Raw genomic sequence first — 72,089 nt, 5'->3', positions numbered from 1 at the left:
AAGAAAGAAGGGAGAGAAAGGGAGAAGAGAGGAATGTGTAGAGATGAGTGAGAAGAAAGAAGGGAGAGAAAGAAAGAAGAGAAGAATGTGCAGAGATGAGTGAGAAGAAAGAAGGGAGAGAAAGAGAGAAGAGAAGAATGTGCAGAAATGAGTGAGAAGGAAGAACGGAGAGAAAGAGAGAAGAGAAGAATGTGCAGAAATGAGTGAGAAGGAAGAACGGAGAGAAAGAGAGAAGAGAAGAATGTGCAGAGATGAGTGAGAAGAAAGAAGGGAGAGAAAGGGAGAAGAGAGGAATGTGCAGAGATGAGTGAGAAGAAAGAAGGGAGAGAAAGAGAGAAGAGAAGAATGTGCAGAGATGAGTGAGAAGAAAGAAGGGAGAGAAAGGGAGAAGAGAAGAATGTGCAGAGATGAGTGAGAAGAAAGAAGGGAGAGAAAGGGAGAAGAGAGGAATGTGTAGAGATGAGTGAGAAGAAAGAAGGGAGAGAAAGAAAGAAGAGAAGAATGTGCAGAGATGAGTGAGAAGAAAGAAGGGAGAGAAAGAGAGAAGAGAAGAATGTGCAGAAATGAGTGAGAAGGAAGAACGGAGAGAAAGAGAGAAGAGAAGAATGTGCAGAGATGAGTGAGAAGAAAGAAGGGAGAGAAAGAGAGAAGAGAGGAATGTGTAGAGATGAGTGAGAAGAAAGAAGGGAGAGAAAGAAAGAAGAGAAGAATGTGCAGAGATGAGTGAGAAGAAAGAAGGGAGAGAAAGAGAGAAGAGAAGAATGTGCAGAGATGAGTGAGAAGAAAGAAGGGAGAGAAAGAAAGAAGAGAAGAATGTGCAGAAATGAGTGAGAAGGAAGAAGGGAGAGAAAGAAAGAAGAGAAGAATGTGCAGAGATGAGTGAGAAGAAAGAAGGGAGAGAAAGAGAGAAGAGAAGAATGTGCAGAAATGAGTGAGAAGGAAGAACGGAGAGAAAGGGAGAAGAGAAGAATGTGTAGAGATGAGTGAGAAGAAAGAAGGGAGAGAAAGAGAGAAGAGAAGAATGTGCAGAAATGAGTGAGAAGGAAGAACGGAGAGAAAGAGAGGAGAGAAGAATGTGCAGAGATGAGTGAGAAGAAAGAAGGGAGAGAAAGAGAGAAGAGAAGAATGTGTAGAGATGAGTGAGAAGAAAGAAGGGAGAGAAAGAGAGAAGAGAAGAATGTGCAGAGATGAGTGAGAAGAAAGAAGGGAGAGAAAGGGAGAAGAGAGGAATGTGCAGAGATGAGTGAGAAGAAAGAAGGGAGAGAAAGGGAGAAGAGAGGAATGTGTAGAGATGAGTGAGAAGAAAGAAGGGAGAGAAAGAAAGAAGAGAAGAATGTGCAGAGATGAGTGAGAAGAAAGAAGGGAGAGAAAGGGAGAAGAGAGGAATGTGTAGAGATGAGTGAGAAGAAAGAAGGGAGAGAAAGAAAGAAGAGAAGAATGTGCAGAGATGAGTGAGAAGAAAGAAGGGAGAGAAAGGGAGAAGAGAAGAATGTGCAGAGATGAGTGAGAAGAAAGAAGGGAGAGAAAGGGAGAAGAGAAGAATGTGCAGAGATGAGTGAGAAGAAAGAAGGGAGAGAAAGGGAGAAGAGAGGAATGTGTAGAGATGAGTGAGAAGAAAGAAGGGAGAGAAAGAGAGAAGAGAAGAATGTGCAGAGATGAGTGAGAAGAAAGAAGGGAGAGAAAGAGAGAAGAGAAGAATGTGCAGAGATGAGTGAGAAGAAAGAAGGGAGAGAAAGAGGGAAGAGAAGAATGTGCAGAGATGAGTGAGAAGAAAGAAGGGAGAGAAAGAAAGAAGAGAAGAATGTGCAGAGATGAGTGAGAAGGAAGAACGGAGAGAAAGAGAGAAGAGAAGAATGTGGAGAGATGAGTGAGAAGAAAGAAGGGAGAGAAAGAGAGAAGAGAAGAATGTGCAGAGATGAGTGAGAAGAAAGAAGGGAGAGAAAGGGAGAAGAGAGGAATGTGTAGAGATGAGTGAGAAGAAAGAAGGGAGAGAAAGAAAGAAGAGAAGAATGTGCAGAGATGAGTGAGAAGAAAGAAGGGAGAGAAAGAGAGAAGAGAAGAATGTGCAGAGATGAGTGAGAAGAAAGAAGGGAGAGAAAGGGAGAAGAGAAGAATGTGCAGAAATGAGTGAGAAGGAAGAAGGGAGAGAAAGAGAGAAGAGAAGAATGTGCAGAGATGACTGAGAAGAAAGAAGGGAGAGAAAGAAAGAAGAGAAGAATGTGCAGAGATGAGTGAGAAGAAAGAAGGGAGAGAAAGAGAGAAGAGAAGAATGTGCAGAGATGAGTGAGAAGAAAGAAGGGAGAGAAAGAGAGAAGAGAAGAATGTGCAGAAATGAGTGAGAAGGAAGAACGGAGAGAAAGAGAGAAGAGAAGAATGTGCAGAGATGAGTGAGAAGAAAGAAGGGAGAGAAAGAAAGAAGAGAAGAATGTGCAGAGATGAGTGAGAAGAAAGAAGGGAGAGAAAGAGAGAAGAGAGGAATGTGTAGAGATGAGTGAGAAGAAAGAAGGGAGAGAAAGAAACAAGAGAAGAATGTGCAGAGATGAGTGAGAAGAAAGAAGGGAGAGAAAGAGAGAAGAGAAGAATGTGCAGAGATGAGTGAGAAGAAAGAAGGGAGAGAAAGAAAGAAGAGAAGAATGTGCAGAAATGAGTGAGAAGGAAGAAGGGAGAGAAAGAAAGAAGAGAAGAATGTGCAGAAATGAGTGAGAAGGAAGAACGGAGAGAAAGGGAGAAGAGAAGAATGTGCAGAAATGAGTGAGAAGGAAGAAGGGAGAGAAAGAAAGAAGAGAAGAATGTGCAGAGATGAGTGAGAAGAAAGAAGGGAGAGAAAGAGAGAAGAGAAGAATGTGCAGAGATGAGTGAGAAGAAAGAAGGGAGAGAAAGAGAGAAGAGAAGAATGTGCAGAAATGAGTGAGAAGGAAGAACGGAGAGAAAGAGAGAAGAGAAGAATGTGCAGAGATGAGTGAGAAGAAAGAAGGGAGAGAAAGAGAGAAGAGAGGAATGTGTAGAGATGAGTGAGAAGAAAGAAGGGAGAGAAAGAGAGAAGAGAAGAATGTGCAGAGATGAGTGAGAAGGAAGAAGGGAGAGAAAGAAAGAAGAGAAGAATGTGTAGAGATGAGTGAGAAGAAAGAAGGGAGAGAAAGAGAGAAGAGAAGAATGTGCAGAGATGAGTGAGAAGAAAGAAGGGAGAGAAAGAAAGAAGAGAAGAATGTGCAGAAATGAGTGAGAAGGAAGAAGGGAGAGAAAGAAAGAAGAGAAGAATGTGCAGAAATGAGTGAGAAGAAAGAAGGGAGAGAAAGAAAGAAGAGAAGAATGTGCAGAGATGAGTGAGAAGAAAGAAGGGAGAGAAAGAGAGAAGAGAAGAATGTGCAGAGATGAGTGAGAAGAAAGAAGGGAGAGAAAGAAAGAAGAGAAGAATGTGCAGAAATGAGTGAGAAGGAAGAAGGGAGAGAAAGAAAGAAGAGAAGAATGTGCAGAAATGAGTGAGAAGGAAGAACGGAGAGAAAGGGAGAAGAGAAGAATGTGTAGAGATGAGTGAGAAGAAAGAAGGGAGAGAAAGGGAGAAGAGAGGAATGTGTAGAGATGAGTGAGAAGAAAGAAGGGAGAGAAAGAGAGAAGAGAAGAATGTGCAGAGATGAGTGAGAAGAAAGAAGGGAGAGAAAGGGAGAAGAGAAGAATGTGCAGAGATGAGTGAGAAGAAAGAAGGGAGAGAAAGGGAGAAGAGAAGAATGTGCAGAGATGAGTGAGAAGAAAGAAGGGAGAGAAAGGGAGAAGAGAGGAATGTGTAGAGATGAGTGAGAAGAAAGAAGGGAGAGAAAGAAAGAAGAGAAGAATGTGCAGAGATGAGTGAGAAGAAAGAAGGGAGAGAAAGGGAGAAGAGAAGAATGTGCAGAGATGAGTGAGAAGAAAGAAGGGAGAGAAAGGGAGAAGAGAAGAATGTGCAGAGATGAGTGAGAAGAAAGAAGGGAGAGAAAGGGAGAAGAGAGGAATGTGTAGAGATGAGTGAGAAGAAAGAAGGGAGAGAAAGAAAGAAGAGAAGAATGTGCAGAGATGAGTGAGAAGAAAGAAGGGAGAGAAAGAGAGAAGAGAAGAATGTGCGGAGATGAGCGAGAAGAAAGAAGGGAGAGAAAGGGAGAAGAGAAGAATGTGCAGAGATGAGTGAGAAGAAAGAGGGGAGAGAAAGAAAGAAGAGAAGAATGTGCAGAGATGAGTGAGAAGAAAGAAGGGAGAGAAAGAGAAAAGAGAAGAATGTGGAGAGATGAGTGAGAAGAAAGAAGGGAGAGAAAGAAAGAAGAGAAGAATGTGCAGAAATGAGTGAGAAGGAAGAACGGAGAGAAAGGGAGAAGAGAAGAATGTGCAGAGATGAGTGAGAAGAAAGAAGGGAGAGAAAGAGAGAAGAGAAGAATGTGCAGAGATGAGTGAGAAGAAAGAAGGGAGAGAAAAGGAGAAGAGAGGAATGTGTAGAGATGAGTGAGAAGAAAGAAGGGAGAGAAAGAAAGAAGAGAATAATGTGCAGAGATGAGTGAGAAGAAAGAAGGGAGAGAAAGGGAGAAGAGAAGAATGTGCAGAGATGAGTGAGAAGAAAGAAGGGAGAGAAAGAGAGAAGAGAAGAATGTGCAGAGATGAGTGAGAAGACAGAAGGGAGAGAAAGGGAGAAGAGAAGAATGTGCAGAGATGAGTGAGAAGAAAGAAGGGAGAGAAAAGGAGAAGAGAAGAATGTGCAGAGATGAGTGAGAAGAAAGAAGGGAGAGAAAGGGAGAAGAGAAGAATGTGCAGAGATGAGTGAGAAGAAAGAAGGGAGAGAAAGAGAGAAGAGAAGAATGTGCAGAGATGAGTGAGAAGACAGAAGGGAGAGAAAGGGAGAAGAGAAGAATGTGCAGAGATGAGTGAGAAGAAAGAAGGGAGAGAAAGGGAGAAGAGAAGAATGTGCAGAGATGAGTGAGAAGAAAGAAGGGAGAGAAAGGGAGAAGAGAAGAATGTGCAGAGATGAGTGAGAAGAAAGAAGGGAGAGAAAGAGAGAAGAGAAGAATGTGCAGAGATGAGTGAGAAGAAAGAAGGGAGAGAAAGGGAGAAGAGAAGAATGTGCAGAGATGAGTGAGAAGAAAGAAGGGAGAGAAAGAGAGAAGAGAAGAATGTGCAGAGATGAGTGAGAAGAAAGAAGGGAGAGAAAGAGAGAAGAGAAGAATGTGCAGAGATGAGTGAGAAGAAAGAAGGGAGAGAAAGGGAGAAGAGAAGAATGTGCAGAGATGAGTGAGAAGAAAGAAGGGAGAGAAAGAAAGAAGAGAAGAATGTGCAGAGATGAGTGAGAAGAAAGAAGGGAGAGAAAGAGAGAAGAGAAGAATGTGCAGAGATGAGTGAGAAGAAAGAAGGGAGAGAAAGAGAGAAGAGAAGAATGTGCAGAGATGAGTGAGAAGAAAGAAGGGAGAGAAAGGGAGAAGAGAAGAATGTGCAGAGATGAGTGAGAAGAAAGAAGGGAGAGAAAGGGAGAAGAGAAGAATGTGCAGAGATGAGTGAGAAGAAAGAAGGGAGAGAAAGAGAGAAGAGAAGAATGTGCAGGGATGAGTGAGAAGAAAGAAGGGAGAGAAAGAGAGAAGAGAAGAATGTGCAGAGATGAGTGAGAAGGAAGAACGGAGAGAAAGAGAGAAGAGAAGAATGTGCAGAGATGAGTGAGAAGAAAGAAGGGAGAGAAAGGGAGAAGAGAAGAATGTGCAGAGATGAGTGAGAAGAAAGAAGGGAGAGAAAGGGAGAAGAGAAGAATGTGCAGAGATGAGTGAGAAGAAAGAAGGGAGAGAAAGGGAGAAGAGAAGAATGTGCAGAGATGAGTGAGAAGAAAGAAGGGAGAGAAAGGGAGAAGAGAAGAATGTGCAGAGATGAGTGAGAAGAAAGAAGGGAGAGAAAGGGAGAAGAGAGGAATGTGTAGAGATGAGTGAGAAGAAAGAAGGGAGAGAAAGAAAGAAGAGAAGAATGTGCAGAGATGAGTGAGAAGAAAGAAGGGAGAGAAAGGGAGAAGAGAAGAATGTGCAGAAATGAGTGAGAAGGAAGAACGGAGAGAAAGAGAGAAGAGAAGAATGTGCAGAGATGAGTGAGAAGAAAGAAGGGAGAGAAAGGGAGAAGAGAGGAATGTGTAGAGATGAGTGAGAAGAAAGAAGGGAGAGAAAGGGAGAAGAGAAGAATGTGCAGAGATGAGTGAGAAGAAAGAAGGGAGAGAAAGGGAGAAGAGAAGAATGTGCAGAGATGAGTGAGAAGAAAGAAGGGAGAGAAAGAAAGAAGAGAAGAATGTGCAGAGATGAGTGAGAAGAAAGAAGGGAGAGAAAGGGAGAAGAGAAGAATGTGCAGAGATGAGTGAGAAGAAAGAAGGGAGAGAAAGGGAGAAGAGAAGAATGTGCAGAGATGAGTGAGAAGAAAGAAGGGAGAGAAAGGGAGAAGAGAGGAATGTGTAGAGATGAGTGAGAAGAAAGAAGGGAGAGAAAGAAAGAAGAGAAGAATGTGCAGAGATGAGTGAGAAGAAAGAAGGGAGAGAAAGGGAGAAGAGAAGAATGTGCAGAGATGAGTGAGAAGAAAGAAGGGAGAGAAAGGGAGAAGAGAAGAATGTGCAGAGATGAGTGAGAAGAAAGAAGGGAGAGAAAGGGAGAAGAGAGGAATGTGTAGAGATGAGTGAGAAGAAAGAAGGGAGAGAAAGAAAGAAGAGAAGAATGTGCAGAGATGAGTGAGAAGAAAGAAGGGAGAGAAAGGGAGAAGAGAAGAATGTGCAGAGATGAGTGAGAAGAAAGAAGGTAGAGAAAGGGAGAAGAGAAGAATGTGCAGAGATGAGTGAGAAGAAAGAAGGGAGAGAAAGGGAGAAGAGAGGAATGTGTAGAGATGAGTGAGAAGAAAGAAGGGAGAGAAAGAAAGAAGAGAAGAATGTGCAGAGATGAGTGAGAAGAAAGAAGGGAGAGAAAGAAAGAAGAGAAGAATGTGCAGAGATGAGTGAGAAGAAAGAAGGGAGAGAAAGAGAGAAGAGAAGAATGTGCGGAGATGAGCGAGAAGAAAGAAGGGAGAGAAAGGGAGAAGAGAAGAATGTGCAGAGATGAGTGAGAAGAAAGAGGGGAGAGAAAGAAAGAAGAGAAGAATGTGCAGAGATGAGTGAGAAGAAAGAAGGGAGAGAAAGAGAAAAGAGAAGAATGTGGAGAGATGAGTGAGAAGAAAGAAGGGAGAGAAAGAAAGAAGAGAAGAATGTGCAGAAATGAGTGAGAAGGAAGAACGGAGAGAAAGGGAGAAGAGAAGAATGTGCAGAGATGAGTGAGAAGAAAGAAGGGAGAGAAAGAGAGAAGAGAAGAATGTGCAGAGATGAGTGAGAAGACAGAAGGGAGAGAAAGGGAGAAGAGAAGAATGTGCAGAGATGAGTGAGAAGAAAGAAGGGAGAGAAAGGGAGAAGAGAAGAATGTGCAGAGATGAGTGAGAAGAAAGAAGGGAGAGAAAGAAAGAAGAGAAGAATGTGCAGAGATGAGTGAGAAGAAAGAAGGGAGAGAAAGGGAGAAGAGAAGAATGTGCAGAGATGAGTGAGAAGAAAGAAGGGAGAGAAAGAGAGAAGAGAAGAATGTGCAGAGATGAGTGAGAAGAAAGAAGGGAGAGAAAGAGAGAAGAGAAGAATGTGCAGAGATGAGTGAGAAGAAAGAAGGGAGAGAAAGGGAGAAGAGAAGAATGTGCAGAGATGAGTGAGAAGAAAGAAGGGAGAGAAAGAAAGAAGAGAAGAATGTGCAGAGATGAGTGAGAAGAAAGAAGGGAGAGAAAGAGAGAAGAGAAGAATGTGCAGAGATGAGTGAGAAGAAAGAAGGGAGAGAAAGAGAGAAGAGAAGAATGTGCAGAGATGAGTGAGAAGAAAGAAGGGAGAGAAAGAGAGAAGAGAAGAATGTGCAGAGATGAGTGAGAAGAAAGAAGGGAGAGAAAGGGAGAAGAGAAGAATGTGCAGAGATGAGTGAGAAGAAAGAAGGGAGAGAAAGGGAGAAGAGAAGAATGTGCAGAGATGAGTGAGAAGAAAGAAGGGAGAGAAAGAGAGAAGAGAAGAATGTGCAGGGATGAGTGAGAAGAAAGAAGGGAGAGAAAGAGAGAAGAGAAGAATGTGCAGAGATGAGTGAGAAGAAAGAAGGGAGAAAAAGGGAGAAGAGAGGAATGTGCAGAGATGAGTGAGAAGACAGAAGGGAGAGAAAGGGAGAAGAGAAGAATGTGCAGGGATGAGTGAGAAGAAAGAAGGGAGAGAAAGAGAAGAGAAGAATGTGCAGAGATGAGTGAGAAGAATGAAGGGAGAGAAAGGGAGAAGAGAGGAATGTGCAGAGATGAGTGAGAAGAAAGAAGGGAGAGAAAGAAAGAAGAGAAGAATGTGCAGATATGAGTGAGAAGAAAGAAGGGAGAGAAAGAGAGAAGAGAAGAATGTGCAGAGATGAGTGAGAAGAAAGAAGGGAGAGAAAGAGAGAAGAGAAGAATGTGGAGAGATGAGTGAGAAGAAAGAAGGGAGAGAAAGAGCAGAGAAGAATGTGCAGAGATGAGTGAGAAGAATGAAGGGAGAGAAAGGGAGAAGAGAAGAATGTGCAGAGATGAGTGAGAAGAAAGAAGGGAGAGAAAGAGAGAAGAGAAGAATGTGCAGAGATGAGTGAGAAGAAAGAAGGGAGAGAAAGAGAGAAGAGAAGAATGTGGAGAGATGAGTGAGAAGAAAGAAGGGAGAGAAAGAAAGAAGAGAAGAATGTGCAGAGATGAGTGAGAAGAAAGAAGGGAGAGAAAGAGAGAAGAGAAGAATGTGGAGAGATGAGTGAGAAGAAAGAAGGGAGAGAAAGAGCAGAGAAGAATGTGCAGAGATGAGTGAGAAGAATGAAGGGAGAGAAAGGGAGAAGAGAAGAATGTGCAGAGATGAGTGAGAAGAATGAAGGGAGAGAAAGGGAGAAGAGAAGAATGTGCAGAGATGAGTGAGAAGAAAGAAGGGAGAGAAAGAGAGAAGAGAAGAATGTGGAGAGATGAGTGAGAAGAAAGAAGGGAGAGAAAGGGAGAAGAGAAGAATGTGCAGAGATGAGTGAGAAGAAAGAAGGGAGAGAAAGGGAGAAGAGAAGAATGTGGAGAGATGAGTGAGAAGAAAGAAGGGAGAGAAAGGGAGAAGAGAGGAATGTGCAGAGATGAGTGAGAAGAAAGAAGGGAGAGAAAGAGAGAAGAGAAGAATGTGCAGAGATGAGTGAGAAGAAAGAAGGGAGAGAAAGAGAGAAGAGAAGAATGTGCAGAGATGAGTGAGAAGAAAGAAGGGAGAGAAAGAGAGAAGAGAAGAATGTGCAGAGATGAGTGAGAAGAAAGAAGGGAGAGAAAGAGAGAAGAATGTGGAGAGATGAGTGAGAAGAAAGAAGGGAGAGAAAGGGAGAAGAGAGGAATGTGTAGAGATGAGTGAGAAGAAAGAAGGGAGAGAAAGAGAGAAGAGAAGAATGTGCAGAGATGAGTGAGAAGAAAGAAGGGAGAGAAAGAGAGAAGAGAAGAATGTGCAGAGATGAGTGAGAAGAAAGAAGGGAGAGAAAGAGAGAAGAGAAGAATGTGCAGGGATGAGTGAGAAGAAAGAAGGGAGAGAAAGAGAAGAGAAGAATGTGCAGAGATGAGTGAGAAGAAAGAAGGGAGAGAAAGAGAGAAGAGAAGAATGTGCAGAGATGAGTGAGAAGAAAGAAGGGAGAGAAAGAGAAGAGAAGAATGTGCAGAGATGAGTGAGAAGAAAGAAGGGAGAGAAAGAGAGAAGAGAAGAATGTGTAGAGATGACTGAGAAGAAAGAAGGGAGAGAAAGGGAGAAGAGAAGAATGTGTAGAGATGAGAGAGAAGAAAGAAGGGAGAGAAAGAGAGAAGAGAAGAATGTGCAGAGATGAGTGAGAACAAAGAAGGGAGAGAAAGAGAAGAGAAGAATGTGCAGAGATGAGTGAGAAGAAAGAAGGGAGAGAAAGAGAGAAGAGAAGAATGTGCAGAGATGAGTGAGAAGAAAGAAGGGAGAGAAAGAGAGAAGAGAAGAATGTGCAGAGATGAGTGAGAAGAAAGAAGGGAGAGAAAGAGAGAAGAGAAGAATGTGCAGAGATGAGTGAGAAGAAAGAAGGGAGAGAAAGGGAGAAGAGAAGAATGTGCAGAGATGAGTGAGAAGAAAGAAGGGAGAGAAAGAGAGAAGAGAAGAATGTGCAGAGATGAGTGAGAAGAAAGAAGGGAGAGAAAGAGAGAAGGGAAGAATGTGCAGAGATGAGTGAGAAGAAAGAAGGGAGAGAAAGAGAGAAGAGAAGAATGTGTAGAGATGAGTGAGAAGAAAGAAGGGAGAGAAAGAGAGAAGAGAAGAATGTGCAGAGATGAGTGAGAAGAAAGAAGGGAGAGAAAGAGAGAAGGGAAGAATGTGCAGAGATGAGTGAGAAGAAAGAAGGGAGAGAAAGAGAGAAGAGAAGAATGTGCAGAGATGAGTGAGAAGAAAGAAGGGAGAGAAAGAGAGAAGAGAGGAATGTGCAGAGATGAGTGAGAAGAAAGAAGGGAGAGAAAGAGAGAAGGGAAGAATGTGCAGAGATGAGTGAGAAGAAAGAAGGGAGAGAAAGAGAGAAGAGAAGAATGTGCAGAGATGAGTGAGAAGAAAGAAAGGAGAGAAAGAGAGAAGAGAAGAATGTGCAGAGATGAGTGAGAAGAAAGAAGGGAGAGAAAGAGAGAAGAGAGGAATGTGCAGAGATGAGTGAGAAGAAAGAAGGGAGAGAAAGGGAGAAGAGAAGAATGTGTAGAGATGACTGAGAAGAAAGAAGGGAGAGAAAGGGAGAAGAGAAGAATGTGCAGAGATGAGTGAGAAGAAAGAAGGGAGAGAAAGAGAGAAGAGAAGAATGTGCAGAGATGAGTGAGAAGAAAGAAGGGAGAGAAAGGGAGAAGAGAAGAATGTGTAGAGATGAGAGAGAAGAAAGAAGGGAGAGAAAGAGAGAAGAGAAGAATGTGCAGAGATGAGTGAGAAGAAAGAAGGGAGAGAAAGAGAGAAGAGAAGAATGTGTAGAGATGAGTGAGAAGAAAGAAGGGAGAGAAAGAGAGAAGAGAAGAATGTGCAGAGATGAGTGAGAAGAAAGAAGGGAGAGAAAGAGAGAAGAGAAGAATGTGCAGAGATGAGTGAGAAGAAAGAAGGGAGAGAAAGAGAGAAGGGAAGAATGTGCAGAGATGAGTGAGAAGAAAGAAGGGAGAGAAAGAGAGAAGAGAAGAATGTGTAGAGATGAGTGAGAAGAAAGAAGGGAGAGAAAGAGAGAAGAGAAGAATGTGCAGAGATGAGTGAGAAGAAAGAAGGGAGAGAAAGAGAGAAGGGAAGAATGTGCAGAGATGAGTGAGAAGAAAGAAGGGAGAGAAAGAGAGAAGAGAAGAATGTGCAGAGATGAGTGAGAAGAAAGAAGGGAGAGAAAGAGAGAAGAGAGGAATGTGCAGAGATGAGTGAGAAGAAAGAAGGGAGAGAAAGAGAGAAGGGAAGAATGTGCAGAGATGAGTGAGAAGAAAGAAGGGAGAGAAAGAGAGAAGAGAAGAATGTGCAGAGATGAGTGAGAAGAAAGAAAGGAGAGAAAGAGAGAAGAGAAGAATGTGCAGAGATGAGTGAGAAGAAAGAAGGGAGAGAAAGAGAGAAGAGAGGAATGTGCAGAGATGAGTGAGAAGAAAGAAGGGAGAGAAAGGGAGAAGAGAAGAATGTGTAGAGATGACTGAGAAGAAAGAAGGGAGAGAAAGGGAGAAGAGAAGAATGTGCAGAGATGAGTGAGAAGAAAGAAGGGAGAGAAAGAGAGAAGAGAAGAATGTGCAGAGATGAGTGAGAAGAAAGAAGGGAGAGAAAGGGAGAAGAGAAGAATGTGTAGAGATGAGAGAGAAGAAAGAAGGGAGAGAAAGAGAGAAGAGAAGAATGTGCAGAGATGAGTGAGAAGAAAGAAGGGAGAGAAAGAGAGAAGGGAAGAATGTGTAGAGATGAGTGAGAAGAAAGAAGGGAGAGAAAGAGAGAAGAGAAGAATGTGCAGAGATGAGTGAGAAGAAAGAAGGGAGAGAAAGAGAGAAGAGAAGAATGTGCAGAGATGAGTGAGAAGAAAGAAGGGAGAGAAAGAGAGAAGAGAAGAATGTGCAGAGATGAGTGAAAAGAAAGAAGGGAGAGAAAGAAAGAAGAGAGGAATATGCAGAGATGAGTGAGAAGAAAGAAGGGAGAGAAAGGGAGAAGAGAAGAATGTGCAGAGATGAGTGAGAAGAAAGAAGGGAGAGAAAGGGAGAAGAGAGGAATGTGCAGAGATGAGTGAGAAGAAAGAAGGGAGAGAAAGAGAGAAGAGAAGAATGTGCAGAGATGAGTGAGAAGAAAGAAGGGAGAGAAAGAGAGAAGAGAAGAATGTGCAGAGATGAGTGAGAAGAAAGAAGGGAGAGAAAGAAAGAAGAGAGGAATGTGCAGAGATGAGTGAGAAGAAAGAAGGGAGAGAAAGGGAGAAGAGAAGAATGTGCAGAGATGAGTGAGAAGAAAGAAGGGAGAGAAAGAGAGAAGAGAAGAATGTGCAGAGATGAGTGAGAAGAAAGAAGGGAGAGAAAGGGAGAAGAGAAGAATGTGCAGAGATGAGTGAGAAGAAAGAAGGGAGAGAAAGAAAGAAGAGAGGAATATGCAGAGATGAGTGAGAAGAAAGAAGGGAGAGAAAGGGAGAAGAGAAGAATGTGCAGAGATGAGTGAGAAGAATGAAGGGAGAGAAAGGGAGAAGAGAAGAATGTGCAGAGATGAGTGAGAAGAAAGAAGGGAGAGAAAGAGAGAAGAGAAGAATGTGCAGAGATGAGTGAGAAGAAAGAAGGGAGAGAAAGAGAGAAGAGAAGAATGTGCAGAGATGAGTGAGAAGAAAGAAGGGAGAGAAAGAAAGAAGAGAGGAATGTGCAGAGATGAGTGAGAAGAAAGAAGGGAGAGAAAGGGAGAAGAGAAGAATGTGCAGAGATGAGTGAGAAGAAAGAAGGGAGAGAAAGAGAGAAGAGAAGAATGTGCAGAGATGAGTGAGAAGAAAGAAGGGAGAGAAAGGGAGAAGAGAAGAATGTGCAGAGATGAGTGAGAAGAAAGAAGGGAGAGAAAGAAAGAAGAGAGGAATATGCAGAGATGAGTGAGAAGAAAGAAGGGAGAGAAAGGGAGAAGAGAAGAATGTGCAGAGATGAGTGAGAAGAATGAAGGGAGAGAAAGGGAGAAGAGAAGAATGTGCAGAGATGAGTGAATCCATTGTTAGGACTCTGATATAGTGGTCACATCAGACAGGAGCCTTGCAAACCTCCTCCTACCTGTGAGGATCCCTGGCGCCTCCTCTAATTTGTAGATACATGCGTCACTCCACAATGATGATGTCACGCCAGGGCTACACTACAGAAGAGGCGCCAGAGATCCTGGCCAGTAGGAGAAGGTCCATGTGGCTCCTGTTAGGTGGCCACAAACAACTGACAATGCCCAAACCCTCTGTAACAACTCTGCTGGCATCACAGCATGGCCTCACATCTCTCACACTATCTTACCCACTGCTCCAGGCCATGATGTGGTTTCTGTTTAATGCCAGCTCCATGTTCTGTGTCTCTGCTCTCTGCATGCCTCATGGCTGTGTGTATAGGGGGCCGGCGCCTGAACTCTCTGGTTCTTATAGGAATCAGGTGCATCTGTCCAATCAGTTCCTGACCAATTACCAGGAGGCCTCCTGTATATAGTGCAGCTCCACCCTGTGGTCTGGGCCTGTGCAATGTGTTAGCTCAGTTAGTGTTTAGCTGCTGAGTTTGCCTGGCCTTGCTCTGAGTTACTCTCTGGAGGCTTTTCTCTGTGCTATTGCCTTGTTCTTGTAGTCCGCCCTCCAGGAGGCAGAATATCCTGGTCCCTGTGTCTTTGTCCCTGTGTCTTGTTCTATTGCCTTGTCTGTACTTTGTCTTTTCTTGGTCTCCTTATCTGTGGCTTTCTTCCCTGCTTTCTTTCCTTGTGTTTTCTGTCTGCTTACACTCCGCACTCTTGCGGCTCTGCACTCAGACTTTGCTTCGCACTCTCTGGCTTTGCTCTGTGGCTCCGCTCTTTGCGGTTCTATCTGGCTCCGCTCTTTGCGGTACTATCTGGCTCCGCCTCCTGTGTTTCTGCACTTGGCTCTGTCTCTGCTCTTGGCTCCGCCTCCAGCGTCTCCGCTCTTGGCTCCGCCTCCAGCGTCTCCGCTCTTGGCTCCGCCTCCAGCATCTCCGCTCTTGGCTCCGCCTCCAGCATCTCCGCTCTTGGCTCTGCATCCAGGGTCTCCGCTCTTGGGTCCGTCTCCAGGGTCTCCGCTCTTGGCTCCGCCTCCAGCGTCTCCGCTCTTGGCTCCGCCTCCAGCATCTCCGCTCTTGGCTCCGCCTCCAGCGTCTCCGCTCTTGGCACCGCCTCCAGCGTCTCCGCTCTTGGCTCCGCCTCCAGCGTCTCCGCTCTTGGCTCCGCCTCCAGCGTCTCCACTCTTGGCTCCGCCTCCAGCGTCTCCGCTCTTGGCTCCGCCTCCAGCGTCTCCGCCCTTGGCTCTGCCTCTTGCGGCTCCGTCCTTGGCTCTGCCTTCTCCTTCTCTTCTCTTAGTTCCACCTTCTACTTGTTACTTGGTCCTCCTGTGTGAACAGGTCCCTACCTGTTCCTTCATTCTCCTTTCCTTCTGGTATTGGTAGCGGGATATTGTCCAAAAATGGATAATATATATATGCAGCAATTGGACTAAAATATAACTTTTAATTGAATATGCTAAAAAAGACAAACAAATGTGATAACAACACCCAGTGGAGTACAAACAAGGGAACTTAAAAAAAAGAGGAACAATGTTCACTCTTGTAGACACAGGAGGGTACACAAGAATAACTAACACGCTCGTACCGGTCCGTTATACCTCCTAGACCCAGCACATTTGTTAGTAGTTACTCACAGAGGGATACGTCAGTATATGAACAAGTGCTGACAAAAGCAAGAATGGTATACTGTACTGAGAATTCAATGTGTACACTATATCTATCAAAGATGCATAGGGTCATGTATTCCTAATTACCCAGCTTGTACACATACACTCAGAATACCCTCTTCAACCATATAATCAGTCTTATAACTTCCCCAAACTGGCAACGTATCCTAAACTCAAAGGGTATGTTCACACGTTCAGGATTTCCATCCTTTTTTTTTCCTGACTGTTTTTTAAAAAACTGCAGCTCTTGGCAGAAAACGCAGGTCCTTTTTTTGGTCCTTTTTTGGTCCGTTTTTGATGCGTTTTTTGATGCGTTTTTTGATGCGTTTTTTTGATGCAGTTTTCTAGCCAGAGTCTGTGTGTTTTCTAGGAATTTTTTTAGGGTTAAAATGGCTGAAAATACCCTAACCCTACCCCTACCCCTACCCCTACCCCTAACCCTAACCCTAACCCTACCCCTAACCCTAACCCTACCCCTAACCCTACCCCTAACCCTAACCCTACCCCTAACCCTAACCCTACCCCTAACCCTACCCCTAACCCTAACCCTACCCCTAACCCTAACCCTACCCCTAACCCTAACCCTACCCCTAACCCTACCCCTACCCCTACCCCTATTCTAACCTTAGTGAAAAAAAAAAAAAAAAAAAATTCTTTATTTTTTTTTATTGTCCCTACCTATGGGGGTGACAAAGTGGGGGGGGGTGTCATTTACTATTTTTTTATTTTGATCACTGAGATAGGTTATATCTCAGTGATCAAAATGCACTTTGGAACGAATCTGCCGGCCGGCAGATTCGGCGGGCGCACTGCGCATGCGCCCGCCATTTTGCAAGATGGCGGCGCCCAGGGAGAAGACGGCCGGACGGACACCGGGACGCCGGGTGAGTATAAGGGGGGGAGATTAGGGCACGGGGGGGGCATCGGAGCACTGGGGGGGGGCATCGGAGCACTGGGGGGGGGCATCGGAGCACGGGGGGGGCGGGATCGGAACACGGGGGGGCAGCCACACTCCGCCCACGCACTTCCGCCCGCTCCCCGCACTTCCTGCTGCAGCGGTTCTGCACATCAAACCGCAGTAAAACCCGCAGATATATTTTTGATCTGCGGGTTTTACTGCGGTTTGGACCTCACAATGGAGGTCTATGGGTGCAGAACCGCTGCGGCTCCGGAAAAAGAATTGACATGCTCCTTCTTTTTTCCGGGAGCTATTCAGCGCGTCTTTTTTTTTACAATTTCCGGACCATGTGCACAGTGTGTCCTGTTTTCCATAGGGTACAGTGTACTGTACCCTGCATGGAAAACAGCTGCGGAACCGCAGCGGCAAAACCGCCGCGGTTCCGCGGTAAAAAACGCACTGTGTGAACATGGCCAAAGAGTGAACATATATATGCAAATTCAGCAGCATAGAGGCCGTACGTACACCGTCGTAATGGAGCCCATCAAGTCACATATACCCATGCCAGGAAAATATGACCTCCCTTATATAAGCAGGGTTACCACGTGTACTAAAGTTATGGTCCAATCAAGATTGACAGGTGTACATTATCATGACCGTCAAAAGCTTGCATGCATAGTAGCACATGTAGCATGGTACGATCTCACCCATGTGTCCTTATGTGAGACATGTATCCGGCCTCATTCAGATCAGATAGCGTCTCCCGACGCGTTTCGTCCTAAACAGGACTCATCAGGGGAATGACAGGGATACCTGTAAGGCTGCATTACCTGGCGCCCATTGTGTCTCCCTTATGTACATGCCGACTGGACCGCTGAACGCCGCTCATCATTCTCGGCGTGTGCCGCACTTCCGGTCCATGTGTCCTCAGTTCCGGTTTCTCCCATGTTAGAGTTGCGCATGCGCATGGCGTGGAGCGCATACAGTCCCCGCTGTGGAACGCAAACAATTTCTCGCTGTAAGGAATAACCCTACAGGTATCACGGAACCTAGTTGTGAGGACTCGTAAGGGGGCAATATCACCAAAGAAATGTAATCTGGGAAAAATATTGCCCAAAAGGTTGTGCCATACAGACTATATATTTACACGATAGCAAAGCAACCATATACAAGCGGAGGCCACCTGAATTATGCTTCCAAGGTTCTGCTCCGTCTATCCATCAGTTATGGTCCGGATTTTACTTCGGTTTTCTATTGCACCAACACTAAAATATTGAGACTTAAGGTCAAAGAGAAGAGAGAAGAAAAAAAAGAAAAAAACTGTCATATATTGGGCATGGGCTGGCGGAAGGCAAGTAAAAAGAAATATATATGGAGTATTATGTAAAAAAGCAAGCATTGATTCGACATACGGGACACCACAGACCATCAAAAGCCTATATACCCTATTAGTAAATCTGGTCCCTACCTACGTGGAGGTTGGCACCCTTAAAAAACCTGCGCAGATGGCGCCCCCACTCAACGAAGGCTTTCCCTGGCTATCTATCCCTATAGATCCCTACTATAAACCGATAAGAAAGAGATGTATAAGGTGAATATGCATGGTGCCATCTATCTTGACACCATGCATATTATAACACATTTATCTGGGATAGATGGCACCATGCATATTCACCTTATACATCTCTTTCTTATCGGTTTATAGTAGGGATGTATAGGGATAGATAGCCAGGGAAAGCCTTCGTTGAGTGGGGGCGCCATCTGCGCAGGTTTTTTAAGGGTGCCAACCTCCACGTAGGTAGGGACCAGATTTACTAATAGGGTATATAGGCTTTTGATGGTCTGTGGTGTCCCGTATGTCGAATCAATGCTTGCTTTTTTACATAATACTCCATATATATTTCTTTTTACTTGCCTTCCGCCAGCCCATGCCCAATATATGACAGTTTTTTTCTTTTTTTTCTTCTCTCTTCTCTTTGACCTTAAGTCTCAATATTTTAGTGTTGGTGCAATATAAAACCGGAGTAAAATCCGGACCATAACTGATGGATAGACGGAGCAGAACCTTGGAAGCATAATTCAGGTGGCCTCCGCTTGTATATGGTTGCTTTGCTATCGTGTAAATGTATAGTCTGTATGGCAAAGCAACCTTTTGGGCAATATTTTTCCCAGATTACATTTCTTTGGTGATATTGCCCCCTTACGAGTCCTCACAACTAGGTTCCGTGATACCTGTAGGGTTATTCCTTACAGCGAGAAATTGTTTGCGTTCCACAGCGGGGACTGTATGCGCTCCACGCCGTGCGCATGCGCAACTCTAACATGGGAGAAACCGGAACTGAGGACACATGGACCGGAAGTGCGGCACACGCCGAGAATGATGAGCGGCGTTCAGCGGTCCAGTCGGCATGTACATAAGGGAGACACAATGGGCGCCAGGTAATGCAGCCTTACAGGTATCCCTGTCATTCCCCTGATGAGTCCTGTTTAGGACGAAACGCGTCGGGAGACGCTATCTGATCTGAATGAGGCCGGATACATGTCTCACATAAGGACACATGGGTGAGATCGTACCATGCTACATGTGCTACTATGCATGCAAGCTTTTGACGGTCATGATAATGTACACCTGTCAATCTTGATTGGACCATAACTTTAGTACACGTGGTAACCCTGCTTATATAAGGGAGGTCATATTTTCCTGGCATGGGTATATGTGACTTGATGGGCTCCATTACGACGGTGTACGTACGGCCTCTATGCTGCTGAATTTGTATATATATGTTCACTCTTTGAGTTTAGGATACGTTGCCAGTTTGGGAAAGTTATAAGACTGATTATATGGTTGAAGAGGGTATTCTGAGTGTATGTGTACAAGCTGGGTAATTAGGAATACATGACCCTATGCATCTTTGATAGATATAGTGTACACATTGAATTCTCAGTACAGTATACCATTCTTGCTTTTGTCAGCACTTGTTCATATACTGACGTATCCCTCTGTGAGTAACTACTAACAAATGTGCTGGGTCTAGGAGGTATAACAGACCGGTACGAGCGTGTTAGTTATTCTTGTGTACCCTCCTGTGTCTACAAGAGTGAACATTGTTCCTCTTTTTTTTAAGTTCCCTTGTTTGTACTCCACTGGGTGTTGTTATCACATTTGTTTGTCTTTTTTAGCATATTCAATTAAAAGTTATATTTTAGTCCAATTGCTGCATATATATCCTTTCCTTCTGGCTTCTTTCCGTACCTGCATCTTCTGTGTGTACAGGTCCCTACCTGTTCCTTCTTCACACTCACAATAGGACTGCACTCGGGTGTCATCAGAGTGCAGCCTGATTCATACACCACATCAACCAGTCCTGTGTATCCTGTGTTCCTGCCAGTCCTGCCGTTCCTGCCCTGCCTTCCAGTCCTGTGTTCCTGCTGTCCTAGCCAGTCCTGAGTTCTCTGCCGTGTCTCTGCCAGCCCTGTCTCAGCCGTGCCAGCCTACTCATCTGTGTTCCTGCCGTGCTCATCTGCTAGTCCTGCCTAATGCCCGCACCAATCCAGGTGTTCCTGTCTCCCAAGTGGGATCAGCAGCCACAGCCAGACACCACCCTGGAGTAGCACCTGGCAGCTGCCTCCTGCACAAGCCTGTCCTCACCATCAGAGGCTCCAGTGAAAACCCAGGCAGCTGTCATAGTCACGCCCCTTCCAGGGTAGTCTGGTTTGTGGCACCCCCGAGCTCACGCCCACCAGTCAGGGCGTGAGCGTGACACCCTGAAAATTAATGTGAGAGAGAAGAGAGACAGAGGAAGAGAAGAGAGGAGAGGTACAGAGTTAGTGGAGAGAGGAAGAGAAGATGGAGAAAGGTCAAGAAAAAGGCGTAGAGCGAGAGATGAAAAGTATGAAGAGGGAAAAGAGAGGAGATCAAGTGAGAGAGAGATCGAGGGAGAAGAGAGAAAGTAAAAAAAAACACAGAAAAGATAAAAATAAGAGAGAACTGAGATTTAAACATGGAGCGGAAGTGAGAAAAAAAGTAGAGCGAGAATAAGAAGAGAGAAGAGATACAAATACAGAAAGAGAGAAGAGCTGGGTAGAAAATACGTAAGATGTACGAAGCAGAGAAAGAGGAAAATAAAATAAAGAAGAGTTGGAGGACTAGAGGGGAGAGAGAGGATAAAGAATAGAAGGTAAAAAAGAAGATAAGAATAGAGAGATAGAGATGGTGGAGAAATGAGAACAGAGAGAATAGATAGATGATAGAAAAAACAGAGAAGTGAGAAAAATACATAAAGAGAGAAAAGCAATGAAGAAGAGATATGAGATGTGAAAAGTAGAGAGGGGAAACAAAGAGTAAGGAAAGAGAAGAGTGGGATGGAGGAGAGATGGAGGCATAGGTATTATGGGAAAGAGAGAAAAAAGAAGAAAAAGAAAAGAGGAAGCTAAAATTAAGAGAGATAAATAGTAAGAAAGATGTGGAAGAAGAGAGGGAAGAAGAGAGGAGAGAAAAAAATCAGTAGATACAGAAAAAACTGAGGAGTAGAAATAAGAAAACAGAATAGAAGATAAAAGAAAAGAGAGATGACATAAATTAGCGAGAGGAACAGAGGAAAGAGATGATGTGAGAAGTAGAGACAGGAAAAGAAGAGAACATAAAAATAATGGGTTTATAAGAGATGGAGGTGAAGAGAGATATAAAGAAGGGGAAAAGAAGAATAAATAAAAGATGAGGTAGAAGAAAAGAGAGAACAAGAGAAAAGAAGAACAGCATGGAGTAGGGTAGGAAGACGAGTCATAGAGATTAAGCCTGTGAACCAAGAAGAAAAGAAAAGACAACACATGGGAGGAAGATAAATGTGAAGAAAAAAGGGTAGTGGGGAAAGTAAGAGAAGAAAGGAATAGAAAAATTGAAACCGAGAAGTAATTAAAGAGAGGAAAAAGGAAAGACTAGTAGGCTAAGAACCAAAATGCCAGTGTTAGGAAATCTCCTGCATTTGTGCTAATACTGAGAGAAGGAGCGAGAGATGAGAAGAAACCTAAAAGGGTGGACAGAAAATGTAAAACTGATGGAAAAAAGAAAAAGCAAGGAAGGAGAAAGGATAATAGAAAGAATAAGAGACAGAAAGGAAATAAATGAAAAGGTGAGAGAGAGAGAGAACAAGTAAAGAACAATTGAGAAAGATTGGGAACAAGGGAAAGCGAGAAAGAGATAGAGTAAGGGTTCATGCTCATCTGCGAGAAAAATGGCCAAGTGCCATCCGATAAAAAATCGGATTGCACTCTGACCAATGTTAATCTGTGAGTCCCTGCTCATCTGAGATTTTTTTCTCCGCTCAGTTGGGGCATGCTGCTGCGATTGTCTTGGATGAGACTCCCCAATGCAAGTCAATGGGTGTGATTAAAAAAAAAATCGGACAATGCGAGTTCCATCCAATTTTTACACACCCATGTCCTTGAAAACTTGACATTTCATCAGCCAATAAAATCACAGCGCGGCCAGTCAGAATAGGATAGAATAGATATATATACATAGAATAGATAGATTTAATGATGTCATAAATAATTAGTACATTGCCTTTGTAGTTTTCTTTACATGTTTTTAATTAATAAATGATTAATTTTCTGAAAAAAATTATGTGGGCTCCCCTGAAATTTTCTTAACCAGCAGAGTGAAAGCCGACGGCTGGGGACCGATGTTTATAGCCTGGGAATATCAGCTCACAGCTGTATACTGATTATTAAAATATGGGAACCCCACAAAAATTAGGTAGGGTGCCCCTATAATTAATAATCATCAATGGCTAGGCAGAGAGCTGAGGGCTGAAATTAATAGGATAGGAAGGGGCCATAAATATTACCCCCCTCCCAGGCTAAAAACATCAGCTCTCAGCCGCCCCAGAAAAGGCGCCAATTCTGGTGCTTATCCTCGCTCTTCCCATTGGAGGAGGCAAATGGGGTAATAGAGTTGGAGTTGATGTCATATTTGTATTGTCAGGTGAGATCAAGCCTAGGGGCTAGAAATGGAGAGGCGTCTGGAAGACGCCCCTATTACTAATCCTATAGTCATATTGTAATTAAAGACATACCTCGCATAAAGTCTTTTATTTGAAATAATGGCAGACTCCTTTATTGAATTAAAAATAAAAACACTTATACTCACCTTTACACCCAATCCATTGAAGCCCATGACCCCTGTAAAAAAAATAATAATAATGAAGCAACATAATTCCCACTAGTCCCCAATGTGAAGATAATAATCCATTTGTCCATAGCCAACTCGAGCTCTCCTACATCTACTTGGTACTCTGAACACTTGCATAATCCGAGTGTTCAGCATGTCAGGCAGCAGAGATAATTAGCTGTGCGTTACTTGCACAGCTCAGTGCCTCGCAGTGATGGTAAAAAGGTGAGATGACTTCATATACAATGAACTCCTTTCACCTCACTAACGTCACCGCGAGTGTGAGAAAGTTCGCAGGCTTGTGGTGCTGTTAGAAAGGTCATCGTCGTTCAGTGCCAATAAACTCCTTTCACCTCAATGCTGTCAGCGTGTGCATCGTGGGAAAGCTCTCATGCCGCTTGCGCTGATGTCATTTTTTCCTATCACCACGAGGTAGTGAGCTGCGCAAGCACACACAGCTCACTGTCTCGGCTGCCTGACATGCTGATCGCTCGCATCATGCCAGTGTTCAGTATGTCAAATCGATGTAGCAGAGCTAGAGTCATCTATGGACAAATTGATTATTATCTTCTCGTCAGAGAGTTTATTTTTTTTTAAACTCTTTTACAAGGGACATGGGCATCAGATGATTATCTTTACTTCGGGGAGAGGTGAGGATTATGTTGCTTTATTATTATTTTTTTACAGGGGACATCGGTTTCAATGGATTGTGTGTAAAGGGGAGTATAGTTTTTTTTTTTAATCCTTAATTCAGTAAAAGATTATGTGTCATTATTTCAAATAAAGGACATTATTTATGGTGTTTTTTATTTACAAAATGAATATGGAGTTAGTTATGGGGGCATCTTATAGATGCCTCTCCATCAATAACTCCTGGGTTTGATGTCATCTGCCAAAATAAAGCTGACATCAACCCCCCCAAACTATTAACCCACTTGCCACCACTGCAGGACTAGTGGGAAGAGCAAGGCTAGGTACCAGAATTGGTGCATCTTATGGATGCGCCTTTTCTGGTGTGGCTGAGAGCTGAGGCTTTTGGTCTGTTGAGGGACCAATATCTATGGCTCCTTCCTAGGCTATTAATATCTGTCCACAGCTGTCCAGCCTTTGTTGATTATTAACTATAGGGGGACACTGTCATTTTTTTGGGGGGGTCCCCCATTTTAATAACCAGTGATGGCTAAGTATACAGCTGTGAGCTGACATTAATAGCCTTGAAAGAGCCATGTGTATTACCCCCTTCCCAGGCTATAAACATCTGCCTCCAGCTGTCGGCTTCCCTCTGCTGGTTAATAAAATTATGTGGGATCTCACATCATTTTTTTCAGTAAATAATTTTTCTCACAACATTTTTTTTTTATATTTATCTATCTGTATGTATGTAATCTATATCTATCTATCTATCTATCTATCTATCTATCTATCTATCTATCTATCTATCTATCTATCTATCTATATGTGTGTATTGAAGAATACTTCCTTGGAAAACTATGTTTAACCTCTTAAGGACCAGGGGTATTTCCAGTTTTGAATTTCCATTTTTTGCTCCCCTTCTTCTTGCTTGTTTTTGAGAGACGAGTTGTACTTTTGAATGGCACCATTGTTTTTACCATATCATGCACTGGAAAATGGGAAAAAATTCCAAATGCGTTGAAATTACAAAAAATGTGCAATTCCACAATAGTTTTTTTTGGATAAAACTGAGCTGCCATTATGATTCTCCAGGTCATTATAAGAGCACAGACACCAAATTTGTCTAGGTTCTTTTTTATTTAAGTGGTGAACAAAAATTCCAAAGTTTGTAAAAAAAAACATTTTTTTGCCATATTCTGAGACCCATAGCGCCTCCATTTTTCAGGATCTGGGGCTGATTGGAGGCTTATTTTTTGCTTGCTTATCTGATGTTTTTGTCGATACCATTTTGTTATGTATACAATCTTTTGATTGCCCATTATTGCATTTTATTTGCAATGTAGCAGCGACCACAAAAATGTAATTCTAGTGCTTTGAATTTTTTAATTGCTTTATTTTGAATGGGGCAAAAAGCGGGTGATTTGAACTTTAATTTTTTTTTTTTATATTTTTAAAACCATTTTTTTTTTACTTTTGGCATGCCTCAATAGTTTCCATGGTAGATTAGAAGCTGCCATAACCTGATCAGATCTGCTACATGCAGGCGATGATCAGATCGCCTGCATGTAGCAGAATACCTCAATTGCTATGACCGCCGACCACTGGGCGGCACTCTTAGCTATCCGGCTATGATAACCACAGGGGTCTCCTGCTGACCCCGGGTTGTCATGCCAACCCATCGGCGACCCGTGGTCATGTGACATGGGCTCCGATGGGAGGAGGTAATGTCACGCTTCCTGTGCATGCATATTAAATGCTGCTGTCAGAGTGCTGTCAGAGTTTGACAGCGGCATTTAGCATGTTAACAGCCGCGGGTGAATCGCGATTCCACCTGCGGCTGTTAGTGGCACGTCAGCTGATCGGGTCAGCTGTCATGTTCCGGGAAAGGTTCAGGCTCATCGGCGAAGCCTGCACCAAACAGGGAGGTGTCCAATGGCGGACTCTACCCGTCATTGGACGTTAAGGGGTTAAATGACATTGAGAATTCCTCTATGTAAAAGTTTATGTTAAAATCTCATTGCATACATGTTTCATTTGGAAATAAGTTGGGTGCTAGGTTATAATTATCGGATTGTACTCGCATGAAAATTGCATGGCTCTTGTCCAACTTTTCGGGAACAATATTGTATTTTTTTTTTTACGGTGATGGGTATGAGCCCGAAAAGAGAAAGACGACAAGAAGGAGATGGAGAATGAGTGGAGTTTGTGTAAAGCATCTTGAGCTCTTGTTACAGTTCTTGAGACATTCCGTGGTTTTTGTTACAGATCTTGAGACTTTCCGAGCTTTGAGATTCTCTTGTCTCTCAGCTTCATAAGAAATTAGCAGAGAGAAGCTGTGAGGCTACGCCGGGCTCACAGGGGAAATTATCGGCTGCGTGGAGCCCGTGATCTCTCCGCTATTTCTTTTCTTTTTGTTGCTTTCTGTAGCTGGTGGGTTTACTGCCTGCATGAAGAAAGTGTCAGCAGAGTGCGCCGCCAGCATGCGCGCTGTGCGGAGCGCCACCGTCTATGGGGCGAGGAGAGGGGTGCCCATAGGGTTTGCCTTGTGATTGACCTTGGCTGCATCCTCATAACTCTGCGCTCTGCATTAATCTAGTAATGTGACACTGGAGACTGGTTCACTGGTGGAGACCTAATGGAGAGATAATATCTTACGTTCTTAGAGGAAGAATCATAAGTCGCACAAGGTCAGACGTGTCGGCTTTTTGCTATAAAGCTTCATTTTTCTTCCCGATTCCATCTCCCTATACAGTATCTTAATAATATGCTGCCACCAGCCACACTTGCCGGATCCCCGTAATATAGGATCCTACCGGCAGATATGTCATTGAGTCAGAAGTGATCCATCACATGAAGGTTAGCTCAACGAGACCACCCTATGCATTGTAAACTTCGCAGCTCTTTCCTGTCGCCCTCATCACTAAGTAACAAGCTTTTCCCGGTAGTTTAGACCTAAAGATCAACACCGCTATTATATTGTTTTTCAGGCTTTTTTTCAGGTTTTCTTCTTATAAAAGAAGGGAGAAAGCCTGATGGGCTTCACATCTGGTATAATTAGCCTCTTCGCTACACTAGGCCACCAGGGATGCCGATTTTAACACTTCTCTTGCCCTAGACTATTTAAGATCATAGCATTACTTTTTCCCTTCCCTAGATCACCAGAGATGCTGACAACAACCTCTTATATTAATAATACATCACACTAGACCACCAGGGATATGTATATTAGACCACTCCTCTCTTCCCCTAGACCGCCTGAGATGATTGAATTAAACCATACACCACACTAGACGACTAGCATTCATCCATTAATGCTTCATCTGTAGACCACTAAGAAAAATTATATTACTCCTTCTCTACCATTGACCTCAAGGGATGGTGATGTTGTTATCCTCTAACTGCCCTGGATCAAAAATATCAAAACCCTCTATCTGGACCATCATGGATGCCGACATTAACTTTTTGATGCTCATGATTATGTTAACACCTGTCAATCAACATTAACTTTTCCCTAGAGCACCAGGATTGCTGACATGAATCTCTTAATAGTCTTGCTCACTGTCCGGATCCATCAGCCCCAAAATTTAATCTCTACTTCCTCTAACAGATCATAGAAGAACCCCAACTGTCACCCCCTAAACCAATGAACAGTGATCGGAACTTACAATGGGGGCACCAGGGTTGTGTCCACGGAGTGGCTGCTGGCTGGAGAAAGAACGAGATTCAGTAAGGATGGGAAAGGAAGTCGAGTCAGTATCATTCTGGAGAAAACAAAGTAAAGAAAGAGTAGCAAAGACCAAAGCTGAGCCAAGGGTCCGAAACAGGGGGATAACCGGTAAGATAAGGTAAGGATAAAACCAGTTATGAAACAGGATATCCACAGGATTAGCATTAGACATGTCTGAAGTTGACTGTTCTCAATATCTGGCAACAAACAGTAGAATACAGGGAAGTTAAGTAAGGTGTGGTTCTACCCCATTGACCACAGCAGGGAACTGATTACATCTGCTGGAGCACTGGACAGCACACACACACCTATAACATGGCCGAGTGTCAACACCAAGAACACATCAACCCAATAGTGGTCACTGATGGTCTGCAAGACTCACATGATATAACAACATGACGCGAGCCCCGGATAACCCAGTGCCGACATAACCGGAAACGCATTGGTTAGGGAGGTGAGTATCTGTTGTCCAGGTAGTGGACAATTCCTTTAAAACCTACCCTGGCACTGACCAGTGGTGAAAAAATTCCAAACTTTGTTAAAAAAATACAACCCCCCCATCCCCGCCATTTTCCAATACCTGTAGCGTCTCCATTTTTTGTGATCTCGGGTCGGGTGAGGACTTATTGTTTTGTGCGCCAAGCTGATGTTTTTATTGATACCATTTTGTTGCAGATACGTTCTTTTGATCGCCCATTATTGCATTTTAATGCAAAGTTGTGGGGACCAAAAAAACGTAATTCTGGCAATTTGAATTTTTTTTCTAGCTACGCCGTTTAGCGATCAGGTTAACCTTTTTTTATTGATAGATCGGGCGATTCTGAACACGGTGATACCAAATATGTGTATGTTTGATTTTTTTTTTAAATTGTTTTATTTTGAATGGGGTGTGATTTGAACTTTTATATATATGTATATATATATATATATATATATATATATAAATATATATATAATTTGTAAAAACTTTTTTTTTTACTTTTGCATTGCTTCAAGTTTCCATGGGAGGCTAGAAGCTGCCATAACCCGATTGGCTCAGCCACATAAAGGCGATGATCAGATCGCCTGTATGTAGCAGAAATGCTCGCTTGCTATGAGCGCTGACCACTGGGCGGCGCTCACAGCAAGCCAGCAGTGGCAACCATAGAGGTCTCCAGAAGACCTCTGGATGTCATGCCATCCAACTGGTAACCTACGATCACATGACGGGGGTCATCGGTGGGCGGATTTCCGTCGCGATTGCCAGAAGCTCTTGTTAAATGCCCCTGTCAGAGTTTGACAGCGGCATTTAATGGGTTAATAGCTGGATCATGATTCCACCCGCTGCTGTTCCGGGCACATGTAAGCTGTTCAAAACAGCTGACATGTCCTGGGAAAGATGTGGGCTTACCGCCGGAGCCCACATCAAAAGGAGGGAGTCTGACATTGGCGTACTATTACTTCCAATGTCGGAAAGGGGTTAATATCCCATATCCTGGTATATATGGTCACCTCATCCCTATCCTGGCATGCATGGCCCCACATCCTGGTATGCATGGCCCTCCTCATCCTCATCCTGGTGTACATGGCCCCCCTCATCCTTATCCTGGAATGCATGGCCACCTCATCCCTATCCTGGCATGCATGGTCCCCCATCCTGGTATGCATGGCCCATCTCATCCCTATCCTGGTATGCATGGCCCATCTCATCCCTAGCCTGGTAGGAATGGTCCCCCTCATCCCTAGCCTGGTAGGAATGGTCCCTGCATCCTTATGGAATGCCCCCTCATCCCTATCCTGGTAGGTTTGTCCCACGTTATCCCTATCCTGGTAGGAATGGCCCTCTTATTCTATCCTGGTAAGCAGGGCCCTCATCTCAGTACTGGTATGATTGGCCCCCATCCCCGTCCTTGTATACATGGCCCCATCGGTATGCTGATATGCTTGGCCTCCATCCCCATCCTGGTATGCTGGGCCCCATTCGAAAAACATTTAAAAAAACCCATTACACTGCACTCCCTCGCAGAGACTTGTTCTGATGACAGCAGCTGCTTTATACTTGTAAGCGGTGCATGACAGGGACGTCATGCACTACTTACAAGCCGAAGGGCAGCTGCAGGAATACTCACTGCTCTGCACACTGGGACTATGTCCGCTGCCGGCTTCCTGCAGCTGCCAGCGGTCACGTGTGCCCGCGATTTAAGAGAAATTAATATTTACTGCTCTCCACGCCCATGGGCATGAAATGCGGTGAATATTCATTTCTCTTAAGTAGTGGGGACATGTGACCGCCGGCAGCTGCAGGAAGCTGGCGTCTCACACTGTGCACGCTACTAAGGAGCAATGAATACTCACTGCCCTCCACGCACATAGCCTTATAGTCTGAAAAAATCCCCCCCCATTTGAATTATCAGACTTAATGGATTGTCAAATTCAATAAAAAATGTAAAAAAAAATCTGGTTTTGTTCTTGAATATTTTTAAAAACGTCGACCATATTAGCATTAAATTCGCTTTTATTAGATTCTTAGAGATACAATTAAAGTCTTCCAGACCAAAAAGAAAAGAAAGGATCATGGCTGGTATGGGGGTATTTTGTTTTAATTTTTAAGTTTTCACTTTCTTAATTGAATTGGGCATTTTTCGTTCCACTAGATAAACATAGGATATAAAACAATTACTGTTGCAACACATACTGTATGTCTTAATTCTTTTAATCTCCAGACTAGCAGAGCAAGCATTAATATCCCCCGCCTTGCCAGGAGCCAAGCGCTAGCCACATGGGATGGAGAGGACAAAGCGGATTAGACGGAGCTGGGTTTGAAAGTCGAGTCCTTGAAGCCGGGCATTTTTACAACAACTGTTCTCACAACTTTATCCAACTTTTTTTTTTTTCTTGCAGTGTTGGAAAAAGATTTGTGTCAAGTTGTTTCAAGATATCTGAGGCCTTAAGCTCAAAAACTCAGCGAAGTGGGAAAATGTATGAAAAAAAGTATGGCAAAAAAAAAAAAGAGAAATCTTATCCAATAAAGTAAGAGTAACGGTTCAGATCAACACGTTGATAGAGGCTGCTTTTACTAAAATGGTAAAAAAATTGAAAAATAAATTAAGAAAATACACGATATTCCCATCCAGATACTTTCTTAGAAACTATCCTCTACTTTGATATTACCGTATTCAAATTCGAGTAAACTTACAATAAATACAGTATTATAAAAATATATCTTTAGAAATACCCTGGTTTAGGGAAAGAGGGGAAAAAAAAGAGACAAGTGCGGCGCTTCCTCTGAGCGTAATACGTTTTTACCAACAAGTTAAAAACATTTCTTTTATTTGTAGTTATGCTCACCTTCTATCGGTAAGAAATGCACGTTGAGATTCTCAAGGAATCAATTCTTTAGGCAACTCTTCTTCGTATGTTGTATAATCCAGTAAGGTGTGCAGCTCACTTTGGAGAACTATGTGTTGATCCTGCTTCAGATCCACATAGGTGGCGATTTCAAAGAGAAAAAAAAAAAACTCCAAGTAAATGTGGCCGGTCTCTCACCCGTCCTACCGTAACAGCTCTCCCCCCAGTTGAGTCTTTGGTCTTCTCATTTTCAGCATTCTTGTCTTTGGTCTTCCACTCACTTTCACTCAGTAAGCTGTAGGTCGGGGTAAACACAAGGACCGGAAGCGATGGCTCTTCAGGCAATGGTGGAGATGACCCATGGAACAGCGATGACAAGAACCACAGAGAAAACTGGATGGCAAGCAAATAATAGAGCCAGACTCTCCAGACCATACTCAAGGCGTGTAGATAAACACAAGAACTGAAGACTATCTGAGACTTCCTTAGTCTCTCTTAACTAGGAAGTACTTCCCATTTTTCTAATCTAACTCCTCCTAAAATGTGGGCTATTCCCAAGATTTTAACTATTTCTTACCCTGAAAGCTGCAAAACTGTATCCCTATGTCTTGTAATGTTTCCCCTAGTGGACAACCCTCCCAAATCCCTGGGGACTGCCTTGAGGTAAAACCTTCGGGAAACTGAGACACAAACCAGCCAGAAGGATAAAATGCAGATTTATATAAAAACACACAACAATAAAATAGTTCTATAACATTTAACTTTTTCTTGACCCAGCATCATCTTGAGCACTGCTCACCCTCTTAGGGTATGTGTCCACTTTCAGGATGGCCGGCGGTATCGCCGGAGCGGCTTAGCCGCTCTGCGGTAAGCCACGCCCCCTTTCTGGGACGCGATGATGCCGGATGTGTTCACAGCACACATCCGGCATCATCTCTCCCCACCATAGGGCCCTGTGCTATATCTTGCGGCGACGCAGCGTCGCCGCAAGATATACGGACATGCTGCGATCTGAAAAGACGCGCAGCATGTCCGGAGTCGCAGGGCCGCCGCGTGCGTGTTACCACGCATAGTGGAGACGGGATTTCATTAAATCCCCTCCACTATGCTGTAACATCTGGACGCTGCGTGTCTGACGCTGCGTCCCTATGCAGCGTCAAACACGCAGCGTTTACTGCACGTGGACACATACCCTAACAATATAATTTTGTTATAGCTTTCTTTCACGTGGGCGGCATAACCAATTGGAATTAAAGGAAGCACATTGCCATTATGCGGCAAAATGGCATTTAGGCTTGTTTTGATTGAATCTATGAAGAGCCTCCTTTTCTCTGGATTATGAGTAGTGTTGAGCATTCCGATACCGCAAGAGTTCCGATATTTTTGTGATATCGGGAATCGGTATCGGGATTAAGATTAATGTGTATATTTTACACATGAATATGGATCCCAGGGCCTGAAGGAGAGTTTCCTCTCCTTCAGACCCTGGGATCCATTACAGGATACCTTCCGATATTTGTGTCCCATTGACTTGTATTGGTATCGGATATCGGTATCGGCGATATCCGATATTTTTCGGATATCGGCCGTTACCATCCGATACCGATACTTTCAAATATCGGACGGTATCGCTCAACACTAATTATGAGCTATCGTCACAGCTTCTATTAAATTGTTGAAGTTATTGCATGACACAAGATTGCCCTCCATGAAGAAGTATTGGACAAGATCTTTATCACGATTGTGGAACAAAGAAATGCGAATATCACGCACTAGGAGATTTCACTGTTGTAGCCTTACTGCTGTAGTCAGGAACTTAGGAGCTCAGCCTTACTGCTTTAGCCAGGAACCTAAGAGCTCAGCCTTACTACTGCAGCTAGCAACCTAAGAGCTCAGCCTTACTACTGTTGCCGGGAAACTAAGAGCACAGTCCTAATGTTTGTAGCAAGGAACCTAAGAGCTCAGTCTTTCTGCTGTAGCCAGGAACCTAAGAGCACAGCCTTACTGCTGTAGCCGGGAACCTAAGAGCTCAGCCTTACTGCTGTAGCCAGAAACCTAAGAGCTCAGCCTTACTACTGTTGCTGGAAACCTAAGCGCTCAGCCTTACTGCTGTAGCTGGGAACCTAAGAGCTCAGCCTTACTGCTGCAGCCAGGAACCGAAGAGCTCAGCCTTACTACTGTTGCCGAGAACTTAAGAGCTCAGCCTTATTGCAGTAGCCAGAAACCTAAGAGCTCAGCCTTACTACTGGTGCTGGGAACCTAAGGCCTCAGCCTTATTACAGTTGCCGGGAACCAAAGAGCTCAGTCTTACTGCTGTAGCCAGGAACCTAAGAGCACAGCCTTACTGCTGTAGCCGGGAACCTAAGAGCTCAGCCTTACTGCTGTAGCCGGGAACCTAAGAGCTCAGCCTTACTGCTGTAGCTGGGAACCTAAGAGCTCAGCCTTACTGCTGTAGCCGGAAACCTAAGAGCTCAGCCTTACTACTGTTGCTAGAAACCTAAGAGCTCAGCCTTACTGCTGTAGCCAGGAACCTAAGAGCTCAGCCTTACTGCTGTAGCCGGGAACCTAAGAGCTCGGCCTTACCGCTGTAGCCAGGAACCTAAGAGCTCAGCCTTACTGCTGTAGCCGGGAACCTAAGAGCTCAGTCTTACTGCTGTAGCCGGGAACTTAAGAGCTCGGCCTTACCGCTGTAGCCAGGAACCTAAGAGCTCAGCCTTACTGCTGTAGCCGGGAATCTAAGAGCTCCACCTTACTCTTGGGAAGATCCAAGTCTCTAACAACATCATTCAGTTCACTTTGTGTTAGAAGGTTTGGTTCAGTTGAGGTTGCTGATAGAAAGTCTGGGTCGTGAGAGGCAGATGCTTCATGGCACTAATCACCCTCTTCTTCCTCACTTGACTGGATTGAAAATGTTTCCGGTGCTTTTGGAACTGGCAGTTCTTCTGTATGTGGTGTTGGGCGTATTGCAGATTGAACGTTTGCATTCTGTAAAGTCTACTTCTTCTTCTTTGAATCTCCTTTCCTAATGAGGGGCACCATGCAGAAATAGTAATTAGCAGTGTGATAGGTTGGCTCTCTCCAGATCATTGGGACTGCAAAAGGCATAGATTGCCTCTTCCCATGCAACCACTGGGTAAGATGTGAGGCACGTCTGTTGCAGCACATGTGTGGAGCCCAACTCTTGTCCTGATCTCCGATTCTGCAGCCAAAATACGGGTTGTAGGCTCTCCTTACCATGGTAGTCAAGTTTCGCCTTTGTGACGCAAACGTGACTCTACATATATACAGTGGGGCAAAAAAGTATTTAGTCAGTCAGCAAAAGTGCAAGTTCCACCACTTAAAAAGATGAGAGGCGTCTGTAATTTACATCATAGGTAGACCTCAACTATGGGAGACAAACTGAGAAAAAAAAATCCAGAAAATCACATTGTCTGCAGTGATGTTTTTGGCTTTTCGCTTGGCAACACGGACTTTCAACTCCCTCCAAAGGTTTTCTATAGGGTTGAGATCTGGAGACTGGCTAGGCCACTCCAGGACCTTGAAATGCTTCTTACGAAGCCACTCCTTCGTTGCCCTGGCGGTGTGCTTTGGATCATTGTCATGTTGAAAGACCCAGCCAAGTTTCATCTTCAATGCCCTTGCTGATGGAAGGAGGTTTGCACTCAAAATCTCACGATACATGGCCCCATTCACTCTTTCATGTACCCGGATCAGTCGTCCTGGCCCCTTTGCAGAGAAACAGCCCCAAAGCATGATGTTTCCACCACCATGCTTTACAGTAGGTATGGTGTTTGATGGATGCAACTCAGTATTCTTTTTCCTCCAAACACGACAAGTTGTGTTTCTACCAAACAGTTCCACTTTGGTTTCATCAGACCATAGGACATTCTCCCAAAACTCCTCTGGATCATCCAAATGCTCTCTAGCAAACTTCAGACGGGCCCGGACATGTACTGGCTTAAGCAGTGGGACATGTCTGGCACTGCAGGATCTGAGTCCATGGTGGCGTAGTGTGTTACTTATGGTAGGCCTTGTTACATTGGTCCCAGCTCTCTGCAGTTCATTCACTAGGTTCCGCCGCGTGGTTCTGGGATTTTTGCTCACCGTTCTTGTGATCATTCTGACCCCACGGGGTGGGATTTTGCGTGGAGCCCCAGATCGAGGGAGATTATCAGTGGTCTTGTATGTCTTCCATTTTCTAATTATTGCTCCCACTGTTGATTTCTTCACTCCAAGCTGGTTGGCTATTGCAGATTCAGTCTTCCCAGCCTGGTGCAGGGCTACAATTTTGTTTCTGGTGTCCTTTGACAGCTCTTTGGTCTTCACCATAGTGGAGTTTGGAGTCAGACTGTTTGAGGGTGTGCACAGGTGTCTTTTTATACTAATAACAAGTTTAAACAGGTGCCATTACTACAGGTAATGAGTGGAGGAAAGAGGAGACTCTTAAAGAAGAAGTTACAGGTCTGTGAGAGCCAGAAATCTTGATTGTTTGTTTCTGACCAAATACTTATTTTCCACCATAATATGCAAATAAAATGTTAAAAAAACAGACAATGTGATTTTCTGGATTTTTTTTTCTCAGTTTGTCTCCCATAGTTGAGGTCTACCTATGATGTAAATTACAGACGCCTCTCATCTTTTTAAGTGGTGGAACTTGCACTATTGCTGACTGACTAAATACTTTTTTGCCCCACTGTAGGTAGCAAAAGCTATCAGCTTTGTTTAGGCATATCTGAAAAAACATATAGAAACATGTCAATAGGCTAAGAAATCCTAAAACTGTATACCTTACACAGAGAGCATTTATAAAAGTAGGTGATGCGACTGTAATTAGGATTAGATCAACGGATTCTGAACTGAGTTGGCTTTTTTGTTTGGTCGCCCTAAGATCTGTCATCTTAGGGTGACCAAACAAAAAAAACCAACTCAGCTCAGAATCCATTGATCTAATCCTAATTACAGTCGCATCACCTACTTTTATAAATGCTCTCTATGTAAGGTATACAGTTTTAGGATTTCTTGGCCTATTGACATGTTTCTATATGTTTTTTCAGATATGCCTAAACAAAGCTGATAGCTTTTGCTAGCTATATATGTAGAGTCACGTTTGCGTCACAAAGGCGAAACTTGACTACCATGGTAAGGAAAGCCTACAACTGAAGGCTCAATAGACTAAATAGATGATGTAATAGACGAGCTACTAACAATGTAATAATGAGGAGGAAATAATAAAGACGCAATTTTTCTATAAGTCTGCCCAAAAGGTGTCATAAGTAATTACAACTTCCTCTGGATCTTAAAAATTAGAGCCAATTTCAAATTTCAGCCTCATTTTCAGCACCACAAAATTAGTCCAACTGTTTTCGTCTCTGATCTAATTTGTCTGTAGAACGGTGCTATCTGTCCCCTAGGGGTCCGCGATATTCTCCAGCGGCATAACATATGTAATGCAAAAGGACAACGACTCCTCCAACATCTCATCAGCTCCCATAATCCTCATCCCGATCTTCCCTGAAAAGTTTGACGCTTCTAAAAACTTTTTATTTCTTGTTTCTTTTGGGTTAAACTCTCGGAGCTGCCCTTTTTTTTTTTTCCGCGATGCCCTGAATTTGATTCCAACGCCCGTAATAATTTGATAGCGATCGTCCAATTTTATTATCCAAATATTTAATTAAAAGGACATGACACGGAGGCAATCAAGGCCCCTAATAAGCGCGCTCTATGTAATTATTTGACTCTCGATGACTAAGGTTAGACATGCTTAATCTAGATATTTCAAATCTCATTATCTCGAGAAGTGTATTCCTCGGGGGAGGGCAGGATGGTGGCGATGTACCGTCATATAAAAGTATGTCATTATCTCGCTTGGCATATATATATATATATATATATATATATATATATATATATATATATAACATTGGTGGAGGGAATAAATCCAGACTTACACACCGCAAGGACAGGGGGCCATCACGCAGCATTACACACTGCCCTATGGAGAAATTCAGCCTTTGATCAAGCCCTGCCAGGGCGACATGACATTCGTCAGCGTGAATTATGAGTCCTTCTCAGAAGAGGGCCATCGTGTTTGGTCATTGTCATCACTTATCCTACAAAACATCTTTTCCGACGTATAAAACAAGAGTCAGGCGCGCTTCTTAATGGATTGTGCTACTTTGTGTCATTTTATAGGAATAATGAGAAAATCCCATTATGGAGATAAGTTATATTTGGCCCAATGCCATCCTAAACGATGGTGTAAGACTTAATTAATGCGAGGGAACGCACTTCTCGGCCCCAGGGGTCTTCCTGTCTCACCATTGATATAAAGGATGAACACCATTAATATAATATGAAAACAGAAAAAAAAAAAAAAAAAGATTTCGAGCTGAACTAAAGTGCAGCAGCGATGTATGCACACAAGAATTAGTAGTATATGACTTTTTTTTTTTCAGCTATACAAGAGAATGCCTCTGCAGACTGTACTGACTTGCTTCAAGGACAATCTGGCTTGCACTACATGTAATAATGTCCCCTCTCCTGGTCCCATTGAAAAGGTCCCCGTGACAATGGTGATCTGCTACCATTGTTTGGAGGGGATTGGCTGAATGGGCTGATCACATGACAATCTGTTCCAGCCCTTGCGGAGCTTACCTGCCAAAAAACAAGATGCCATTACTTACTTTCCCTCGTCAGGGATCTTTTTTTATTACCTTATGACACCTCTAGTCTTTTTCTACATTTTTGAACAAAGTTGGACAGCCCCTTTAAAAGTTGTGATGATCGCTGTGAATGGAGGCACCGATGGTACTGTCACGGCGGGGACGGATTTTAGTGATATAAAAGGAGACCCTTTTAGTGTTACATATAAAGATCACATATACAGTACAGACCAAAAGTTTGGACACACCTTCTCATTTAACCCCTTCATGACCCAGCCTATTTTGACCTTAATGACCTGGCCGTTTTTTGCAATTCTGACCAGTGTCCTTTTATGAGGTAATAACTCAGGAACGCTTCAACGGATCCTAGCGGTTCTGAGATTGTTTTTTCGTGACATATTGGGCTTCATGTTAGTGGTAAATTTAGGTCAATAAATTCTGCGTTTATTTGTGATAAAAACGGAAATTTGGCGAAAATTTTGAAAATTTCGCAATTTTCACATTTTGAATTTTTATTCTGTTAAACCAGAGAGTTATGTGACACAAAATAGTTAATAAATAACATTTCCCACATGTTTACTTTACATCAGCACAATTTTGGAAACAATATTTTTTTTTGCTAGGAAGTTATAAGGGTTAAAATTTGACCAGCGATTTCTCATTTTTACAACGAAATTTACAAAACCATTTTTTTTAGGGACCACCTCACATTTGAAGTCAGTTTGAGGGGTCTATATGGCTGAAAATACCCAAAAGTGACACCATTCTAAAAACTGCACCCCTCAAGGTACTCAAAACCACATTCAAGAAGTTTATTAACCCTTCAGGTGCTTCACAGCAGCAGAAGCAACATGGAAGGAAAAAATGAACATTTAACTTTTTAGTCACAAAAATTATCTTTTGGCAACAATTTTTTTATTTTCCCAATGGTAAAAGGAGAAACTGAACCACGAAAGTTGTTGTCCAATTTGTCCTGAGTACGCTGATACCTCATATGTGGGGGTAAACCACTGTTTGGGCGCACGGCAGGGCTTGGAATGGAAGGAGCGCCATTTGACTTTTTGAATCAAAAATTGGCTCCACTCTTTAGCGGACACCATGTCACGTTTGGAGAGCCCCCGTGTGCCTAAAAATTGGAGCTCCCCCACAAGTGACCCCATTTTGGAAACTAGACGCCCCAAGGAACTAATCTAGATGCATAGTGAGCACTTTGAACCCCCAGGTGCTTCACAAATTGATCCGTAAAAATGAAAAAGTACTTTTTTTCACAAAAAAATTCTTTTAGCCTCAATTTTTTCATTTTCACATGGGCAACAGGATAAAATAGATCCTAAAATTTGTTGGGCAATTTCTCCTGAGTACACCAATACCTCACATGTGGGGGTAAACCACTGTTTGGGCACATGGTAAGGCTCGGAAGGGAAGGAGCGCCATTTGACTTTTTGAATGAAAAATTATCTCCATCGTTAGCGGACACCATGTCGCGTTTGGAGAGCTCCTGTGTGCCTAAACATTGGCGCTCCCCCACAAGTGACCCCATTTTGGAAACTAGACCCCCCAAGGAACTTATCTAGATGCATATTGAGCACTTTAAACCCCCAGGTGCTTCACAGAAGTTTATAATGCAGAGCCATGAAAATAAAAAATAATTTTTCTTTCCTCAAAAATGATTTTTTAGCCTGGAATTTCCTATTTTGCCAAGGGTAATAGGAGAAATTGGACCCCAAATGTTGTTGTCCAGTTTGTCCTGAGTACGCTGATACCCCATATGTGGGGGTAAACCACTGTTTGGGCGCACGGCAGGGCTCGGAAGGGAAGGCACGCCATTTGGCTTTTTAAATGGAAAATTAGCTCCAATCATTAGCGGACACCATGTCACGTTTGGAGAGCCCCTGTGTGCCTAAACATTGGAGATCCCCCAGAAATGACCCCATTTTGGAAACTAGTCCACCAAAGGAACTAATATAGATGTGTGGTGAGGACTTTGAACCCCCAAGTGCTTCACAGAAGTTTATAACGCAGAGCCATGAACATAAAAAATAAAAATTATTTTCTCAAAAATGATCTTTTAGCCTGCAATTTTTTATTTTCCCAAGGGTATCAGGAGAAATTTGACCCCAAAAGTTGTTGTCCAGTTTCTCCTGAGTATGCTGATACCCCATATGTGGGGGTAAACCACTGTTTGGGCACATGCCGGGGCTCGGAAGTGAAGTAGTGACGTTTTGAAATGCAGACTTTGATGGAATGCTCTGTGGGCGTCACGTTGCGTTTGCAGAGCCCCTGATGTGGCTTAACAGTAGAAACCCCCCACAAGTGACCCCATTTTGGAAACTAGACCCCGAAAGGAACTTATCTAGATGTGTGGTGAGCACTTTGAACCCCCAAGTGCTTCACAGAAGTTTATAATGCAGAGCCGTGAAAATAATAAATACGTTTTCTTTCCTCAAAAATGATTATTTAGCCCAGAATTTTTTAATTTTCCCAAGGGTAACAGGAGAAATTTGACCCCAATATTTGTTGTCCAGTTTCTCCTGAGTACGGTGATACCCCATATGTGGGGGTAAACTACTGTTTGGGCACATGCCGGGGCTCGGAATTGAAGTAGTGACGTTTTGAAATGCAGACTTTGATGGAATGCACTGCGGGCGTCACGTTGCGTTTGCAGAGCCCCTGATGTGGCTAAACAGTAGAAACCCCCCACAAGTGACCCCATTTTGGAAACTAGACCCCGAAAGGAACTTATCTAGATGTGTGGTGAGCACTTTGAACCCCCAAGTGCTTCATAGAAGTTTATAATGCAGAGCCGTGGAAATAATAAATACGTTTTCTTTCCTCAAAAATAATAATTTAGCCCAGAATTTTTTATTTTCCCAAGGGTTACAGGAGAAATTGCACCCCAAAAGTTGTTGTCCAGTTTCTCCTGAGTACGCTGATACCCCATGTGTGGGGGTAAACCACTGTTTGAGCACACGTCGGGGCTCAGAAAGGAAGTAGTGACTTTTGAAATGCAGACTTTGATGGAATGGTCTGCGGGCGTCACGTTGCGTTTGCAGAGCCCCTGGTGTGCCTAAACAGTAGAAACCCCCCACAAGTGACCCCATTTTGTAAACTAGACCCCCAAAGGAACTTATCTGGATATGTGGTGAGCACTTTGAACCCCCAAATGCTTCACAGACGTTTACAACGCAGAGCCGTGAAAATAAAAAATCATTTTTCTTTCCTCAAAAATGATGTTTTAGCAAGCAATTTTTTATTTTCACAAGGGTAACAGGAGAAATTGGACCCCAGTAATTGTTGCGCAGTTTGTCCTGAGTATGCGGGTACCCCATATGTGGGGGTAAACCACTGTTTGGGCACACGTCAGGGCTCAGAAGTGAGGGAGCACCATTTGACTTTTTGAATACAAGATTGGCTGGAATCAATGGTGGCGCCATGTTGCGTTTGGAGACCCCTGATGTGCCTAAACAGTGGAAACCCCTCAATTCTAACTCCAACACTAACCCCAACACACCCCTAACTCTAATCCCAACTGCAGCCATAACCCTAATCACACCCCTAACCCCAACACACCCCTAACCCTAACCACAACCCTAATTCTAACCCTAAGGCTATGTGCCCACGTTGCGGATTCGTGTGAGATTTTTCAGCATCATTTTTGAAAAAAAATTTCCAGTGTTTTTTGTGCGGATTTCACCTGCGGATTCCTATTGAGGAACAGGTGTAAAACGCTGCAGAATCCGCACAAAGAATTGACATGCTGCGGAAAATACAACGCAGCGTTTCCGCGTGGTATTTTCCGCACCATGGGCACAGCGGATTTGGTTTCCATATGTTTACATGGTACTGTAAACCTGATGGAACACTGCTGCGGATCCGCACCCAAATCCGCACCGTGTGCACATAGCCTAATTCTAAAGGTATGTGCACACGCTGCGGAAAACGCTGCGGATCCGCAGCAGTTTCACATGAGTTTACAGTTCAATGTAAACATATGGGAAACAAAAATCGCTGTACACATGCTGCGGAAAAACTGCACGGAAACGCAGCGGTTTACATTCCGCAGCATGTCACTTCTTTGTGCGGATTCCGCAGCGGTTTTACAACTGCTCCAATAGAAAATCGCAATTGTAAAACCGCAGTGAAATGCACAGAAAAAACGCGGTAAATCTGCCATAAATCTGCAGCGGATTAGCACTGCGGATTTATCAAATCCGCAGCGGAAAAATCCGCAGAGGACCAGAATACGTGTGCACATTCCTAACCCTAACCCTAGCCCTAACCCTAGCCCAAACCCTAACCCTAGCCCTAACCCTACCCCTAACCCTACCCCTAACCCTAACCCTACCCCTAACCCTACCCCTAACCCTAGCCCTAACCCTATCCCTAACCCTATTCTAACTTTAGTGGGGAAAAAAAAATTCTTTATTTTTTTTATTGTCCCTACCTATGGGGGTGACAAAGGGGGGGGGTCATTTATTATTTTTTTTATTTTGATCACTGAGATATAATCTATCTCAGTGATCAAAATGCACTTTGGAACGAATCTGCCGGCCGGCAGATTCGGCGGGCGCACTGCGCATGCGCCCGCCATTTTGGAAGATGGCGGCGCCCGGGGAGAAGACGGACAGACCCCGGCAGGATCAGTAAGTATGATGGGGTGGGCGGGAGCACGGGGGGGGGGATCGGAGCATGGGGGGGTGAATCGGAGCGCGGGAGGGGTGGAACGGAGCACAGGGGGGGTGGAACGGAGCACGGGGGCGGTGGAACGGAGCACGGGGGGTGTAACAGAGCACGGGGGGGTGGATCGGAGTGCAGGGGGGGTGGTTGGAGCACGGGGAGGGTGATTGGAGCACGGGGGGAGCAGACAAGAGCACGGGGGGAGCGGAGCACAGGACGGCGGGGAGCCGGTACAGTGTACCGGACAGATCGGGGGGCTGGGGGGGCGATCGGTGGGGTGGGGGCACATTAGTGTTTCCAGCCATGGCCGATGATATTGCAGCATCGGCCATGGCTGGATTGTAATATTTCACCAGTTATAATAGGTGAAATATTACAAATCGCTCTGATTGGCAGTTTCACTTTCAACAGCCAATCAGAGCGATCGTAGCCACGGGGGGGTGAAGCCACCCCCCCTGGGCTAAACTACCACTCCCCCTGTCCCTGCAGATCGGGTGAAATGGGAGTTAACCCTTTCACCGGATCTGCAGGGACGCGATCTTTCCATGACGCCACATAGGCGTCATGGGTCGGATTGGCACTGACTTTCATGACGCCTACGTGGCGTCAAAGGTCGGGAAGGGGTTAAAGATTTTTCTGTATTTTTATGACTATGAAAATTGTAAATTCTCACTGAAGGCATCAAAACTATGAATTAACACATGTGGAATTATATACTTAACAAAAAAAGTGTGAAACAACTGAAATTATGTCTTATATTCTAGGTTCTTCAAAATAGCCACCTTTTGCTTTGATGACTGCTTTGCACACTCTTGGCATTCTCTTGATGAGCTTCAAGAGGTAGTCACCGGGAATGGTTTTCACTTCACAGGTGTGCCCTGCCAGGTTTAATAAGTGGGATTTCTTGCCTTATAAATGGGGTTGGGACCATCAGTTGTGTTGTGCAGAAGTCTGGTGGATACACAGCTGATAGTCCTACTGAATAGACTGTTAGAATTTGTATTATGGCAAGAAAAAAGCAGCTAAGTAAAGAAAAACGAGTGGCCATCATTACTTTAAGAAATGAAGGTCAGTCAGACTGAAAAATTGGGAAAACTTTGAAAGTGTCCCCAAGTGCAGTTGCAAAAACCATCAAGTGCTACAAAGAAACTGGCTCACATGAAGACCGCCCCAGGAAAGGAAGACCAAGAGTCACCTCTGCTTCTGAGGGTAAGTTTATCCGAGTCACCAGCCTCAGAAATCACAGGTTAACAGCAGCTCAGATTAGAGACCAGGTCAATGCCACACAGAGTTCTAGCAGCAGACACATCTCTACAACAACTGTTAAGAGGAGATTGTGCAGCAGCCTTCATGGTAAAATAGCTGCTAGGAAACCACTGCTGAGGACAGGCAACAAGCAGAAGAGACTTGTTTGGGCTAAAGAACACAAGGAATGGACATCAGACCAGTGGAAATCTGTGCTTTGGTCTGATGGGTCCAAATTTGAGATCTTTGGTTCCAACCACCGTGTTTTTGTGCGACGCAGAAAAGGTGAACGGATGGACTCTACATGCCTGGTTCCCACCGTGAAGCATGGAGGAGGAGGTGTGATGGTGTGGGGGGGCTTTGCTGGTGACACTGTTGGGGATTTATTCAAAATTGAAGTCATACTGAACCAGCATGGCTACCACAGCATCTTGCAGCGGCATGCTATTCCATCCGGTTTGCGTTTAGTTGGACCATCATTTATTTTTCAACAGGACAATGACCCCAAACACACCTCCAGGCTGTGTAAGGGCTATTTGACCAAGAAGGAGAGTGATGGGGGGCTACGCCAGATGACCTGGCCTCCACAGTCACCAGACCTGAACCCAATCGAGATGGTTTGGGGTGAGCTGGACGGCAGAGTGAAGGCAAAAGGGCCAACAAGTGCTAAGCATCTCTGGGAACTCCTTCAAGATTGTTGGAAGACCATTCCCGATGACTATCTCTTGAAGCTCATCAAGAGAATGCCAAGAGTGTGCAAAGCAGTCATCAAAGCAAAAGGTGGCTACTTTGAAGAACCTAGAATATTAGACATATTTTCAGTTGTTTCACACTTTTTTTGTTAAGTATATAATTCCACATGTGTTAATTCATAGTTTTGATGCCTTCAGTGTGAATGTACAATTTTCATAGTCATGAAAATACAGAAAAATCTTTAAATGAGAAGGTGTGTCCAAACTTTTGGTCTGTACTGTAAAAGTTGATATTATGTAATAACTTCTGTGCTTGTAAAAAAAAAAATCCCAAACTTTTCAGAAATAGAAAATAAGAAACTAAATTTACGAAATCAACTTTTGTCTGAGATAATTATCTTTCCATTAAATTTAGTTGAGGTTAATGGTGTGAAAAAGAAAGGTGACGAGCAACTTGTCATGGGGGGGCACCTTGTTCCTCGGCAGCAGCCTCCGGCATCTGAAGCGTCCACATCTCCTGAGCTTAGACCATGTTCCACCAGATAAATGTGCAGGAGATCAATGAAGGTTAAGTGAATGTGGATGACGGGCGGCTCACACATCCACTTTCTTTGGCAGCACTTACATGTGACCTCTTGATCTGTGTTCCTGGCCACCAGAGTGGGCCCCCCGAGATGGACACATTAAGTATCTGGAAGTCACAAGATCAACACCAAGGTGACAAAAGTCTCATGGAAAACAAGTGACATCTCTGATGGGGTTTATAGTGAGACCTGCCAAGGAGCAGAAGACGGTGAACTTCACAGATATTTACACAGAAAGGTAACAAGAGACCCCACAAAACTGCAAATCCTAAAACCCATCATCGCCTGACATAGGTCTTATTTACTGTAAGCAAAAATGAGGAGAAGGATGGAACAGAAAAGTCACACTAAGTAAAGAACAATGTATACAAAATGTACGGACACATGGAACCCAAGGAGAAATAAAGACATATACTGTATATGTGGCATTATTATAGCAGTTATATTCTTGTACATAGGAGCAGTATTATAGCAGTTATATTCTTGTACATATGGGCAGTATTATAGTAGTTATATTCTTGTACATAGGGGCAGTATTATAGTAGTTATATTCTTGTACATAGGAGCAGTATTATAGTAGTTATATTCTTGTACATAGGGGCAGTATTATAGTAGTTATATTCTTGTACATAGGAGCAGTATTATAGTAGTTATATTCTTGTACATAGGAGCAGTATTATAGTAGTTATATTCTTGTACATAGGAGCAGTATTATAGTAGTTATATTCTTGTACATAGGAGCAGTATTATAGTAGTTATATTCTTGTACATAGGAGCAGTATTATAGTAGTTATATTCTTGTACATAGGAGCAGTATTATAGTAGTTATATTCTTGTACATAGGAGCAGTATTATAGTAGTTATATTCTTGTACATAGGAGCAGTATTATAGTAGTTATATTCTTGTACATAGGAGCAGTATTATAGTAGTTATATTCTTGTACATAGGGGCAGTATTATAGTAGTTATATTCTTGTACATAGGAGCAGTATTATAGTAGTTATATTCTTGTACATAGGAGCAGTATTATAGTAGTTATATTCTTGTACATAGGAGCAGTATTATAGTAGTTATATTCTTGTACATAGGAGCAGTATTATAGTAGTTATATTCTTGTACATAGGAGCAGTATTATAGTAGTTATATTCTTGTACATAGGAGCAGTATTATAGTAGTTATATTCATGTACATAGGGGCAGTATTATAGTAGTTATATTCTTGTACATAGGGGCAGTATTATAGTAGTTATATTCTTGTACATAGGAGCAGTATTATAGTAGTTATATTCTTGTACATAGGAGCAGTATTATAGTAGTTATATTCTTGTACATAGGAGCAGTATTATAGTAGTTATATTCTTGTACATAGGAGCAGTATTATAGTAGTTATATTCTTGTACATAGGAGCAGTATTATAGTAGTTATATTCTTGTACATAGGAGCAGTATTATAGTAGTTATATTCTTGTACATAGGAGCAGTATTATAGTAGTTATATTCTTGTACATAGGAGCAGTATTATAGTAGTTATATTCTTGTACATAGGGGCAGTATTATAGTAGTTATATTCTTGTACATAGGAGCAGTATTATAGTATTATTATTATTATACATTTTTATAGTGCCATTTATTCCATGGCGCTTTACATGTGAATACGGGGCAAATATAGACAATTACATTAAACATGAGCAGATAACAAGGCACACGAGTACATAAGGAGGGAGGACCCTGCCCGCGAGGGCTCACAGTCTGCAGGAGGTGGGTGAGGATACACTAGGAGAGGGAAGAGCTGGCTGTGCGGCTGTTCAGTAGGTTGAGGATCACTGCAGGCTGTAGGCTTGTCGGAAGAGATGAGTCTTCAGGTTCTTTTTGAAGGTTTCTATGGTAGGCGCAAGTCTGATGTGTTGGGGTAGAGAGTTCCAGAGTATGGGGGAAGCACGGGAGAAGTCTTGGATGCGGTTATGGGAAGAAGAGATGAGAGGGGAGTAGAGAAGGAGGTCTTGGGAGGATCGGAGGTCGCGTGTAGGTAGGTACCGGGAGACCATGTCACAGATGTATGGAGGAGACAGGTTGTGGATGGCTTTGTATGTCAGTGTGAGGGTTTTGAACTGGAGTCTCTGGGCGATAGGAAGCCAGTGAAGGGCTTGACACAGGGGAGAGGCTGGGGAATAGCGGGGGGACAGGTGGATTAGTCGGGCAGCAGAGTGTAGGATGGATTGGAGTGGTGCCAGAGTGCTAGAGGGGAGTCCAGAGAGTAGGAGGTTGCAGTAGTCGAGGCGGGAGATGATAAGGGCATGCACTAGCGTTTTTGCAGTGTTGCGGTCAAGGAAAGCACGGATCCGGGAAATATTTTTGAGTTTGAGACGACAGGAGGAGGCAAGGGCTTGGATATGTGGCTTGAAAGAGAGGGCAGAGTCGAGGATCACCCCGAGGCACCGGGCGTGTGGGACTGGGGATAGTGAGCAGCCATTGACATTGATGGATAGGTCTGGTGGAGGGGTAGAGTGAGATGGGGGAAAGATGATGAATTCTGTTTTGTCCATGTTCAGTTGTAGAAAGCGAGCAGAAAAGAAGGCTGAAATGGCAGACAGACAGTGCGGGATTTTGGTAAGCAAGGAGGAGAGGTCAGGTCCGGAGAGGTAGATCTGCGTGTCGTCGGCGTAGAGATGGTACTGCATACCGTGGGATTCTATGAGCTGTCCCAGGCCGAAAGTGTAGATGGAGAAGAGTAGGGGTCCTAGAACAGAGCCTTGAGGAACACCGACTGACAAGGGGCGAAGTGAGGAGGTGGTGTGGGGGAGGGAGACACTGAATGTTCGGTCTGTCAGATATGACGAGATCCAGGAAAGGGCCAAGTCTGTGATGCCAAGGGATGAGAGGATTTGTAGCAAAAGGGAGTGGTCAACAGTGTCAAAGGCAGAAGACAAGTCCAGGAGAAGGAGGACAGAGTAGTGTCGCTTGCTCCTGGCAGTTAGTAGGTCATTGGTGACTTTAGTTAGGGCAGTTTCAGTTGAGTGATGGGAACGGAAGCCTGATTGTAACCGATCAAAGAGGGAGCAGGAAGAGAAGTGGGAGGACAGTTCAAGATGGACGTGTTGCTCCAGCAATTTGGAGGCATAAGGGAGAAGAGATATTGGGCGATAGCTAGACACAGAGGATGGGTCGAGGGAGGGCTTTTTGAGGATGGGTGTGATCTTGGCATGCTTGAAGGATGAGGGAAAGACACCTGTTGTGAGTGAGAGGTTGAAGAGGTGCGTTAGGGTTGGGATGAAGACCGTGGAAAGGTTAGGGATGAGGTGGAATGGGAGCGGGTCAAGCGTGCAGGTGGTGAGGTGTGATCTTGACAGGAGGGTGGAGAGCTGATCTTCTGTCATGGTGGAGAAGCTGGTTTTGGAGGAGCAGGGTTGAGCAGCTAAGAGGCGCAGTGGGCGCTGTGGGCCAAAGCTTTCTCTGATCGTATTGATCTTCTGTTTAAAGAAAGAGGCGAAGTCATCAGCAGAAATGAGGGGGGAGGGAGGAGGTGCGGGGGGACGGAGTAGAGAATTGAAAGTGTTGAAAAGCTGTTTAGGGTTGTGAGACAGGGAGGATATGAGGGATGAGAAGTAAGTTTGTTTTGCGGCAGTGAGCGCAGACTTGAAGCTGGCGAGGGACTGCTTGTATGCAGTGAAGTGGTCGGCAGAGTGGGATCGCTTCCATCTCCGCTCAGCAATCCTGGAAGCCCGTCTCAATTCTTTGGTCAGGCTGGTCAGCCAGGGCTGCCTGTTAATTGTACGAGTTTTACTATGCATGAGTGGGGCGGCCGAATCGAGTGTTGTTGTTATTGTGGTGTTATAAAAAGTGGCAGCAGCATCTGTGTCATGAAGGGAGGCTATGTCTGTGAGAGGGAGAAGGGACTCAGAGAGTGATTGTAAGTTGAGATGTTTGAGATTTCTGCGAGGGTGAGTGAGTTTGTGGAGTGGGGGTTGCACACTAGGAGAGGAGAGGGACGAGAATGTCAGTAGGTTGTGGTCAGACAGGGGGAGGGGTGTGTTAGTGAGATTAGTAAGGGAGCAGAGGCGGGTGAAGATGAGGTCCAGCGTGTGGCCATCTTTGTGAGTGGCCTCAGAGGACCATTGAGTGAGGCCAAAGGAGGCAGTCAGTGATAAAAGTTTAGAGGTAGCTGAGGTGAAAGTGTCAATGGGGACATTGAAATCACCCATGATGATAGTGGGGATGTCAACAGAGAGGAAACGAAGTAGCCAGGTGGTGAAGTGGTCGAGAAAGGTGGAGATGGCTAGTTCTGGGGGGCGGTAGATGACAGCCAGCTGGAGGTTGGAGGGGGAATAGATGCGGACAGAGTGCACCTCAAACGAGGGAAGAGTAGCGGAGGGTGGTAACGGGATTGGAGTGAAGGAGCAGGTGTCGGACAGGAGCAAGCCAACTCCTCCACCGCGTTTGTTGCTGGGGCGAGGGGTGTGAGAGAGGTGGAATCCGCCATAGGAGAGCGCAGCTGGAGAGGCCGAGTCAGAGGGGGTGAGCCAGGTTTCAGTGAGGCCGAGGAAGGAGAGTTTGTTGGTGATGAAGAGGTCATGGATAAATGGCAGTTTGTTGCAGATGGAGCGTGCGTTCCATAGTGCTCCAAGTAGAGGGAGCGGGGGAGTGGGGGCTGGATGAATGGGTATGAGGTTGTCGTGGTTGGGAAAACGTGCGGAGGATCGTGGCAGGGGGTTAGAAACGAGTGTGGGGATGAATTGGGGAGGGCCGGGATTTGGGGATATGTCACCAGCAATGAGGAGTAACAGACAGAATATTAGAAGGTGGGAGCAGGATAGGACATGATGCGGCCGTGTGTGTCTGGAGAAAAAGGATTGTATGTGGAGGAACAGTTCTGAGGGGAAGGTGAGATGGCTGGGGAGTATGGAGGAAGAAATGACTAGTTCCTTACCAGGAGGAGGGATTGCAGGAGATTGTAAGAAGGAAAGTAGTATGGGGGTGAAAGAGAAAAGAAACCGAAACATTGTAGTGGTTAATAGTCTGTTACCTTCCAGTCAATTCCAGTCCAATTCAGTCTAATTCAGAATCATAATTAAAAAGATGTAATTTAAAAGATGGAAGTTAAAAGATGATTTGCAGCAGACTGAGTCTATAGCAGACTCCTGCATGTGAATATATCCCCAGTTAAGGGCAATCAGGTGTGAATGAGGGGGTGGCTGGGTATGGGAGACCAGATGTAGAGAGTTAAGCAAAGGTCATAAAGTGAGGGAGGGGTAAGACTGACCACTCAAAGAGATGCCAGGATCACACAATGAGAGACATGAAAACAGGTCGTGGAAACAAGCTCATAGGTGAGAAAGCATACTAAAAGGATTATATGTGCTGCACCAAGACACTCAGATCCAGGGGAAGCATAGAAAAGCCAGTGCAGTATATAGAGACATTCTGGAGCCAGGGAGAGCTGGGTAAAGTCAGTGCATACCATGGAAAATCAATGCAGTATACAGAGAAATTCAGAAGCCAGGGAGAGCTGGGTAAAGTCAGTGCATACCATGGAAAATCAATGCAGTATACAGAGACATTCAGAAGCCAGGGAGAGCTGGGTAAAGTCAGTGCATACCATGGAAAATCAATGCAGTATACAGAGACATTCAGAAGCCAGGGAAAGCTGGGTAAAGTCAGTGCATACCATGGAAAATCAATGCAGTATACAGAGACATTCAGAAGCCAGGGAGAGCTGGGTAAAGTCAGTGCATACCATGGAAAATCAATGCAGTATACAGAGACATTCAGAAGCCAGGGAGAGCTGGGTAAAGTCAGTGCATACCATGGAAAATCAATGCAGTATACAGAGACATTCAGAAGCCAGGGAGAGCTGGGTAAAGTCAGTGCATACCTGTGGGAAGAGGAGAACAGCTCGATTAGATGGTGCAGATGATGATAATATTGTAGTAGTGATGAGTAGCCAAATGCATTCTAGAATTCAGTCTAATTCAGAATCATAATTAAAAAGATGTAATTTAAAAGATGGAAGTTAAAAGATGATTTGCAGCAGACTGAGTCTATAGCAGACTCCTGCATGTGAATATATCCCCAGTTAAGGGCAATCAGGTAATATAGTAGTTATATACTTGTACATAGGGGCAGTATTATAGTAGTTATATTCTTCTACATAGGGGCAGTATTATAGCAGTTATATTCTTGTACATATGGGCAGTATTATAGTAGTTACATACTTGTACATATGGGCAGCATTATAGTAGTTATATTCTTCTACATAGGGGCAGTATTATAGTAGTTATATTCTTGTACATAGGAGCAGTATTATAGCAGTTATATTCTTGTACATATGGGCAGTATTATAGTAGTTATATTTTTGTACATAGGAGCAGTATTATAGTAGTTATATTCTTGTACATAGGGGCAGTATTATAGTAGTTACATACTTGTACATATGGGCAGCATTATAGTAGTTATATTCTTCTACATAGGGGCAGTATTATAGTAGTTATATTCTTGTACATAGGAGCAGTATTATAGCAGTTATATTCTTGTGCATATGGGCAGTATTATAGTAGTTATATTCTTGTACATAGGAGCAGTATTATAGTAGTTATATACTTGTACATATGGGCAGTATTATAGTAGTTATATTCTTCTACATAGGGGCAGTATTATAGCAGTTATATTCTTGTACATATGGGAAGTATTATAGTAGTTATATACTTGTACATATGGGCAGCATTATAGTAGTTATATTCTTCAATATAGGGGCATTATTATAGTAGTTATATTCTTGTACATAGGAGCAGTATTATAGTAGTTATATTCTTGTACATAGGAGCAGTATTATAGTGGTTATATTCTTGTACATAGGGAATGTATTATAGCAGTTATATTCTTGTACATATGGGCAGTATTATAGTAGTTATATACTTGTACATATGGGCAGCATTATAGTAGTTATATTCTTCTACATAGGAGCAGTATTATAGTAGTTATATTCTTGTACATAGGAGCAGTATTATAGCAGTTACATTCTTGTACATATGGGCAGTATTATAGTAGTTATATTCTTGTACATAGGAGCAGTATTATAGTAGTTATATACTTGTACATATGGGCAGTATTATAGTAGTTATATTCTTCCACATAGGGGCAGTATTATAGCAGTTATATTCTTGTACATAAGGGCAGTATTATAGTAGTTATATACTTGTACATATGGGCAGCATTATAGTAGTTATATTCTTCTACATAGGGGCAGTATTATAGTAGTTATATTCTTGTACATAGGAGCAGTATTATAGTAGTTATATTCTTGTACATAGGAGCGGTATTATAGTAGTTATATTCTTGTACATAGGAGCAGTAGTAGTTATATTCTTATACATAGGAGCAGTATTATAGTAGTTATATTCTTGTACATAGGGGGCAGTATTATAGTAGTTATATTCTTGCACATAGGGACAGTATTATAGTAATTATATTCTTGCACACAGGAGCAGTATTATAGTAGTTATATTCTTGTACATAGGAGCAGTATTATAGTATTTATATTCTTGTACATAGGGACTGTATTATAGTAGTTATATTCTTGTACATAGGAGCAGTATTATAGTATTTATATTCTTGTACATAGGGACTATATTATAGTAGTTATATTCTTGTACATAGGAGCAGTATTAGTTATATTCTTATACATAGGAGCAGTATTATAGTAGTTATATTCTTGTACATAGGGGGCAGTATTATAGTAGTTATATTCTTGTACATAGGGGCAGTATTATAGTAGTTATATTCTTGTACATAGAGGCAGTATTATAGTAGTTATATTCTTGTACATAGGAGCAGTATTATAGTATTTATATTCTTGTACATAGGGACTGTATTATAGTAGTTATATTCTTGTACATAGGAGCAGTATTATAGTATTTATATTCTTGTACATAGGGACTGTATTATAGTAGTTATATTCTTGTACATAGGAGCAGTAGTAGTTATATTCTTATACATAGGAGCAGTATTATAGTAGTTATATTCTTGTACATAGGGGCAGTATTATAGTAGTTATATTCTTGTACATAGGAGCAGTATTATAGTAGTTATATTCTTGTACATAGGGGGCAGTTCTATAGTAGTTATATTCTTGTACATAGGGGACAGTATTATAATAGTTATATTCTTGTACATAGGGACTGTATTATAGTAGTTATATTCTTTTACATAGGAGCAGTATTATACTAGTTATATTCTTGTACATAGGAGCAGTATTATAGCAGTTATATTCTTGTACATAGGGGCTGTATTATAGCAGTTATATTCTTGTACATAGGGGCAGCATTATAGTAGTTATATTCTTGTACATAGGGGCAGCATTATAGTAGTTATATTCTTGTACATAGGGGCAGTATTATAGTAGTTATATTCTAGTACATAGGGGCAGAATTATAGTAGTTTTATTCTTGTACATAGGAGCAGTATTATAGTAGTTATATTCTTGTACATAGGGGAAGTATTATAGTAGCTTTATTCTTGTACATAGGGGCAGTATTATAGTAGTTATATTATTGTACATAGGGGCAGAATTATAGTAGTTTTATTCTTGTACATAGGAGCAGTATTATAGTAGTTATATTCTTGTACATAGGGGAAGTATTATAGTAGCTTTATTCTTGTACATAGGGGCAGTATTATAGTAGTTATATTCTTGTACATAGGGGCAGTATTATAGTAGCTTTATTCTTGTACATAGGAGCAGTATTATAGTAGTTATATTCTTGTACATAGGGGAAGTATTATAGCAGTTATATTCTTGTACATAGGGGCAGCATTATAGTATTTATATTCTTGTACATAGGGGCAGCATTATAGTAGTTATATTCTTGTACATAGGGGCAGTATTATAGCAGTTATATTCTTGTACATAGGGGCAGCATTATAGTAGTTATATTCTTGTACATAGGGGCAGCATTATAGTAGTTATATTCTTGTACATAGGAGCAGTATTATAGCAGTTATATTCTTGTACATAGGGGCAGTATTATAGCAGTTATGTTCTTGTACATAGGGGCAGCATTATAGTAGTTATATTCTTGTACATAGGGGCAGCATTATAGTAGTTATATTCTTGTACATAGGGGCAGTATTATAGTAGTTATATTCTAGTACATAGGGGCAGTATTATAGTAGCTTTATTCTTGTACATAGGGGCAGTATTATAGTAGCTTTATTCTTGTACATAGGAGCAGTATTATAGTAGTTATATTCTTGTACATAGGGGCAGAATTATAGTAGTTTTATTCTTGTACATAGGAGCAGTATTATAGTAGTTATATTCTTGTACATAGGGGCAGTATTATAGTAGCTTTATTCTTGTACATAGGGGCAGTATTATAGTAGTTATATTCTTGTACATAGGGGCAGTATTATAGTAGCTTTATTCTTGTACATAGGAGCAGTATTATAGTAGTTATATTCTTGTACATAGGGAACAGGAAACAGGAAACAGGAACAGGAACACATGGGCTACTTGCACAGTGAACAAGTCTGTATGATCATGTTCACACGCCACCAAGAAACCTGAAGACACAAAAGAGAATAGTAAAACCAAAAACACTCAGTTTGAAAAAATGTTGCAGTAATCCGCAAGTGCTAGTAAAAGATGTAAAAAACAGGGTATTTGGTTGATACGTTTTTTGCAAAAAATGTATACTAAGCTGCTCTACCAATCTTCACGGTATACCCTTATTATAGTAGTTATATTCTTGTACATAGGGGCAGTATTATAGTAGCTTTATTCTTGTACATAGGGGCAGTATTATAGTAGCTTTATTCTTGTACATAGGGGCAGTATTATAGTAGCTTTATTCTTGTACATAGGGGCAGTATTATAGTAGCTATATTCTTGTACATAGGGGCAGTATTATAGTAGCTTTATTCTTGTACATAGGGGCAGTATTATAGTAGCTATATTCTTGTACATAGGGGCAGAATTATAGTAGTTTTATTCTTGTACATAGGAGCAGTATTATAGTAGTTATATAGTCAGGGTCGTCCATCTGGCTAATCGTTACTCGGACGCGTCCGCTCTTCGCCAGTCATTACACTGGCTACCCATTCATTACAGGATACAATTCAAAGTACTTGTTCTCACCCACAAATCTCTCCACAGTGCGGCACCCCCTTACATCTCCTCCCTCATTTCTGTCTATCAGCCTAACAGACCACTCCGCTCTGCAAATGACTTTCCATTAACCTCTGCACTAATCCGTACCTCCCACTCCCGACTCCAAGACTTCTCCCGTGCTGCGCCAATCCTCTGGAATGCTCTACCCCAAGATATTAGGACCATCCATAATTTGCATAGTTTTAGGCGCTCGCTCAAAACACATTTGTTCAGAGCGGCCTATCACGTTCACTAATCAAAGTTATGTTATGTTTGTGTGTGTGTAGCCCATTCACTATCCCCATCTATTCCCCAACCCCTGAAGATGGCCGGACCATCATTGTAAATACATCATTGTATATACACACCTGTACTTTGTATCTCCCCCACCTCATTGTAGATTGTAAGCTCTCACGAGCAGGGGCGGCTTATTTTGCTTTAATTATTGTATTGTTAACGTTGTTACTTATGACTTTTGTGTTTGAAACTGTTAAACTGTAAAGCGCTGCGGAATATGTTGGCGCTATATAAATAAAGATTATTATTATTATTAGTTATATTCTTGTACATAGGAGCAGTATTATAGTAGTTATATTCTTGTACATAGGAGCAGTATTATAGTAGTTATATTCTTGTACATAGGAGCAGTATTATAGTAGTTATATTCTTGTACATAGGGGCAGTATTATAGTAGTTATATTCTTGTACATAGGGGGCAGTATTATAGTAGTTATATTGTTGTACATAGGGGCAGTATTATAGTAGTTATATTCTTGTACATAGGGGGCAGTATTATAGTAGTTATATTCTTGTACATAGGGGCAGTATTATAGTAGTTATATTCTTGTACATAGGGAGCAGTATTATAGTAGTTATATTCTTGTACATAGGGGCAGTATTATAGTAGTTATATTCTTGTACATAGGGGCAGTATTATAGTAGTTATATTCTTGTACATAGGAGCAGTATTATAGTAGTTATATTCTTGTACATAGGGGCAGTATTATAGTAGTTATATTCTTGTACATAGGGGGCAGTATTATAGTAGTTATATTCTTGTACATAGGAGCAGTATTATAGTAGTTATATTCTTGTACATAGGGGCAGTATTATAGTAGTTATATTCTTGTACATAGGGGCAGTATTATAGTAGTTATATTCTTGTACATAGGAGCAGTATTATAGTAGGTATATTCTTGTACATAGGGGCAGTATTATAGTAGTTATATTCTTGTACATAGGGGGCAGTATTATAGTAGTTATATTCTTGTACATAGGGGCAGTATTATAGTAGTTATATTCTTGTACATAGGGAGCAGTATTATAGTAGTTGCATTCTTGTACATAGGGACAGTATTATAGTAGTTATATTCTTGTACATAGGGACAGTATTATAGTAGTTATATTCTTGTACATAGGGGCATTATTATAGTAGTTGTATTCTTGCACATAGGGGCAGTATTATAGTAGTTATATTCTTGTACATAGGAGCAGTATTATAGTAGTTATATTCTTTTATATAGTGCAGTATTATAGCAGTTATATTCTTGCACATAGGGGCAGTATTATAGTAGTTATATTCTTTTATATAGTGCAGTATTATAGTAGTTATATTCTTGCACATAGGGGCATTATTATAGTAGTTATATTCTTGTACATAGGAGCAGTATTATAGTAGTTATATTCTTTTATATAGTGCAGTATTATTAGTATTATTATTATTATTATGCAGTATTATAGTAGTTACATTTTTATTAATAAGGGGATAGTATATTTGAAGTACGTAGTAGTTTTAATTAGCTTTCTGTTGTGTATATGCAGTTGTGTGAAAAAGTGTTTGCCACTATTCTTTTCTATTCTTTTGCATGTTTGCCAAACTTAAGTGTTTTAGATCACTAAACAAATTTAAATATTACTTGGAAGAAGAGATAAAACACGCTGGCGCTTGCCTCAGTGTGGGCATGTGCCTGATTCAGGGGAGGATAAAGGACAAGAAATACCCCTAGTGTCACGAGGCAGAAATAGGAAAACAGGAGATGAGGAATCTGGGCCCCTGAACTGCCCCTCAGGCTAGGGGAAGCCCTGTCTTTCCTTAACTTGGGGGCACCCTTGAAGGTAGGAAGGCCCAAGTCACCGACCTGTCCCTGTCTCCTGTTAAACCCTGAACTAAACCCCCAACCCCCACCCCAGGGGATGAACAGTGTAAACAGCACCACAAAGCAAATAAACAGGAATAAACAATATAAGAGTGAGGGAACATGATACCAAAATGTGAATGCACAAACTACAAAGTAACAAAACTCAGAACTTAGCTTGTGCACGCCGCTGCTGACTCCACAACACAGACAGTACAGCAACTGAGCTCCAAACACCAGACTTGGCTGACACCAGGGAGCTGCTACTGCGAGGTTGGTCTCCTGAAAGGAACTGTATAACCAACAGTCAGCTGATGCACCAGGTGACCTTATAAAGGATGGTGGGAGTGGTCACAAACATCAGCTGACCCAGCAGCAATGCAATAACACCAGCGGCCACCGGGGGGGAGAAAACTGCATTAACCCCCAATGACCAGAAAAGGAAAAAAGGTTTAAATCTGAGGGAAACCAGATCTGCCACAGATCCAAACATGGATCGTGACACCTAGCTGCTGGAATCACTAACAGGATGTGTGCCTATCCTGGAAATAAGTAATGCTACACAAGGATTGTGATGCCGCGCTTGGGGGTCAGGTGCTAGGTAGTGGTGGATAGCGTGTGACCATCAACTGAGCACTGTAAGTATAGAAGCAATGGCAGAAAACAGGTAATAGTAAGTTCCCCTTAATTAAGTGACTATAATGTACGAATAACCATGCAGGTCGGTGCTTACCCAGCTGGAGGTGCACGTGTAGTCTTGGTATCCCGATGCCTCTGGGAGGTCTGTCCAGTCGGTGTCGGTATGCGGACAGGGAAAGGAAGGATCTGGAGTACGATACTTGCTGTAGTGGGGTATGAGGAGGAGGAAGCGGGGAGGTGTATGGCAGCTGACACGGTGCCTGGGGAGCCCTGGCCAAAGGCTCCAACGCCGCTCCATACCTTTGTGATGTCACAGTTCAGGCACGCGTGAGCAGGCACTGACAGCTATCTCCCTTCAGCGGTAACCAGGGACGCCTTCGGCCGGGGCTCCCTAGGTGCCGCGTCAGCTGCCATACGCCTCCCCGCTTCCTCCTCCACAATCCAAAGATATTCTGGAACAAATGCTAAACAAGGTAATTTGCAAATTGCCTCTTCTGAGAAAAAGAGGACTTAAACTCTATAGCGCCACCTGTTGGAAGTAGCGATCCTACAAGTCACAATCAACTCTTTAACGAGTCGTGCAATATGACTTAGGATAAAAGCCAAATCAGCATCTCAAGGTAATTGAAATCTATCAGTCTTGAAAATAAGATATAAACCTTTTGGACTCCAGCGAACCACAGTGAGAGCCGTTGCCCATGGACCTTCTGAGGAGTGGCCAGCCGATCAAAATTTCCCCAATAGCACAGCGATGAGTCATCAAGAGGTCGCAAATACTCCAGAACAACATCCAAAGAACTGCAGACCTCACTTGCCTCAGTTAAGGTCAGTGTTCATGACTACACCATAAGAAAGAGACAGCACAAAAATGGCCTGCATGACAGAGATACACAACGAAAACCACTGATGAGCAATAAAAACAAAAAGATTTGCCAGAAAATATCTCGATGGTTCCTAAGACTTTTGGGAGAACACTCTGTGGGCTGACGAGACAAAAGTTGAACTTTGTGGAAGGTGTATGTCCCAATACATCTGGCGTAGAAGTAACACAGAATTTCAGAAAAGGAACATCATACCAACAGTAAAATATGGTGGTGGTAGTGCGATGGAAGACATGATGTAGTAAATAGAACCATTAATTCTGCTGTCTACCAAAAATTGCAGTTGTTGCTGCTGAGGGTGGCCCAAACAGTTATTAGTTTTTTGGAGGTAATCAGTTTATCACACAGGTTCTTGTAGGTTTGGATTTCTTTTTCCCTTAAATAGTAAAGACTAGAGTTGAGCGACCTTGACCTTTTTAGAGTCGAGCCGGGTTTTGCGAAACCCGACTATGTCCAAAGTCGGGTCGAGTGAAATCGGCCGATTATGACGTAAAGTCGGGATCGACCGAAACACGAAACCCAATGCAAGTCAATGGGGCAGCATAGTCGGCAGTGAGTGGGGGCCAGGAAAACACCTAGAGTGCCCATTTTAATGTCAAAACCATCCATTCTTCTTAATGAAGCTTGTCAAGCGTAATTTACCTTATAATAATTGGAAGGCATTTGAAATTGGGGGTCATTTGGCTAAAGTTGTGGGGGGTAGGGCTGGTTCAAGTAATTAGTGGGCCCAGGAAATCTGGACCACGTCACGGCAGTGGAGCAGGGAGAGGTAAGTATTTCAACTTTGCAAGTGCTGTGAACCTGAGCAAGCAGGGGGGGCCCACTCGTTGGCATTGGCACTGGCACAGGGCCCCTCAAAGTACAGCGGTGTGTTTGCACGGCGGGGGCGCCTCCCACCGGCAGCAACACTTTTGCGTACTATGAGAGGCCCTGTGCCAGTGACGTCGCCAACTAGTATTCCTCCCCCCACCTGATGAAGGAACCTGCACTTTCATCTGCACCTTCCTCTTTGTCCCCGTGTAAGGTGGTATGGTATGCGGGAAGAGCAACCTGACTTTCAGCAGGGTCACAATGTTGTTGTGTAGCGTGCACGGGGAATGTTGCGTTATGGGTCAATGTACCAGCAGACTCATCTATCACTGGCTGGGCAATGGGCACGATGAAGTGGAAACACAGATATAGGCCCAAAGAAGAAAGTGGGCTAAATGCAGTTCAAAATTGGTAACACAGGAATAACCAGGGGGCATTGCAGTGGAGGACAACTGGAATGAGAGGCTGACACAGAGAGTAGGGCCAAATCAGTAAGTAGTCGAAATGCAGTTCAAAATTGGCAACCGTAGTAAACAGGCGGCACAGCTTTGTTCAGTGGAGGAGAACAGCAAGGAGTGGCAGACACCGATAGTAGGCCCCAAACCAACTAGTACGCCAAATGCAGTTGTTCCATTTAACCACAATTTAATGAGAGCCTGAAGATAGAAGCTCAGGAAAGGCAACCTGGGGAACACCTTGGAGTGTAACACACCATCTCTCTCCACCCCATACCCATTTTGTATGGCCTAATGCAGTGTACTTTTCTACAACTACTAAACGAGAGTCGGAAGACCGAAGCAATGGCAAGGAAACCTGGGGAACACCTTAGAGTGTAACACACCCTCTCTCTACACCCCATACCCAATTTGAAGGTCTAATGCAGTGTAGTTTCCAAGAACTACTAAACGAGAGCCGGAAGATCGAAGCTCAGGAAAGGCAACCTGGGGAACACCTTGGAGTGTAACACACCCTCTCGCTACACCCCATACCCAATTTGAAGGCCTAATGCAGCGTAGTTTCCAACAACTACTAAACGAGAGCCGGAAGATCGAAGCTCAGGAAAGGCAACCTGGGGAACACCTTGGAGTGTAACAAACCCTCTCTCTACACCCCATACCCAATTTGTAGGCCTAATGCAGCGTAGTTTCCGACAACTACTAAACGAGAGCATGAAGATCGAAGCTCAGGAAAGGCAACCTGGGGAACACCTTGGAGTGTAACACACCCTCTCTCTACACCCCATACCCAATTTGTAGGCCTAATGCAGCGTAGTTTCCGACAACTACTAAACGAGAGCCGGAATATCGAAGCTCAGGAAAGGCAACCTGGGGAACACCTTGGAGTGTAACACACCCTCTCTCTACACCCCATACCCAATTTGAAGGCCTAATGCAGTGTAGTTTCCAAGAACTACTAAACGAGAGCCGGAAGATCGAAGCTCAGGAAAGGCAACCTGGGGAACACCTTGGAGTGGAACACACCATCTCTCTACACCCCATACCCAATTTGAAGGCCTAATGCAGCGTAGTTTCCAACAACTACTAAACGAGAGCCGGTAGATCGAAGCTCAGGAAAGGCAACCTGGGGAACACCTTGGAGTGTAACACAACGTCTCTCTACACCACGGAAGGGATGATTCTTAGGAAGGAAGGCTGTTGGAAATAAGCATTGCGCGTCCGAGGGTGATTAGATTCTTATTAGGTATATACTCACCCTCGGACGCGCCCTGCTTCTTTATTTGGAATGAATGTTTATTTGCAATGTGGTGTTGACTTTCTCTATTATTTTGGTAATTAATGATTTTATTATTTTCATTATTTTGCATCTTCTCGGCAATAATATAAAGAAGACGCGACAGGACAACACTCGGTGGATGCCATATGTGTGTTTTCAATTTAAAAAAACTTTCAGTTAACTACTTGCAGGAGAAAGTAATTGTAGCTGGTGGCCATTTTTAGTACTGTACCAGATTTTAGTTGTGTGTTTGTTTTTAATGTTAAAATGTCTGCATTTGATATCTCACCAGTATTTTCTTTTTTATAAGCAAAATACTTATTTTTATATTTTCTGATGTTGGTTCCAGGGGTACACGGCCAGCAGTGCCCTGGTCAGTGTAGTAGTAGTTGAAAGAATGGACCGCAGACAGGCATCGAAGGCCTAAAATAAAAACACATGGCTGTAGGCAATTTTAAATTGGTTCCAGGGGTACACGGACAGCAGTGGTGTGGTCAGTGGAGGCCTAGTGGAAGGAGTGACCGCAGACAGGCATCGAAGGCCTAAAATAATAACACATGGCTGTAGGCAATTTTAAATTGGTTCCAGGGGTACACGGGCAGCAGTGACCTGGTCAGTGTAGTAGTAGTTGAAAGAATGGACCGCAGACAGGCATCGAAGGCCTAAAATAAAAAAATTGGGCTGGCTGTAGGCAATTTTAAATTGGTTCCAGGGGTACACGGACAGCAGTGGTGTGGTCAGTGGAGGCCTAGTGGAAGGAGTGACCGCAGACAGGCATCGAAGGCCTAAAATAATAACACATGGCTGTAGGCAATTTTAAATTGGTTCCAGGGGTACACGGGCAGCAGTGACCTGGTCAGTGTAGTTGTAGTTGAAAGAATGGACCGCAGACAGGCATCGAAGGCCTAAAATAAAAAAATTGGGCTGGCTGTAGGCAATTTTAAATTGGTTCCAGGGGTACACGGGCAGCAGTGGTGTGGTCAGTGGAGGCCTAGTGGAAGGAGTGACCGCAGACAGGCATCGAAGGCCTAAAATAAAAACACATGGCTGTAGGCAATTTTAAATTGGTTCCAGGGGTACACGGACAGCAGTGGTGTGGTCAGTGGAGGCCTAGTGGAAGGAGTGACCGCAGACAGGCATCGAAGGCCTAAAATAATAACACATGGCTGTAGGCAATTTTAAATTGGTTCCAGGGGTACACGGGCAGCAGTGACCTGGTCAGTGTAGTAGTAGTTGAAAGAATGGACCGCAGACAGGCATCGAAGGCCTAAAATAAAAAAATTGGGCTGGCTGTAGGCAATTTTAAATTGGTTCCAGGGGTACACGGACAGCAGTGGTGTGGTCAGTGGAGGCCTAGTGGAAGGAGTGACCGCAGACAGGCATCGAAGGCCTAAAATAATAACACATGGCTGTAGGCAATTTTAAATTGGTTCCAGGGGTACACGGGCAGCAGTGACCTGGTCAGTGTAGTTGTAGTTGAAAGAATGGACCGCAGACAGGCATCGAAGGCCTAAAATAAAAAAATTGGGCTGGCTGTAGGCAATTTTAAATTGGTTCCAGGGGTACACGGGCAGCAGTGGTGTGGTCAGTGGAGGCCTAGTGGAAGGAGTGACCGCAGACAGGCATCGAAGGCCTAAAATAATAACACATGGCTGTAGGCAATTTTAAATTGGTTCCAGGGGTACACGGGCAGCAGTGACCTGGTCAGTGTAGTAGTAGTTGAAAGAATGGACCGCAGACAGGCATCGAAGGCCTAAAATAAAAAAATTGGGCTGGCTGTAGGCAATTTTAAATTGGTTCCAGGGGTACACGGGCAGCAGTGACCTGGTCAGTGTAGTAGTAGTTGAAAGAATGGACCGCAGACAGGCATCGAAGGCCTAAAATAAAAAAATTGGGCTGGCTGTAGGCAATTTTAAATTGGTTCCAGGGGTACACGGGCAGCAGTGACCTGGTCAGTGTAGTAGTAGTTGAAAGAATGGACCGCAGACAGGCATCGAAGGCCTAAAATAAAAAAATTGGGCTGGCTGTAGGCAATTTTAAATTGGTTCCAGGGGTACACGGGCAGCAGTGACCTGGTCAGTGTAGTAGTAGTTGAAAGAATGGACCGCAGACAGGCATCGAAGGCCTAAAATAAAAAAATTGGGCTGGCTGTAGGCAATTTTAAATTGGTTCCAGGGGTACACGGGCAGCAGTGGTGTGGTCAGTGGAGGCCTAGTGGAAGGAGTGACCGCAGACAGGCATCGAAGGCCTAAAATAATAACACATGGCTGTAGGCAATTTTAAATTGGTTCCAGGGGTACACGGGCAGCAGTGACCTGGTCAGTGTAGTAGTAGTTGAAAGAATGGACCGCAGACAGGCATCGAAGGCCTAAAATAAAAAAATTGGGCTGGCTGTAGGCAATTTTAAATTGGTTCCAGGGGTACACGGACAGCAGTGGTGTGGTCAGTGGAGGCCTAGTGGAAGGAGTGACCGCAGACAGGCATCGAAGGCCTAAAATAATAACACATGGCTGTAGGCAATTTTAAATTGGTTCCAGGGGTACACGGGCAGCAGTGACCTGGTCAGTGTAGTTGTAGTTGAAAGAATGGACCGCAGACAGGCATCGAAGGCCTAAAATAAAAAAATTGGGCTGGCTGTAGGCAATTTTAAATTGGTTCCAGGGGTACACGGGCAGCAGTGGTGTGGTCAGTGGAGGCCTAGTGGAAGGAGTGACCGCAGACAGGCATCGAAGGCCTAAAATAATAACACATGGCTGTAGGCAATTTTAAATTGGTTCCAGGGGTGCACGGGCAGCAGTGACCTGGTCAGTGTAGTAGTAGTTGAAAGAATGGACCGCAGACAGGCATCGAAGGCCTAAAATAAAAAAATTGGGCTGGCTGTAGGCAATTTTAAATTGGTTCCAGGGGTACACGGGCAGCAGTGGTGTGGTCAGTGGAGGCCTAGTGGAAGGAGTGACCGCAGACAGGCATCGAAGGCCTAAAATAATAACACATGGCTGTAGGCAATTTTAAATTGGTTCCAGGGGTACACGGGCAGCAGTGACCTGGTCAGTGTAGTAGTATTTGAAAGAATGGACCGCAGACAGGCATCGAAGGCCTAAAATAAAAAAATTGGGCTGGCTGTAGGCAATTTTAAATTGGTTCCAGGGGTACACGGGCAGCAGTGACCTGGTCAGTGTAGTAGTAGTTGAAAGAATGGACCGCAGACAGGCATCGAAGGCCTAAAATAAAAAAATTGGGCTGGCTGTAGGCAATTTTAAATTGGTTCCAGGGGTACACGGGCAGCAGTGACCTGGTCAGTGTAGTAGTAGTTGAAAGAATGGACCGCAGACAGGCATCGAAGGCCTAAAATAAAAAAATTGGGCTGGCTGTAGGCAATTTTAAATTGGTTCCAGGGGTACACGGGCAGCAGTGACCTGGTCAGTGTAGTAGTAGTTGAAAGAATGGACCGCAGACAGGCATCGAAGGCCTAAAATAAAAAAATTGGGCTGGCTGTAGGCAATTTTAAATTGGTTCCAGGGGTACACGGGCAGCAGTGGTGTGGTCAGTGGAGGCCTAGTGGAAGGAGTGACCGCAGACAGGCATCGAAGGCCTAAAATAATAACACATGGCTGTAGGCAATTTTAAATTGGTTCCAGGGGTACACGGGCAGCAGTGACCTGGTCAGTGTAGTAGTAGTTGAAAGAATGGACCGCAGACAGGCATCGAAGGCCTAAAATAAAAAAATTGGGCTGGCTGTAGGCAATTTTAAATTGGTTCCAGGGGTACACGGACAGCAGTGGTGTGGTCAGTGGAGGCCTAGTGGAAGGAGTGACCGCAGACAGGCTTCCAAGGCCTAACATAACAAACTTGGGCTGGCTGTAGGCACTTTTAAATTGGTTCCAGGGGTACACGGGCAGCAGTGGTCTGGTCAGTGGAAGTCTAGTGGAAGGAGTGACCGCAGACAGGCTTCCAAGGCCTAACATAACAAACTTGGGCTGGCTGTAGGCACTTTTAAATTGGTTCCAGGGGTACACGGGCAGCAGTGACCTGGTCAGTGTAGTAGTAGTTGAAAGAATGGACCGCAGACAGGCTTCGAAGGCCTAACATAACAAACTTGGGCTGGCTGTAGGCACTTTTAAATTGGTTCCAGGGGTACACGGGCAGCAGTGGTCTGGTCAGTGGAAGTCTAGTGGAAGGAGTGACCGCAGACAGGCTTCCAAGGCCTAACATAACAAACTTGGGCTGGCTGTAGGCACTTTTAAATTGGTTCCAGGGGTACACGGGCAGCAGTGGTCTGGTCAGTGGAAGTCTAGTGGAAGGAGTGACCGCAGACAGGCTTCCAAGGCCTAACATAACAAACTTGGGCTGGCTGTAGGCACTTTTAAATTGGTTCCAGGGGTACACGGGCAGCAGTGGTCTGGTCAGTGGAAGTCTAGTGGAAGGAGTGACCGCAGACAGGCTTCGAAGGCCTAACATAACAAAATTGGGCTGGCTGTAGGCACTTTAAATTGGTTCCAGGGGTACATGGGCAGCAGTGTATGGTCAGTGGAAGTCTAGTGGAAGGAGTGACGGCAGACAGTCTTCGAAGGCCTAACATAACAAAATTGGGCTGACTGTAGGCACTTTTAAATTGGTTCCAGGGTAACACGGCCAGCAGTGGCCTGGTCAGTGTAGTAGTTGTAGAAAGAAGGGACCGCAGACAGGCTTCGAAGGCCTAACATAACAAAAATGTCAAAACAATGGTATTGTCAGTGCCAGGCATTGAAGGATGTCAGCGCCTAGACTACACATTGGTGAAGCTGTGAGAGATAATTTTGCTAGTGGTAGAGCACTGTTTGAGCTGGGGGGGGGGAACTGTCTTGTGGCCGGCGTTACAGGCACAGGGCCCCTCATATTACAACGGTGTGTCTGACGTTGGGTGCGCACCACCACCGCCAGAGACACTTTATTGTACTATGAGGGACCCAGTGGCAGTGCCGTCGACCAAAAGCGGCCACACCCACCTCTTCAGACAAACAGCACTCTCAAGGGTCCAAGCGCAAAGTGGCGATAGCACGGCCCCGTGTGGGGAGTTTGGCCATTTCGTGAGGTGGAAACATGTCGTATGCTGGACAATCAGGTGAAGAAAATTACGAGATTGGAAAAGTCATTCAGAATAGTCCACAGGCAAGACCTTTTCATAGGAAAGCTAGGTGTCAGCCGGGCAGGGTGGGGCAAAAGATTTTGAAATCCAGTTGTGGTTCATTTTAATGAAGGTTAGATCATCTACATTTTGGGTAGCCAGACGAGTCCTTTTTTCTGTTAGTATTGAACCTGCAGCACTGAATACTCTTTCTGATAGGACACTAGCTGCCGGGCAAGCAAGCTCCTGCAATGCATATTCTGCCAATTCTGGCCAGGTGTCTAATTTGGATGCCCAGTAATCAAATGGGAATGACGGTTGAGGGAGAACGTCGATAAGGGATGAAAAATAGTTTGTAACCATACTGGACAAATGTTGTCTCCTGTCACTTTGAATTGATGCTGCAGTACCTGTCCTGTCTGCGGTCATAGAAAAATCACTCCACAACCTGGTCAGAAAACCCCTCTGGCCAACGCCACTTCTGATTTCTGCCCCTCTAACACCTCTGGTCTGCTGGCCCCTGGAGCTCGTGTGAGAACGATCACGGGCGCTGTGTGCAGGGAATGCCAGAAGCAAACGGTCAACAAGAGTTGATTGTTTTGTTGCTAATATTAGTTCCAAGTTCTCATGTGGCATAATATTTTGCAATTTGCCTTTCTAGCGAGGATCAAGGAGGCAGGCCAACCAGTAATCGTCATCGTTCATCATTTTTGTAATGCGTGTGTCCCTTTTGAGGATACGCAAGGCATAATCCGCCATGTGGGCCAAAGTTCCCGTTGTCAAATCTGCGGTTGTGCTTGGTTGAGGGGCAGTTGCAGGCAAATCTACGTCACTTGTGTCCCTCAAAAAACCAGAACCCGGCCTTGCCACGCCACCAATTTCCCGTGCCCCCGGGAAAGCTTCCTCATTAAAAATATACTCATCCCCATCATCCTCCTCATCCTCCACCTCCTCTTCGCCCGGTACCTCGTCATGTACACTGCCCTGACCAGACAATCGCTGACTGTCATCAAGGCTTTCCTCTTCCTCTGGTGCAGACGCCTGATCCTTTATGTGCGTCAAACTTTGCATCAGCAGACGCATTAGGGGGATGCTCATGCTTATTATGGCGTTGTCTGCACTAACCAGCCGTGTGCATTCCTCAAAACACTGAAGGACTTGACACATGTCTTGAATCTTCGACCACTGCACACCTGACAACTCCATGTCTGCCATCCTACTGCCTGCCCGTGTATGTGTATCCTCCCACAAAAACATAACAGCCCGCCTCTGTTCGCACAGTCTCTGAAGCATGTGCAGTGTTGAGTTCCACCTTGTTGCAACGTCTATGATTAGGCGATGCTGGGGAAGGTTCAAAGAACGCTGATAGGTCTGCATACGGCTGGAGTGTACAGGCGAACGGCGGATATGTGCGCAAAGTCCACGCACTTTGAGGAGCAGGTCGGATAACCCCGGATAACTTTTCAGGAAGCACTGCACCACCAGGTTTAAGGTGTGAGCCAGGCAAGGAATGTGTTTCAGTTGGGAAAGGGAGATGGCAGCCATGAAATTCCTTCCGTTATCACTCACTACCTTGCCTGCCTCAAGATCTACAGTGCCCAGCCACGACTGCGTTTCTTGCTGCAAGAACTCGGACAGAACTTCCGCGGTGTGTCTATTGTCGCCCAAACACTTCATAGCCAATACAGCCTGCTGACGTATGCCAGTAGCTGCCCCATAATGGGAGACCTGGTGTGCAACAGTGGCAGGTGCGGATGGAGTGTTTGTGCGACTGCGGTCTGTGGACGAGCTCTTGCTTCTGCAGGAGGACGAGGAGGAGGAGGAGGAGGAGGAGGGGGTGCGAACGGCTACAGACAACTGTTTACTAGACCGTGGGCTAGGCAGAACTGTCCCAAACTTGCTGTCCCCTGTGGACCCTGAATCCACCACATTTACCCAGTGTGCCGTGATGGACACGTAACGTCCCTGGCCATGCCTACTGGTCCATGCATCTGTTGTCAGGTGCACCTTTGTGCTCACAGATTGCCTGAGTGCATGGACGATGCGCTCTTTAACATGCTGGTGGAGGGCTGGGATGGCTTTTCTGGAAAAAAAGTGTCGACTGGGTAGCTCGTAGCGTGGTACAGCGTAGTCCATCAGGTCTTTGAAAGCTTCGCTTTCAACTAACCGGTAGGGCATCATCTCTAACGAGATTAGTCTAGCTATGTGGGCGTTCAAACCCTGTGTACGCGGATGCGAGGCTAAGTATTTCCTTTTTCTAACCATAGTCTCATGTAGGGTGAGCTGGACTGGAGAGCTGGAGATCGTGGAACTAGCGGGGGTGCCGGTGGACATGGCAGACTGAGAGACGGTGGGAGATGGTATTGTTGCCGCCGGTGCCCTAGATGCAGTGTTTCCTACTACGAAACTGGTGATTCCCTGACCCTGACTGCTTTGGCCTGGCAAAGATACCTGCACAGATACAGCAGGTGGTGCGCTAAATGGTGGTCCTACACTGCCGGAAGGGATGTTGCGTTGATGACTAGCTTCATTGGCCGAGGGTGCAACAACCTTAAGGGACGTTTGGTAGTTAGTCCAAGCTTTCAAATGCATGGTGGTTAAATGTCTATGCATGCAACTAGTATTGAGACTTTTCAGATTCTGACCTCTGCTTAAGGAAGTAGAACATTTTTGACAGATGACTTTGCGCTGATCAATTGGATGTTGTTTAAAAAAATGCCAGACTGCACTCTTTCTAGCATCGGATACCTTTTCAGGCATTGCAGACTGAGCTTTAACCGGATGGCCACGCTGTCCTCCACCAGGTTTTGGCTTTGCCACGCGTTTTGGGCAAGATACGGGCCCGGCAGATGGAACCTGTGGCGATGTTGATGCCTGCTGCGGCCCCTCCTCCTCCTCTGCTTCAGAACTGCTGCCGCCTGCACCCTGTTCCCCCAATGGCTGCCAATCGGGGTCAAGAACTGGGTCATCTAATAACTCTTCTTGTACCTCCTGCGCAACTTCGTCTGTGTCACCGTGTCGTTCGGTGGTATAGCGTTCGTGATGGGGCAACATAGTCTCATCAGGGTCTGATTCTTGATCAGCACCCTGCGAGGGCAATGTTGTGGTCTGAGTCAAAGGACCAGCATAGTAGTCTGGCTGTGGCTGTGCGTCAGTGCACTCCATGTCAGATTCAATTTGTAATGGGCATGGACTGTTAACTGCTTCACTTTCTAAGCCAGGGACGGTATGTGTAAAGAGCTCCATGGAGTAACCCGTTGTGTCGCCTGCTGCATTCTTCTCTGTTGTTGTTTTTGCTGAAGAGGACAAGGAAGTGACTTGTCCCTGACCGTGAACATCCACTAACGACGCGCTGCTTTTACTTTTACCAGTTTCACGAGATGAGGCAAAAGAGCTAGAGGCTGAGTCAGCAAGATAAGCCAAAACTTGCTCTTGCTGCTTCGGCTTTAAAAGCGGTTTTCCTAATCCCAGAAAAGGGAGCGTTCGAGGCCTTGTGTAGCCGGACGACGAACCTGGCTCCACAGCTCCAGACTTAGGTGCAATATTTTTTCCCCCACGACCACCTGATGCTCCACCACTACCACTACCCTCATTACCAGCTGACAATGAACGCCCCCGGCCACGACCTCTTCCACTAGACTTCCTCATTGTTTTAAAAACGTAACCAAACTAACGTTATTTGTTGCAGTCACACAACTTACACGGTGAGCTATAACTTCAGTATGATTTAGCTACCCCTTTACAGGTTGGTGAGACCACAGCGAAAATCAGGCCCAATGTTACACACTCTTTTTTTGGTGGCTGCAAATTAGAGAGATGCCCCACACGCAGGACTGTCACTGAAGCACAAATGTTAATATTAATGTCACACTATTATTTTTTTTTTATTTTTATTTTTTTCAGGAACACTTTAGAAACCCCCCCAAAAAAAAAAAAAAGATTTTTGCAGGGAGAATTTAGAAAACAAATGTAACAAACTATATGCTTTCTATGGGCCACTGAGTGAGAGATGACGCACACAGGAATCAGGAGTGGCACACAAGCCCAGAGGCCAATATTTTTCTACCAATGATTGATGGAGTTATTTTCTCTGGTAGATTTTGGAACCCAAATCAAGGAAAAAAAATGTAGGCTTTCTATGGACCACAATTGGAGAGAGAGAGAGAGAGAGAGAGAGATGGCACACCCAGGAGTCAAGACTGGCACACAAGCAGAAAGGCCAATATTAATCTCCCACTGTTTTTTTTTTTTTTTTTTTTTTTTTTTTTTTTTCAGGGAGACTTTAGAAAAAAAAATAATAAAAAAAATATGATTTTATCAGGAAGAATTTAGAAACCAAATAAAATAAAATGATTTTTTCAGGGAGAATTTATAAAACAAATAAAAACAAAAATAGGCGTTCTATGGCCCACTGACTGAGAGATGACGCACACAGGAGTCAGGAGTGGCACACAAACCCAGAGGCCAATATTTTTCTACCAATGATTGATGTAGTTATTTTCTCTGGTAGATTTTAGAACCCAAATCAAGGAAAAAAAATATAGGCTTTCTATGGACCACAATTGGAGAGAGAGAGAGAGAGAGAGAGAGAGAGAGAGAGAGATGGCACACCCAGGAGTCAAGACTGGCACACAAGCAGAAAGGCCAATATTAATCTCCCACTGTTTTTTTTGGTTGTTTTTTTTTTTTTTTTTCAGGGAGACTTTAGAAAAAAAAATAATAAAAAAAATATGATTTTATCAGGAAGAATTTAGAAACCAAATAAAATAAAATGATTTTTTCAGGGAGAATTTATAAAACAAATAAAACCAAAAATAGGCGTTCTATGGCCCACTGACTGAGAGATGACGCACCCAGGAGTCAAGACTGGCACACAAGCAGAAAGGCCAATATTAATCTCCCACTGTTTTTTTTTTTTTTTTTCAGGGAGACTTTAGAAAAAAAAATAATAAAAAAAATGTGATTTTATCAGGAAGAATTTAGAAACCAAATAAAATAAAATGATTTTTTCAGGGAGAATTTAGAAAACAAATAAAACCAAAAATAGGCGTTCTATGGCCCACTGACTGAGAGATGACGCACACAGGAGTCAGGAGTGGCACACAAACCCAGAGGCCAATATTTTTCTACCAATGATTGATGTAGTTATTTTCTCTGGTAGATTTTAGAACCCAAATCAAGGAAAAAAAATATAGGCTTTCTATGGACCACAATTGGAGAGAGAGAGAGAGAGAGAGAGAGAGATGGCACACCCAGGAGTCAAGACTGGCACACAAGCAGAAAGGCCAATATTAATCTCCCACTGTTTTTTTTTTTTTTTTTCAGGGAGACTTTAGAAAAAAAAATAATAAAAAAAAAAAGATTTTATCAGGAAGAATTTAGAAACCAAATAAAATAAAATGATTTTTTCAGGGAGAATTTATAAAACAAATAAAACCAAAAATAGGCGTTCTATGGCCCACTGACTGAGAGAGAGAGAGAGAGAGATGGAACGCTTAGTACTGGCACACAAGCCCAAAGGGCAATATTAATCTCCCTTTTTTTTTCCAGGGAGAATTTCTAAAACCCAAAAAAAAAATAAAATAGGCTTTCTATGGCCCACTATTTGTGAGAGAGATGGGACGCTCAGGACTGGCACAGATGGCACGCTCAGGACTGGCACAGAAGCCCAGAGGCCAATATTAATCTCCCTTTTTTTCTGGGAGAATTTATAAAACCAAAAAAATATTTAAATAGGCTTTCTATGGCCCACTATTTGTGAGAGAGATGGCACGCTCAGGACTGGCACAGATGGCACGCTCACAACTGGCACACAAGCCCAGAGGCCAATATTAATCTCCCTTTTTTCAGGGAAAATTTATAAAACAAAAAAAAAAAATAAATAGGCTTTCTATGGCCCACTATTTGTGAGAGAGATGGCACGCTCAGGGCTGGCACAGATGGCACGCTCAGGACTGGCACACAAGCCCAGAGGCCAATATTAATCTCCCTTTTTTTCAGGGAGAAATTATAAAACCCCCAAAAAAAATAAAATAGGCTTTCTATGGCCCACTATTTGTGAGAGAGATGGGACGCTCAGGACTGGCACAGATGGCACGCTCAGGACTGGCACAGAAGCCCAGAGGCCAATATTAATCTCCCTTTTTTTCTGGGAGAATTTATAAAACCAAAAAAAAATTTAAATAGGCTTTCTATGGCCCACTATTTGTGAGAGAGATGGCACGCTCAGGACTGGCACAGATGGCACGCTCACAACTGGCACACAAGCCCAGAGGCCAATATTAATCTCCCTTTTTTCAGGGAAAATTTATAAAACAAAAAAAAAAATTAAATAGGCTTTCTATGGCCCACTATTTGTGAGAGAGATGGCACGCTCAGGGCTGGCACAGATGGCACGCTCAGGACTGGCACACAAGCCCAGAGGCCAATATTAATCTCCCTTTTTTTCAGGGAGAATTTATAAAACCAAAAAAAAAAATAAATAGGCTTTCTATGGCCCACTATTTGTGAGAGAGATGGCACGCTCAGGGCTGGCACAGATGGCACGCTCAGGACTGGCACACAAGCCCAGAGGCCAATATTAATCTCCCTTTTTTTCAGGGAGAATTTATAAAACCCCAAAAAAAATAAAATAGGCTTTCTATGGCCCACTATTTGTGAGAGAGATGGCACACTCAGGACTGGCACACAAGCCCAAAGGCCAATATTAATCTCCCACTGTATTTTTATCAGGGAGAATTTATACACCCCACAAAAAAAAATACAGAAAAATGAAAAGGCTTTCTATGGCCCACTATGTGAGAGAGATGGCACACACAGGGATGGCACTCTAGCAGAAATGCCAAATTGCCAATCTTAATCTCCCACCAAAAAAAAAAAAAAAAAAAAAAACAGGGAATGTCCTACAATTACTATCTCCCTGCCTGCAGTAATCTCAGCCAGGTATGGCAGGCAGCTACTATCTCCCTGCCTGCAGTAATCTCAGCCAGGTATGGCAGGCAGCAATAAGGAGTGGACTGATGCACAAATGAAATAAAAAGTGTGGACAAACAAAAAAGATAGCTGTGCAGAAAGGAAGGAACAAGAGGATTTGTGCTTTGAAAAAAGCAGTTGGTTTGCACAGC

The sequence above is a fragment of the Ranitomeya imitator genome, chromosome 3 (genome assembly GCF_032444005.1).
Source record: "Ranitomeya imitator isolate aRanImi1 chromosome 3, aRanImi1.pri, whole genome shotgun sequence".
In the NCBI taxonomy this organism is placed as follows: domain Eukaryota; kingdom Metazoa; phylum Chordata; class Amphibia; order Anura; family Dendrobatidae; genus Ranitomeya; species Ranitomeya imitator.
The sequence above is the reverse complement of the archived record's forward strand: the minus strand, read 5'-3'. Positions refer to the sequence as shown.